Source organism: Gasterosteus aculeatus, chromosome 13, assembly GCF_964276395.1.
Source record: "Gasterosteus aculeatus chromosome 13, fGasAcu3.hap1.1, whole genome shotgun sequence".
Classification (NCBI taxonomy): domain Eukaryota; kingdom Metazoa; phylum Chordata; class Actinopteri; order Perciformes; family Gasterosteidae; genus Gasterosteus; species Gasterosteus aculeatus.
The window spans coordinates 22,586,292-22,647,239 of record NC_135701.1 but is presented as its reverse complement, the minus strand read 5'-3'; the positions used below and the strand labels follow the sequence as shown (position 1 = coordinate 22,647,239).

Below are 60,948 nucleotides of genomic sequence, written 5' to 3'. Positions count from 1 at the left end.
AATTACCTGTTTTGATGATTTTACGTGAGAAATCTTCTCCAACCCTCTCGAACCCCCTAGTCCGCTGGGAACCTTGGCATCACACTCGACAGCCGACTCTCCCTGACTCCCAACATCACTGACAACACGATCCTGTAGATACTCGCTCTACAACATCAGGAGAACACGTCCTCTTCTCACTCAGGAGGAGGTACTGATTCAGGCTCTTGTCGTCTCCCTCCTGGACTACTGTAACTCCCTCCTGCAGGTCTCCTGCTACCACCATTCCACCTCTGCAGCTCATCCAGAATGCAGCAGCTCCACTGGTCTTTAACCTTCCTAAGTTCTCCCTCACTCCTCCACTCCTCCGCTCTCTTCACTGGTACCGGTGGCTCATCCAGTTCTAAACATGGTGCTCACGTACCATGCTGTGAATGGATGGGGTCCAGCTTACATCCAGGACCTGGTCCAACCCAACATCCCGACCCGCACTCTCCGCTCTGCATGTGATAAACTGCTTGTTCCTCCTCACTGAGAGCAAAACACTCGACTAGATCTCCACTCTTTGCTGTCCTGCTCCTAAATGGTGGAAGCAGGTCTCTGAAGACATCAGGACCACAGAGAGCCTTCACATCTTCAGACTAAAGACACACCTCTTCAGACTCTACCTCCACTAACACACTAACTAACTGTAGCACTTACATTGGACTTATAATGGTTCTTATCTACAGCAAGTTTACAAACTGAACTATGTGGTGAGCAGAGAGGATGGTCCTCCACAAAGGCATGGCAAGGCAATATTATTTGTATGGCACATTTCAACAACAAGGCAATTCAAAGTGCTTCACATAAAACTATTAAAAACATCCAAACATAAAGCAAGGTGATTTACAAACAGTTGAGAAAAAAGTCAGTTATACATTAAATGTATAAAATAAGACGTCAAAAGATTTGAAATAGAATAAAATTGTATGTAATGTAATTTAAGAAGGCCTTTAAGAATTCCGACTTGCAGAAATGGTCAACTAAAGGCAGCAGCAAACAGAATCTGAATTTAAAAGAGCTGAGGGACTCTGTTACAGATGTGTGGAGCAGAGAAACTAAGCGCTGCTTGTCCATGTTTAGTTCTGACTCTGGGAAGAGAAAGTAGACCCGTCCCAGACGACCTAAGGGTCCGTGGCGGTTCATACGGTATCAGCAGATCAGAAATGTACTTTGGCCCTAAACCATTCAGTGCTTTATAAACTAGCAGCAGGATTTTGAAGTCAATTCTTTGTTTGACAGGAAGCCAGTGTAAGAGAACTGGAGTGATGTGATCCACTTTCCTGGTCCTAGTGAGGACTCGAGCTGCAGCTTTTTGTTGTGTATTGTTAAGGTTTCGGAAGCTCTCGAGGGAGGACTCAATCCTTTGTTCTCGTCCCGGCCGGAAACGAGGACACGAATGAGTCAATTCGTTTAAATTCAAAAATCAAAAGTTATTTAATAACTGAACAACGTATTAGGGATTACAATTACAAAGTGAAATACTAAGCGAACAGTGGAATATTTCGCGAAATAGAGAATCCTCTGAGCAAGTCTGAAGTGACTTATCAACGCGGCTGCAGGAGAAGTTCTAACAGTCTTTTCCCCGCCATGGTCCTTTGAAACCTCTTGAGGTGTGTCTTCTTTGGTGCATTTGAATGTCATTGGCCTCTTCTCCAAAGGGCCACCTCCTCCATTGTCCCCTTCACGTCGAGGTGTGAAGCTGCAGCTGTAACCTGAAACCTCTCTGTCCTAGCTGTCCCTCAAATTCCAATGCACTCAATGTAGATACTGTGGCTTTATGCCCCAATGAGTGAACCCAACAAAGCATACATCGTTTAAGTTTTCATCTTATAACTAGTACACTTTAATTACAACAACCCATCACTAATGATCACCGTTCATCACACTTCATCATAAGATCTAAAACAGTTCATGTGGTTCAATTCTCAAGACATTTGCCTCAGTCGGCTGCCTTGAAATAAGTTGTTCATTTTATTACCTGACAGGAGAAAAAACTCCCAAAAAACCCTTTTTGGGGATAAAATTGGGAGAAATCCATAAAGAACGGCAATTGGCATCCGTCCCCAGGTTTTAACATCACATTGTGACAGAATGTTAATGTGTACAGTGTTTATATGATTTAAATGACTATGAATTGTGTTTGATTGAAATTGCATTCACTTCATCTAACATGTTAATGTAATAACTAATATCTAACATCACACAAACTATAATTCTAACACTAAACATTATTACACGTACTATAATTTCCTGACTAGGGGTGCACTTCTGGCTTAAATCCCTAACAATTCCCTCCTTGCTCACAGTTCACTGTGAGCATCTCTCAAAGACAGAAAAATTATCATACAGTCACATCCGTCAACAGTGATTGTCCCTCATCATCTACTCGCTACCGATTTCCCTGTATACTAGTCTCACTAAACACAATATCGATCAATCCCTGCAGGAATCCAAGGATGCAGGAGATGCAGCTTCATCCGTAGTGGACTAGATCATGACTGTAACACAAGAAGGGTTAACGCAGACAGGAATGCACTTTTCCGTTGTGCTATAATACTGACAAACCCGTTGGTGAGAGGATTGTCGTCGCCTTAGTTGTCTGCCAGCTGCTGGTTCGAGCTGTCAGTCCAGCCAGTGCTTTGGACTCCGATCCGTCAGGCGCTGTATTATTGGGAATGAAAGTACAACAGGCAGATCCAAACATTCTACAGACTCCTCCCTTCTCTGCCAAGATCATGTCCAGTGCCATTCTATTTTGCCATGCCATCAAACTAGTCTTATCCAACTGCTCGTGGAGCCCTGTTATGGCATCCCGGGTGAAATTTATGAATCGCTGCTGGTTGTAGTATATGTAATTAATCCAGTCTACATTTTTATTGATTGTCACCCACCAGAAGAAAAAGGATTCTATGCCGCTCGCAATTTGATTCCTGGCTTTAAACTCATCAGGCACCCCTCTGGGCACCCCAATGGCATCTAAGTACACATGACTATCAAATGAGCCCGCAGGACTAGTGGATCTCTTCGCTCTCCTGGCGACGTGAGGATGTGGTGAAATCAAGTCTTGAAATGTGGTCTCCTTCACTGGAAAGACATAGAATGGCATGATAAGCTGCACTAATGCACAAGTACCCGTCCAATTAGCTGGCAGCGTTGGATAAATAACCTTAGTTCCACACCACCACCAGAGGTCGGCTCTGGAAATCGTCTGATTCAACACACTTGAATATCGAGTGACATTAGCAAACTGAACTGTGGTACAGTTTACTCCTACAATGTCACCTACTTTTATCCCTCCCGTAATCTCTGATACTATGCAATCAAATGTACCATCTGGAACCATAAATTGAGGTGGCGTGCTCAAGGTAGCTGGCGGATAATCCCATTGGAACTCTAGACAAGTATGGTGGACAGGCTGAGTCTGCAGGACAAAGAGCTCCAGTATACATTTGAATATAGGGCTTATTGGTCTGAATCTGGAACGTACAGGAGTGGGCATAGGCCTAGGTTGAGAACACACTATACAATCTGTACTGTGCATGTTTGTGGCAGTATACTGTACCCATTGGAGCCATAGATTAGACTCCGAGAATCCAGTTTCCCGTCTTACCACACCCTTCCAAGAAGTGTCAGCTTCAGCTCCAACCTGATCAGCAGTGGATTCCTGTTTGTTAGCAGAGGGTTTAACAACAATCTTAAACACCCCTTGTGGGCTTTCAATATCGTATGTCCCTCCTTTCAACACGTATAGTCCACTGTCCCCCAATTCTGGATTTTCCAATGTGATTATTAGTGGATTGCACAACCCTCCCCCACATTTAGCCAAATCTGGATATCGGTTTTTCCGCATCGTTAAACGGGTTTGCAGCCCAGGTTTAGGACCAGTTTTGGATGACTTCCATCTACCAGTGTGTGCGAACTTCCATTCTGCCTCCTCGCAGTCACAGCCGTACTGCTCCACTGGCTTACCAAACCTGACTCCTGGTCCACATCGGTTGGTGGTGGAACACAAGTATTGGTCCGACCTCCAAAACCTGAGGTCTTGGACTCCGCAGGCTGCAATATCACAATAATCAAATTGAACAGATGCAGTTATATTTTCCTTGAATGTCAACGTGAGAGCAATTGCTGCTTGGATGTTAGGTGGTAAGGAAACATCTTGTCGACTGGGATGGGATAGATCACTTACAGACGTCATGTCATCGTCACCTGTGTGAACAGCTGCACTTCCCCGAGCTGAACTTGAACCCCCTACTACCAACTGATACTTACGCTGTGGGCGAGACATTTTCTGCTGCTTTGTTCCCTCCTGTGTCTTTTGGCTCTGAATTAACTTGCCTGGTATTTAATCGGGTCTCCGCAAGGGTCTGGCTTGGTGCCTTAGCAGGTGCACAATGTGTGAGATGATGCCAAGTGGCTCCCGCTTTACCTTTCACCTTTACCGAGTGTGATGTTGCCAATACTATCTCCCAAGGACCGGTCCACCTTGGATCACTCCACTTGCGTTTATGGGCCTTAATCCACACCCGGCTTCCTGGCGGTATGACTGGAACCTGCTTCCCTTGGCTGGCGGCTGTCTCTGCGTTCGTCACCTTCGTCTCCTTCCTAGCTACTTCTGCACAGTCATGACCACCCTCAGTAGGTGGCAATCCAGATGTCATATTCACACCTTCTGATGTGAAAGAGAGTTGGGGCTGGGTCAATATACCAGATATCCTAGCCCCTCTCATAGCTGTCAGAGTGAAAGCTTGTGTGTCTAGATAAGCTACAACACCGTGGTCTGTGTGGACTTTCAAAGGATGACACATTACCAAGTATGCAGTCTTCTGTACCGCTCGAGCTATTCCGGCCAAATGTCTGGTGCAGCCTACTTGTCCTAGTTCTATGGGATCTAATTTAGAACTGTGATAAGCCGAAACCGCTCTCCCCTCCTTCTGTCCAAATGTTCCCCCGTGAATGTGTCTAATGCTGCTTAGTTTTATCTTGGTGATGCTTGGTCATTGCAACCGAATAGCCGCTCCGAATTCAAAATCCTCAAGTTCTGTTACTGTAATATTGTTGGCGTATGTTTGTTTGAACATTCTTATCATATGTGTTTATCAAGTGTCCCAGCAGTTCCCGTTCCTTCTCTAATCTGGAAATTGTGTGTCACATTAGCTCAGTGTTTGTGGATTTCTTCGTTGTATGTGTGTGCCTATACTTCTCCTCCTTGATGTTCCTCTGTTGGAACATCTGTTGTTGTCAGCGGTTTGGTCAGATGACACGTAGCTGTCATCCTAGACGTGTGATTAAGCTTCACGCTCCCTCCTTGGACCTCGGATCACCTCAGTTCCTGTGAGCAGACTGCTCTGCTAACCGGAGGTCCCATTAGGACAAGATTCCCCAATCGGACATTCGTTCCAGGAAGAAAAGTTCAGGTTGGATCTTCCTGCGTTGGCCATCGTCTGCTGTTATCCCAAAAATGCCACTTGAGTAGCTAAACTCTAACATCTAGTGTTTTCCTATAACCATTCTAATCAATTTGTGAGTTGTTTCATTGATAGAACGACTGTATGTTCTTCTTAACACCTTAAATCAATGTCATCTACACATCTCTGTTGGTTGGAATCTTATGATTGTTTTTCACTGCATGCAATAATGTTCCCAAATCGGCAGATACTCTAGTTGTATTCTGTTCTCCCCCAGTCCCTCATGTTGAGGTAGGTGTAAAAGCATCCCTTCACATAGCCTTTGGTGATGCTAATCAACCCCAGGCCACCTCCTGGCTCATCTAACAATGTCGTAAAACCCCCACAACGCCGTTTCTACTGGGTGTCGTTGCCGATCTGGACCGTCTCGCATTGGAGTCGCCTGCTCCTAACTGAAAAGCAAAACATAGTTAACAATTGCCATGCACATGTATTCGAGGAAAAATGTGTCAGTAAATTTATCATAGTGAAATAATTCCCCCCATACCAACCGTGTGTGATTCTTAAACCTGTTGGGTGACTCTGAGATGAAATACAACCTGTGGATGGATTTTATGGCTCCGACACTTCCCCAGGATTCCTCCTCTTATCAGTCGTTGGTTTAGGGAGGTCTGCTCACTCCCTCCTCGACCATGAGTCGCCATCCCCTTTCAACCTCTGCATCCACTTTGAAATCTATCCTCGTCCCTAATTCACTCCCATCTCAGCATCTGCCTATTGTTTCTCCTACTGGGAGCTAAACTCCCAACAAAGTCATCATTTGTCCCGACTCCTGATGTTCACCTGATGGTGGAAGGAGTTCCCTAATGAACATAATAAACACACATACCTACCTACTACTACAACTGAAGAATTAGCACCTGGATGACACTCACAAATGTTGCTTTCTTAGAAGGAGAAATCTCTTCTTTGTTCTTGCTGTTTTGGTTTTGTTCCCTCTTGTTCAAATTCACTTCCTGCAAGTCACTTTGGATTAGAGCCTCAGCTGAATGAAGAATGTGATGCGTTGACGTAAAGAATGCCTCTGCATATCTTTATCTGCTCCTAGAGTATTTACACATTGTTTTGGAAAATTGCCTTTCTCAAACGGCCTTGTTTCCAACCGATTTGAGGAGCCATTCATATATAGAAATTTGGAATCTTCGACATAACTGATTATTGACCCCCATAGTCAACTCATGAAAAATTAACACCAATATTGCCTTCGCGTCCCCGTTCAATGATCTCTTTGAGTTTTTTCTTGTAGGTCTCACCCTCATGGTGTATGACTGTTCCATGTCTTCATCAACTAATTGACCAACCAAGTTCTCTTTGTTCATTCTAACCTCGAAGCATTCTGCTCATTCCAAGTATACACAAAAATATTACCTCACATTCTCACCCTCACAGTCAATTTCTTCTCCTTTTACCTTCAGCCTGTTTGCTCGGTCATGATGACCTTTGAAAACCTATGCATTTCTGCATAACTCTTCAACCTGTTTTCCCATTTTTACCACTTCCCCATTAAAATAAACCATTCGATGGCCTCACTGAAGGCCTCCATCATTATAGTCAATTTGCTGACCTTTGCGACCACTTTGACAAGTGGTCGAGCATTTGCAGTATCAGTCTCTAAAACTTCAACCAATGTATCAGAATGTGAACCCCAAACCCCTGTAATATAAACAAAAGGTTCTCCAAACCCTTCAGGGTCATAAAACAACAATGAAGATTGTGAGTCCCTGATCCCAAAAAAGTATCAGGAGATAATAAATCAACTTAGCATCAGACCCATCTGTTCCAGACCCCCCTCCAGTGTTAATCTCCACTTTTATTGCTCTTCAGCCCAAAAGCAAAGCAGAGGGTGGGAGACGTGTCTGTTACCTGCAAACACAAACTCAGCTCATGCTCAGCTTGATCCAATCCATTCATTCATTACTGATAGATCACTAACCTCTCATGGTTAGCGTATCCAAATGTAAGGGTGTACTACTTTCTGAACATTACAGGATGACCGTCTGTAACAAATTTCCATATTTCGTGTACTGGTGCTATAAATGTTCCTTTGATCAGACATTTGCTTCAATCATCAAGATACTGTATCAAGTGTATCGTGCACTATACACTCAATAGCAGCACTCAACAATTTACCGCCCATCTCTGAATTCAGGAGGAAACTCGAAAAACTACAAACATTAATCCAAAAAATCGACAATATATACAACAACTCCCCCAATTCCTTATCACCTTCATTCCTCATTTAAATCTTACACAACCTTGTATCTTAATTTCAATGTCTGATTTCCTTTTTTTAATCAATCTTCCCTACGGGTTTAAGTCTAGTTTCAGCTGACACTCTCAGCAGTCCATAATCTCTAGTCTCCTCTTCCTGGAATGTGAGTCGTAAACCGTGGAGGCCGAGGGTGCTTATCTGAGCTGTTGGAAAGCGGCGGGGGTCGGTGTGTCACCAGTTAGTTGTTTAGGGCTCGTCTGCTTTGTCTCCATCAAAGCAAGTGGTATCTGTTGCTGTGGTCACCACATATGGGGAGATTGAGGCTGGGGTGTGCCCAACCTCTGGTTCTGCCTGGACTGCAGTGAGTTGGGAAACCTTCCTGGAGGAGCATTTGACCGTGTGTTCCCTTCATATTTCACTGGACACGTTCTTGACCAATGTCCCACCTGCCCACATATAAAACACACATCAACCCCATACCCTCCTTGGTAGTATCCACTCCCTCGGTTAGATTCACGGCCTCTGTCTCTCCCTCTGTACTTTGGTGGTCGCTGGTATCCTCTCAATTGGTTTCTCACTGCTGGACCTACGGTTGGATATGTGGCTTCTGGAGGAACAGGGTATTGAGGTTGTTCATCTCTCACCGACAGTTGTTTCCTGACTCTCTGTTTTTTCGTTGCTTCTGCATCTGCTGCTGCCAGTTGGATCTTCAGGAGTCGATGCGTCATCGTCCCCAGTTCTTCTTGCCTCCTTGTCTCCGCAGCTCTCTGTATTTTGTATAAGTGGGTTAGATGGTCTCTCCATGTGCTTTCATCCATGTCGTCCAGTCCCACTACTCCCTCCAACGCTGTTTGAACAGCCTGGGGCAAGCCTTGCTGCACAGTGTGTCGCCAGGTTACTGCAGTAGATTTGTTATTGTCGTGTCTTTCTCCTGTGGCCAAATGCCATTCTGTTTCTGCTCTCCTCACATATTGAGAGATGTCTTCACCTTGTTTCATACTCAGACCCATCAGGATGGACATACTTGGCTTTGTAGGCCAGATGTTTCGCATTGTGGCCCAAAATACTCCTCTGACCTTATCAAATGGAGCCTCATCCTCTTGGTTGGTGGTTCCCGCTCTTGCTTCTAAGGCTCTTAGGTTGACTGTTCCCTCTAGACGGGCTATTAAGGCTCTCATATCTCCAAGACCCAACTTATCTTCTATTGTGTATTTTTCAAAGAGCAGGATCCATGGGTTAGCTCCTTCTCCCAATGGCGGCAGTCCCTTCTCCAGCGCTTCCATGTCCCGATGACTCCAGGGCACAAACTCGCTCTGACCGTTGGCTTTTCTCAGTAGTGGGCACTGTGGGACAGGGGAGGCTGCAGGTGGCTCATTTCTTATAGGGAGAATATAGTCTGCATAGCGTTCTGGAGTCTTCTTCACCAGGATACAATGTCTATTGTGATGACATCCTCCATCAGCAACCTCTCCTTCTTTGTCGTTGTTTGGATGGGTCCTCTGCACGTGTATTTTGATAGTCAGGAGTCCTGAAGTAATATACAGCTCCTCTGCGGCCTCCTGGTATTCACTTGGTGTTTTACGGCCATGTTCACAGCTACCTGCTTCCTCCTCTCTGGCCCTGCCAAGCAGTTCCTGAGTCGTAAGCGCAGCCATCATGCAACCTGGAATACTCTAAACAACCGCTATGCTGTCCCTTCTGTCCCAGGTGTTACTCTGTCACTAACTGTAAGAAAAACCCAAACTAAGTCACCCCTAGCAGCTGTCCGAGGAAATGTCAAATTGAACTATCGACCAGAATCGACACAGTAAAACAAATAACCAAATCTAAAAAGTAAGGAGGGCAATTTACAACATCAAATCAGTTCAATAACTGCTGTGTAATTTACTAAAATTATCCTGTTAGACCACTAAGTTAAATCAACTTATCAGTACCTCTAACCTCAAAATCAAATCAATCACGGAACTGTAAAAATTAGTATAATCAATGATCAATGCAAAAGACTATGATTACAATTGTACAGAGTAAAAAGAGAAAGAATTAATTATATCTCAAATCAAAACTCAATCTTCATTCAAAATTCAAAAGTCTAAAAATTAAACTTCAATAAAGTTAATCTTGATGTCTAAAAATGAATTACTCCAAATTATTAATCAAGGTTACAAAATTAATCAAAGTTATGATGATACGGTCAAACTGCCGGCAATATTAATCAGGTATCAGGTATCAAGTATAGCAGAAGCACTCCCCCACAAATGTCGCCCGAGATTATACCACAATATAAACAATGATCCACCCCCAACCCAGAGACAATGCAATGACAGTCAATCTGGTTTCAGCTAAACATTAGGGATCGAAATCAAACAATTCATAACAGGTCCACAAATGCGCCACATCAAAATTAGCTCAATCTCCAATTTCAATCCAAAATCGATGCAGAACTATAGTACAAACCAAATTCAACGTGACATTACAGCACTTTAATGTTTCAAATAAACGTCAACACCAATCCAGATATCCGTCAAGTTGTCTTATCAATCTTTACACTATCCTAGTTAGTAAAGGCAAATGTGCATCAAAGTCAACGTCCGAACACGGAGCAAGTGAGGAAATTGAACTCCCCCCTCTTGTAATTCCCTCTACATCCACCAGATGGCACACTCAGGGGCTTCCCCCCCACGATGTGCACTTACTCCAACCAAATGTGGCGCTGTTCAGCCGATAGCTGAAGATCGAACACAGAACTACCAAAGAGGAAGTGCCTCACACCTCAGCACATGGATCGTAAAACGCTGTGTGCCGGCGTAGCAAAGAACAATGGGCTCAAGCTAACTGCTAACCCACAACGTGGTCAAGCTATCAGCACCCCGCAAGCCCCGCTATTTCCCCAGTGGAATTACCAATGAGACCCCGTTAGCCGCTAGCAAGGCAGCCCACGTGGTCCGGGTTGGACTACTCACCAACACCTTAATATGCTATGGTTTTACAACCCGACGCCGGAGATGATCAGTCTCCAGTTCGGATTCTATACATATATATACACTGTTAAACAATCACATACACGTAGTAAACATAATTCGGAACATCTATTCATCAATCAAGCACATGCACCCCGCAACTCAAACACTCACGCACCACGTACTAACACTCACTCACACTCACACCAGCATTCAGATGTATATACACTATCATTTACACTAAAGCGCATATCCGCCACCCACCCCCTTCTAGACAACCTATATACCTAATTCATAGGATTTCTAGGGAGTGGAAAATGTTAAGCAGATCTTACCAGTCGATGCTGGATTTCTCCTTTACTATAACCTCCACCAGTCGCCGCTGGATTACCTTAACCAGTCGCCGCTGGATTACCTTAACCAGTCGCCGCTGGATTACCTTAACCATAAACTCAACCAGTCGCCGCTGGATTTCGCGTAAGCCAATCCCGTAGAGCAAGCTCCCCCCCCCCAATCTATTAAATCCTGCAATACCTAATTGTGAAGGACTTTATGCACAGAGAGGGGAAATGAAGAGAAGAGTCTTCTCTAAAGACGCCGTAATTATTGTGGGAAACCTAGTGGACAACATGCGCATCGTCACACCTCATGCGAACCCCCTAACCAATCCCATACGGGTCTACTTCTATGATTTTATCCTGCTGGTCTTTATGTCTCAGCAGACCAGTTCGCCGCCTGGATTTTTCTAACGCTCTAAGTGTGTACCTGAACGCACCAAACGCGCGTGTTTGGAATTTCTAAAAGCCGGCTCCCATTCGCATTCACTTTGCAAAAGTATGTCCCCACTGTTATTCAATATCAGCTTATTATATTCACCCAAGTCATTAATGTACTAGCCTTTAGTCTTTAGCATCTAAGGCCTTGCCTCATGGCCGACTGCCAGCACCACTCTAAATCTTCCTAAACCACCTATCACAGAATTCATGAAAAAGTTTGTTTTACCTTGTTTGTACCCGTGGTACTTGCAGTCAAACCTCTCAGCAATGCCTTCCCCCAACGAGAGCCCCACGTTGGGCGCCAACTGTTAAGGTTTCGGAAGCTCTCGAGGGAGGACTCAATCCTTTGTTCTCGTCCCGGCCGGAAACGAGGACACGAATGAGTCAATTCGTTTAAATTCAAAAATCAAAAGTTATTTAATAACTGAACAACGTATTAGGGATTACAATTACAAAGTGAAATACTAAGCGAACAGTGGAATATTTCGCGAAATAGAGAATCCTCTGAGCAAGTCTGAAGTGACTTATCAACGCGGCTGCAGGAGAAGTTCTAACAGTCTTTTCCCCGCCATGGTCCTTTGAAACCTCTTGAGGTGTGTCTTCTTTGGTGCATTTGAATGTCATTGGCCTCTTCTCCAAAGGGTCACCTCCTCCATTGTCCCCTTCACGTCGAGGTGTGAAGCTGCAGCTGTAACCTGAAACCTCTCTGTCCTAGCTGTCCCTCAAATTCCAATGCACTCAATGTAGATACTGTGGCTTTATGCCCCAATGAGTGAACCCAACAAAGCATACATCGTTTAAGTTTTCATCTTATAACTAGTACACTTTAATTACAACAACCCATCACTAATGATCACCGTTCATCACACTTCATCATAAGATCTAAAACAGTTCATGTGGTTCAATTCTCAAGACATTTGCCTCAGTCGGCTGCCTTGAAATAAGTTGTTCATTTTATTACCTGACAGGAGAAAAAACTCCCAAAAAACCCTTTTTGGGGATAAAATTGGGAGAAATCCATAAAGAACGGCAATTGGCATCCGTCCCCAGGTTTTAACATCACATTGTGACAGAATGTTAATGTGTACAGTGTTTATATGATTTAAATGACTATGAATTGTGTTTGATTGAAATTGCATTCACTTCATCTAACATGTTAATGTAATAACTAATATCTAACATCACACAAACTATAATTCTAACACTAAACATTATTACACGTACTATAATTTCCTGACTAGGGGTGCACTTCTGGCTTAAATCCCTAACAGTATTGATATTAAGTTTATTCCTACGGGGCATCCATATTGAAAACGGAACCGGCACTGGATGCTGGGTATTGTTTGTCTCATGCAACGTCCATTAAAAAGAACACCCGTTATATTCCTACAGGGTCTCATGTCCAATCATTTTGTTGTATTTGTAGAGTCTGCTACACAACACTTTCTGCATGTAGATGCAACAGCATGTAGATGTTAAACAGAAGAGGCCCCAGTGTTGAACCTTGGGGAACACCATTTTCTTCAGCTCTGATGTGTAATTAGCTACAGATACAAGTATTTTCGGTCTTTCAAGTAGGATTCAAACCAGTTAAGTGCTGTGCCACAGAGTCCCACCCCGTTGATTAGTTTATCCAGTAGTATGTAATGGTCGTCTGTGTCAAATGCTGCGCTGAGATCCAGTAATACTAAAACAAAAATTCTGCCATTGTCTGTGTTTAAGTGGATCTCGTTGAAAATCAAGAGCAGTTTCTGTACTGTGGTGCTGTCGAAAGCCTGACTGGAAGGCATCAAAAACATTATTTGCGCCCCAAGAAGTAGTTTAGCTATTGAAAAAACGCTTTTTCAATTATTTTACTTAAAAAAGGCACCAGGAGGAGACTCTCCCTCCTGCAGAGAACACAGAGACACTGAGGAACCAGGACTGGACCAGAAAGCAAAGCCAGGATAAAGAGGTTCAGTGAATGTTGTGTTGAAGGTGTGGAGGTGGATCAGTGTGTCAGAGGAGACTCTGAAGAAGGACAGAGAGCCAACAGGACAGTCCACATACACTGCTACTCTACCAGAGGAGGAGGAGGAAGAGGAGGAGATGCGTGTTACTGTCTTATTGTTAAGGACATAGTAACCTTTATCAGAGCATCTCAAACTCCAGGAGTGATCATTCCTTCCAAATAAACAGTCATTACTGTCTCCTGTCCTCCTGATTCCTCTGTAACTCACTGATACATCAACTACTCCTCTCCACTCGACCTCCCAGTAACAGCGACCAGTCAGACCAGTTCTACACAGCAGCTGAGGCCTGAAGTCAAATCTGTCTGGATGATCAGGATATGACTGATCCTCTTCCCCCTCCTCCTCCTCCTCATCGTTCTCTTCCTCCTCCTCATCGTCCTCATCCTCATTCTCATCCTCATTGTCCTCATCGTCCTCCTCATTCTCCTCCTCAACGTCCTCATCGTCCTCATCTTCATCGTCCTCATCCTCATCCTCATCGTCGTCATCCTCTACCCCCTCCTCCTCCTCCTCATTCTCCTCCTCATCGTCCTCATCCTCATCGTCCTCATCGTCCTCATCCTCCTCCTCCTTATCCTCATCCTCATCGTCCTCATCCTCATCGCCCTCATCCTCCTCATCGTCCTCCTCTTCATCATTCTCATCCTCATCCTCCTCATCCTCCTCCTTATCATCGTCTTCATCATTCTCCTCATCCTCATCCTCCTCCTCATCGTCCTCCTCCTCATTCTCATCCTCATCGTCCTCCTCATTCTCCTCCTCATCGTCCTCATCCTCCTCATCATCCTCCTCATCGCCCTCCTCCTCCTCCTTCCACATATATGTCACCTTCCTGTTGTTGTCAGACAGTTTGAGTCTTCTGTTTACTGTGTTTGTGTCGATTGTGAGTTCACAGGAATCTGATGAGAGAACAAGACACAATACAGCTGCAGTTATTAATCATGTGTTCATCTATTAAGACTTTGATGATGACATCACAGAGGTGAATGAGTAATGTCAGTGTGAAGATGGTTGAATCTTCATGAATCAAACTCAAAGCACACTTACACTTCCTCAGACCTGGTCTCAACCATCGGACTCCAGCAGGCTCCACCCTGAAAGGAGGAGGGGGGGTCAGAGCAGCATGGAGACATGGACATTACATCACTCTCATACACACAGCTTTGTCCTTCATGTCCACATGGACCACCTCTTCTTCTACTGCAGTGGAGCTTCTTCTGATTGGCTGATGACCACAGCTCATGATGTTCATTATTCATCATCTATTATTATCAGTATTATACTGACCATCATCTTCCATTTCACTCAGTTTCCTTCAGCAGTCAGTGAATCAAATGTTTAAACCTGCTTCAAGTGATTTCTTTGTCCACTTGTGGTTCAGTGTAAATACAACATGTAACATGTGATCATCTTCTAAAGTAGTTCTGTCTAACATGAGATCAACCAGGTGCTTCCACATCCAGCAGGTCTACATCAACATGATGGTTCATCAGGAGTCTTTGTGTCACCTGGTCAATGGAAGTCCACTATTCTCTCTCTTTTAGCTCTGGTTTTGGTCTCCACCACCTCCTGAGGGGAATATCTGTGTCTCTAGCTTCTGAATGTTCCTCTATGTTCCCCATCTGGTCTCTGACTCAGTGTGTCTGCGGTTTGCTGCTCAGCAGTGAACTGTGGCTTCATCACAGCATGTTTGATAAAAACAGCTGCTGCTGGAAATACGGACACTGAACCAAACAGGAAATGAGCTGCACAACCAAAACTAGGAGCTAGTTTTAGTTGAACCAGATGTCAATCATCAGGATAATCGTCTTACATCAGAAGGCGGAAGAGTCGATCACCGAAACCAGGATTTTTTAACAGTATAACGACAAATAAACTTAAAGGAAGAGCGTCTTTTTTCTCCGCTGACGAGCAGGAGATGATCATGAACACATATGATGAGATAATATGTTCATTTGAATCATTTCTGTCGGATGAATTTAACGTATTATACATATTTTACGTTGTTCATTCTGTATGACCATTCCTGTGATGTTGTGATGGTTTCTGGACAGAGGATGCCACATGTGTACAGACTGTAAAGACACATGAGGCTAATTTGCGATATTGTGCGATACAAAATAAAATAAAATGAATATAATCATGGCAACAACTGACAGCGACCCCCTGCAAGGCTACAAGCCCGACAAAGTATCACACACAAGTTAACGTTATGCGTGTTGGTAAAATGTAACGGCTCATTTAAGTGCCTCGTGACTCTAATCAGACAGTTTATATTTCTTTAAATGTGTCTGTTTGCAGGAGGCTTCATGGAAGATCATCATCCAGTTTATTATATGTGTGTGAGTGTGTATGTGAGAATCATTACAAATCCATCGTTCATAATCAGTCATTTGATCAATTGAAGCAGTGAAATGTGGAACATCCAGAAGTTTATTTAAGCGACAAATAAACCAACAGAACTTTACGAAGAGCACGACATGCAGCGGCTTTCCAGATGTTCTCTGCATCGCAACACCGTACAGACAGGACAGTTTGAGACAATGTGTGAGAGAATGAGAGACAATGTGTGAGACATGAGACAGTCTGCGGGACAGTGGACGCTCGGCTGCAGCGTGTGGTGTTCATCACGTAACGTAACGGGGAAATCTTCTTGTAAATAAATCATTCCTTGTCCTCAGCATCTGCAGCGCTCGTACAGGACGTCATGGTGACGTCATAACGGGTCTCTGTGATGTCATAGAAGTCTCTCCCTATAAAACGTTCATCTAACTGATGTCGCGTGATGAACTAATCCAGCAGCTCAGATGAACCTGCGCCGGAGCAGATTCAAGTTTTCGATGTGTTGCTATGGTGATTTAGACAAACCTGCTTCGGGGAACCGGAAAGCCTAATCTGCGTCATCTCATCCTGAAGATAATCCGGCTAACTCAGTTAGCCACGTACGAGGAACAGGGCCCTGATCTAGACGGTTTGAACAGGTGTTTTTTTGACTGTCTTTTAATAATAACTACTGGACTAAAGGACAACACACACTTGAGGCAGATGATGAGCATCTAAACATCAGAGCGTTGTTTGATAAGAGCCCACAAACCTGCGGCTTGACGACGTTAACTCATAACCCACGATGCCGTCAACGTGTCAGGAGACACCACTGTCCTCTCTTATAAAGTGGAAACAAGACTCCAGAGAAACAAGCCTTTCATCACCTTCCTCCCTGTATAGCCTCACCTGGCTACTGTTCCTCACTACTTCTGTATGTATTGATGGTCTGGTGTGGGACACAACCAGTTTGAGGTCCTGGTAGTTTGAGGTCAGCTAGGTGTGTCAGGGTCATATTAACCAGGCTGACAGTGTGACAGAGAAAATGTTTCCAACTCGACCTCCTCTACCAGACAGGCCTCTTCATACCTGAGAGTCTCCAGTCTGCAGTGAGGATCCTCCAGTTCAGCGGACAGCAGCTTCCCTCCTGAGTCTCCTGGATGATTGTAGCTCAGGTCCAACTCTCTCAGGTGGGAGGGGTTGGAGCTCAGAGCTGAGGCCAGAGAAGCACAGCCTTTCTCTGTGATCAGACAACCAGACAGCCTGCAGACACACAAAACAACCAAAAGGTCACGTGATCGGAGGGAGCTTTAGGGCTGGGAGGTCACTGCAGAACGGAAATACTGTCGGCTAGTAAGAGGTCATATTACCATTGTTACTTACTGGTTTTCCAGACACAGCCAAAAGCCCACTAATGTACATCAACAATCTGATATCATTACTGATCGATCTCCAATATTTCTATTTTATTGAAAATATAGTCTAACAAATGTTTATGGAAATATTTGGTAAAATACATGTCTGAAGGAGGCAAGAGTTAACCCTTTCCTGAAGAAACCCACCCTCAACCCTTCTGAAGAAAACAACTACAGACCGGTCTCTCTTCTTCCCTTTTTGTCCAAAACTCTTGAACGTGCGATCTTTAACTAACTCTCCTCCTATCTCCAACAACCTCCTTGACCCCCACCAGTCAGGCTTCAAGGCCGTTCCACAGAGACTGCTCTCCTTGCTGTCTCAGAGCAACTCCACACTGCTAGAGCCGCCTCTCTCTCCTCTGTCCTCATCCTTCTGGACCTCTCTGCTGCATTTGACACAGTCAACCACCAGATCCTTATTTCCTCCCTTCAGGAACTTGGTGTCTCAGGCTCTGCTCTCTCTCTCTTCTCTCGTCCTACCTCGACGGCCGCACCTACCGGGTAACCTGGAGAGGATCTGTGTCTCTTGTCCTCTTAACACTGGAGTTCCTCAGGGTTCCGTCCTGGGTCCCCTTCTCTTCTCGCTCTACACCAACTCTCTCGGCGCTGTCATTCGCTCGCATGGCTTCTCCTACCACAGCTAATCTGATGACACCCAACTAATTCTCTCCTTCCCTCACTCGGATCTCTGCCTGTCTAACTGACATCTCTCAGTGGATCTGCTCACCATCTGAAAATCAACCCCGACAAGACTGAACTACTTCTCTTTGTGGCATACGATTCTCTAACCCAGGACTTGGCGGTCAACTTTGGCAACTCTGTGTTAATGCCCACTTTGACTGCAGGAATCTCAGCGTGACACTCGACAGACAACTCTCCCTGACTCCCAACATCACTGCGACACCATGATCCTGTAGATACTCGCTCTACAACATCAGGAGAACACGTCCTCTTCTCACTCAGAAGGTACTGATTCAGGCTCTTGTCATCTCCCTCCTGGACTACTGTAACTCTCTCCTGCAGGTCTCCTGCTACCACCATTCCACCTCTGCAGCTCATCCAGAATGCAGCAGCTCGAGTGATCTTTAACCTTCCTAAATTCTCCCACACTCCTCCACTCCTCCGCTCTCTTCACTGGTACCGGTGGCTGCCCGAATCCAGTTCAAAACATTGGTGCTCACGTACCATGCTGTGAATTTACATCTTCAGACTAAAGACACACCTCTTCAGACTCTGCCTCCACTAAAACACTAACAAACAAACTAACAAACTGTAGCACTTAAATTGTACGTATAATGGTTCTTATCTATAGCAAATTGTAAATTGGCTTATTTGATGAAATTGCACTTTCTTGTTTCTTGTTCTTTTGAGTTTGTATCCTTATGGTTGAAATGCACGGCAATTGTAAGTCGCTTTGGATAAAAGCGTCAGCTAAATGACATGTAATGTAATGTAATACGTATTTGAACTATGCAAGCAGAAAGAATCTTATGAAAGTCAGAAATGTACCATTGATGTAAACAAAGTCCCATTAATTGATTCCTGACCTGAGAGTCTCCAGTTCACAGTGTGGACTCTCCAGCCCAGCAGACAGCAGCTTTACTCCTGAATCCTGCAGGTTGTTGTTACTCAGATCCAGCTCTCTCAGACTAGAGGACTGGGAGCTGAGGACTGAGGACAGAACTTCACAGCTTCTCTCTGAGAGGTTACAGCCACTCAGCCTGAAGAGGCAACAATCAACAAGAAGAAAGAACATTTGTGTTAAAAAAAAAGATCTTTGATAATGAGTTTGAACTAAAATAAAATCATTATGAGCAAACAACATTTGTTCAGTAAGAGTTTTTACAGTTGTTCTTTTTGTACAGAAGAGAGGAAGAGGAAAACATCAGTTGATTTTGTCTGCTGTTAACATGAAGTACTGTAGTATCAATATCAGGATGAGGCAGGAATATTTAATGTTGGTAGTTGGTAAAATACAAACTTAGGCTTCTCTATCCTCAATCTGACTTGTTTCAAAGAAAGATAAACAAAGAGAACCAAGTGAGTGTAAAAGATAAATTAATCTTCATCTTCTGATTTCATGTTTTCTTTCTGAATCAGAAATAAACAACCATCAAACTGTCAGCAGATCGTCACTGTAGAGACACACGTTAAAGTCTTCAGTCTCTTTCCTACCTATGCTTTTCTCCTTTTCATTCATTAATTATATCAAACAAAACATCACAAAGCCTGAATAAGGAGAACAGATAGCAGCATATTTCATTTCTGATGTAGGAATCTTACTCTCTGTACTTACAGAGCTTTGTTGGAGGCTTTGACCACTGGCAGCATCCTCAGAAGAGCCTTCTCTGAAGCAGAGTATTTCTTCAGCTCAAACACCTCCAGATCTTCTTCTGATGACAGTAAGATGAAGACCAGAGCTGACCACTGAGCAGGAGACAGTTTATCTGTGGAGAGACGTCCTGAACTAAGGGACTGTTGGATCTCCTCCACGAGAGAACCATCATTCAGTTCATTCAGACAGTGGAACAGGTTGATGCTTTTCTCTGGAGACACATTCTTACTGATCTTCTTCTTGATGTACTGGACTGTCTCCTGATTGGTCTGTGAGTGACTTCCTGTCTCTGTCAGCAGACCTTGTAGGATACTCTGAATGGTCTCCAGGGAAAGACCCAAGAGGAAGCGGAGGAACAAGTCCAGGTGTCCATTAGGACTCTCTAAGGCCTTGTCCACAGCACTCTGGTAGAGACGCAATGGTTCAGGTTTGTCTTTAGAGACTTTACACAACAGGGAGGTTTGTTCTTCTGACAGCAGATTGACACCAGAGCTGAAGAAGGTCAGATGGACATAAAGAGCCGCCAGAAACTCCTGAACACTCAGATGGATGAAGCAGAACACCTTGTCCTGGTACAATCCTCTCTTCTCTCTAAATATCTGAGTGAACACTCCTGAGTACACTGAGGCTGCTCTGATATCGATGCCACACTCTGTCAGGTCGGATTCATAGAAGATCAGGTTGCCTTTCTGCAGCTGATCAAAGGCCAGTTTTCCCAGAGACTCGATCATCTTCCTGCTCTCTGGACTCCAGTGTGGATCCGTCTCAGCTCCTCCATCATATTTGACCTTCTTTACTATGGACTGAACCACCAGGAAGAGGATGTACATCTCAGTCAGGGTCTTGGGCAGCTCTCCTCCCTCTCTGGTGTTCAACTCTTCCTCCAGAACTGTAGCACTGATCCAGCAGAAGACTGGGATGTGGCACATGATGTGGAGGCTTCGTGAGGCCTTGATGTGAGAGATGATCCTGCTGGCCTGCTCCTTATCGCTGAACCTCTTCCTGAAGTACTCCTCCTTCTGGGGGTCGGTGAACCCTCTGACCTCTGTCACCATGCCAACACACTCAGGAGGGATCTGATTGGCTGCTGCAGGTCGTGTGGTTATCCAGAGGCGAGCAGAGGGAAGCAGCTTCCCACTGATGAGGTTTGTGAGGAGCACATCCACTGAGGAGATCTCTGTGACATCAGTCAGGATCTCATTGTTGAGGAAGTCCAGAGGAAGTCGACACTCATCCAGACCGTCAAAGATAAGTAGAACCTGGAACTTCTCAAACCTGCAGATTCCTGCTGCTTTGGTTTCACTGAAGAAGTGATGAACAAGTCCCACCAAGCTGTATTTCTTCTCTCTCTGCACATTCAGCTCTTTGAAGGTGAATGGAAATATGAACTGTATGTGCTGGTTGTGTTTGTCTTCAGCCCAGTCCAGTGTGAACTTCTGTGTTAAGACTGTTTTCCCAATGCCAGCTACTCCCTTAGTCATCAATGTTCTGATTGGTTTCTTCCTTCCAGCTGAGGCTTTGAAGATGTCTTCTTGTCTGATGGTTGTTTCTGGTTTGGCTGGTTTCCTGGATGCTGTTTCAATCTGTCTGACCTCATGTTCTTTATTGACCTCTGCAGTCCCTCCCTCTGTGATGTAGAGCTCTGTGTAGATCTCATTCAGAGAGGTTGTGGTTCCTGCTTTAGCGATCCCCTCAAACACACACTGGAACTTCTTCTTCAGGTTGGATTTGAGTTCATGTTGACAGTTGGTGATAATCACTGAATAAACAAAGAAATAGATGACAGGTGCTTTACTTTAATGGTATGATATTTTCCTTGGATTAAGCTATTGGTTTTACTTTGCTGCATGTCTATCTGAAGCTTCCCAGAATACTGACTGTGAGAACTTCACAATTGAGAACTATGAAATGGAAATAATTTAAGTGTCAATATTTAGACGGTTGTAGGAAAAGTCTTCACCTTGACCTCCATCTCCTCCCACGGGATTTGGTTTGCCTGAAACAAGATGTTTTCTGTGATTACTTTGTACATTTGTCTGTGCTCTAATTCAAACCTACACTGTTAATGTCGAACAGTACCTCATGTTGAATTTACACCAATTACGAGACTCGATTTATAGTTTTGTTTTTGATCCCTCCTCCCAGGGTGGTGCCCCACTATTAATAACATTTATTAAGAAGGTTATTGACGTTAATAATCTAATGTCAGGTATTTAGTGATCATACTTGCATGTGACCAAACATGCTAATGAGATTCTTCTGTTCTGTTGTATCTTTATCGTACACATCTGCTGTCTTTCTTCCTCTTTTTAGCAACTTACCCGTAGAGTTCGTTTTGGATAATTTTTCAGCCAGATCGTTCATTTGCATTTCTTCCAAAACCTTCACGGCCACCTGAACAGAGTCTGTGTGGTAGCACCGCACCATCAGGTCCACTGTCTTCATCCTGTCTGCGTTCTGCAGGTCACAGGGTGGGATTGATCGGGGGTCTTCTGGGCTTGAATCATTCTTCAGGTACCACTTGAACCGTTGGAAGTCCTCCTCCTTGAGCTGCTCTAAAGTTTTGAGGATGTCCTTCTTGACTTTCTCCATCTGTCCTTTTTAAAGACACACAAATAAATATCAACATAGAGAACATTTACAGCTCTGCATTTAAAAAACAAACCGCAGCGTGTTTTAAAGATGGAGTTAATTAGTTTGGATACACAATAGAATTCTTCCTCTTTCTAAGCACCTCTGATGAAGTCAGCGTTCTCTTGGTGGACACAAGTTGGATGAATCTGTGAATATTGGCGAAGTTTGAAGGCAGTTCAGAGCTTCACCTGCAACAACAGTGATGCAGTGTCATTTATCAAACAAAATCAATCAATTATCAGATAATCAAGAAGCGGTAAGTATATGGAGCCAAATAAAGGAAAGTCCTTTTCTGAACTCTGAACTGATTTTGAAAAGGCGAATTGAACTGTAAAATTTGAGATTTGATCTTGAAAATTGAAAACGGCAAAACTGCTTGTTCCTCCTCACTGAGAGCAAAACACTCGACTAGATCACCACTCTTTTGCTTAAAATAATGGATAAAATATTCATTATCATTCTTCAGGGCAGCACGGTGGCGTGGTGGTCAGCACTGTCGCCTTACAGCAAGAAGGTCCTGGGTTCCACTCCGCCCAGTGGCCTTTCTGTGTGGAGTCTGCATGTTCTCCCCGTGTCTGCTTCGGTTCTCTCTGGCTTCCTCCCACAGTCCAGAGACATGCTCTGGGGATCAGGTTGATGGGTGACTCTAATTTGCCCGTAGGAGTGTGAATGTGAGTGTGAATGGTTGTGTGTCTCTGTGTAGCCCTGTGATTGGCTGGTGACCAGTCCAGGATGAACCCTGTCTATCACCTGAAGTTGGCTGGATGGACTCCAGCCCCCTCGTGACCCCGTGTGCAAAGATGGATGGATTATCATTTTTCACTGTTACGGGTGGAGGTTTTTAATGAAAGTCTGGCCTCCATACCGATGTCCTGCCGCAGAGCGGTGATAACACTACTGCCAAAAAAGGGGAACCTGCAGGACATCAGCAACTGGTGTCCTGTGTCTCTACTGTGCGTGGATTACAAGCTTCTGTCCAAGGTCTTTCCCTGCAGGCTGAGAGAATTTATGGAGCAGATCATGCATCGGGACCAGACCTACTGTGTGCCCGGCAGGTCCTTGTTAGACAATATCTACCTCATTCGAGATGTTTTGGAGGTTTCCAGCTCGTTGGGTATTAATACTGGTCTGATTTCTCTAGACCAGGAAAAGGCTTTTGACCGCGTTGAGCACAACTTCCTCTGGATGGTCATTGGGAAGTTTGGGTTCAGCGCTGGTTTCATATCTAAGATCAAAGTGTTGTACAGCGAGGTTGAGAGTCTGCTGAAGAAAACGGCAGTCTGTGTGCTCCTTTTAGAGTGTATAGAGGAGTCCGGCAGGGTTGTGCTCTGTCTCACTGGAACCCCTTCTCGGCAAAATACACTCTAGCCTGGAGGGCCCAGTTGTACCTGGTTTTAGTAGAAGAATGATTTTATCAGCGTATGCCGACAACGTTGTTGTTTTTATTAATGACCAGAGTGATGCAGACCTTTTAAATAACGTCGTGAAAAGTTTTAGTAAGGCATCGGCAGCGAGGGTGAACTGGAAGAAAAGTGAAGCCCTCGCTGTCGGTGAATGGCGTGGCAGCCTCCCAATTCGTCCCCAAAGCCCAGTGTGGAGGAAAGATGGTTTTAAATACCTGGGGATTTATCTGGCACAAGAGAACATCGTCCAGAAGAACTGGGAGGGGGTCACAGAAAGAACTGAGGAAACGGCTGCTCCCTCAAATGTATTTTAAAGAATCGGCTCTTTATCTCCTCAGGTAGAATTTTGGTTTTAAACAACCAAAGTCTCACCTGCCTGGACCCTCCCTCAGGCTTCCTTGCCAACTTACAGAAGAAAATGGTGGATTTTTTTGGGGGGGGTCTACACTAGGTGCCAAAAGGGGTGCTGTTTGTCCAACAGACTGGGACCAAATGGCCCCACAGTGGAGGATTTTATACAAACCTCCCCCCAAGAAACGGACTGCCGACCTCCAGTGGAGAATTTTACACGGTGCTGTCGCCTCCAACGCTTTTATTTCTGTTATTAATCCCACTGTTCTGAGCAGATGCCCCTTCTGTGACCTCCGAGAGACTATTTATCATGTTTTTACTGAGCGCAAGAGACTTGCGAGTTTCTTCTCTTTTAACATCGGTTTTTAGTCTTTTTAATGTGTTTTTTACAGAAAAGATTTGTATCCTGGGAGCTGCCTACAAGAAAGCAGAAAAAGAAAAATGGCAGCTCCTCAACTATCTTTCAGGGGAAGCCAAAATGACAATTTATTTAGGTAGGAAGGCCAGAGTGAAGGGCAGAGAGGGGCAGGAGGCCAGAGCAGTGTGGCTGGTGAACATCAGGGCCAGGCTCTGGCTAGAGTTCCGCTTTTATAAACACATTGGAGACGTAGACACTTTTAAACAACGTTGGTGTTTTAATGATGTTGTGTGCTCAGTTGAAAAAAATGAATTGGTGTTTGCTCCTGTTTTTATGGCATTTGTTTATTAAAAACAAAGCAAGGAAACCTGTGACTTTTAACACATTAGCAAAGTTTTGAATATGTAAAATAAATTAAAAAAAAAAAATCTCTCACTCTCTCTCTCTCGGCATCATGACTGGCACTACCAGGTGAAACCCCTTACCGAGCGGGCCTGGAAGCCAGGGAGGTGTGCAACTTAGTGTGTGTGTGCTGGTAATTATTTGCTTCTACTGTTGGACAGTATGATTTTGAGTTTGAACCTGATAAGGAGAGTTTCGTGAAATAAATCTCTCTCTTGGGTAAAAATTCCTTCTTTTATAGTTTATTTTCATTTGTTATTCCCCGACGTCCCTAGACATCAGTCAAGGGACGTAACATTACCTTACATCTTTTTTTATCTTTAGGTTCTTATATTTTTAGGTTCAAAAAAATGCTCTCTGTTATGGCTCAGGGGGCGTGTCATCATGAGTGACAGCTTAACAAAGAAGGCTGAAAACTCAACCGTGTTGCCTTCAGGAAGCGTAGGCACTGTGGTAATTATGAATCCACACCTTCTATACACCAGATTGGCAGCAAGATAATTTACACCATTGACAAAGTTCTGCTAAGCGAGCTGTTTTGGACCCTATAAATGACAGAATAAGACCATGAATCAATGTCAGATTGTAGCTTGTTAATGTGTCCCTCGTGATTGGACGCACCTTAATGCCACGCCCATAAGCCATGTCAGGGTCAAAAGTGGGAAAATAAGATTTGAAATACAAAATCTACAATTGAAAACGAAAAGACCTCAAATACAGAAAAGTATAAATGTGAAGAACTCGTTCTCTCTGGACTTTGGCATTCCTGCATGTTATCCATGGTTCCATTAAGCTTTCCAACACATTAAACTAGTGGAATAAATTGCTCAATCACATCTTATTGCACATACAGTGACAAATGTACAAGCTGTTTTTCTCCTCAACTGAGTTGTAGCAGCTGGTCGACTACAACCTGTTGATCAATGAGAGAAAAACTGAACACTAAAGAAAACACAAACACATTCAAACACTATAAAAAGTGACTAAATGTGTTTAAAGCAGATGAAGAAATGAACATGAAGCTTTGTGGACTTAAAGGACTGAATCAGCAGGTGAGAACAAACAGAGCGTCTCTCAGGTGTGTTTCAGGAACAAAGGCCCAGGTGAGCTCTGTGGTCCCTGCTGGGTCCTAGTGCCCCTCCGTCTGCTACCTTCCCCTCCTCATCAGTAACAGTCCTCACAGACCCCAGATCAGACTGAGCTCCTCTTCTTCATCACAGTGTCATCATTCAGACTAACAGCAGCTTCTCTCTGCCTGCTCACATCATCGCCTTGTTTCCCAGCTTTAAACAATCACACGTTCACAACCATCAATGATGTCATTCAACCAATCACAGCTCCACTTACTGAACTTGTAGACATGAAGTTCCTCAGTGAGCAGCTCTCTTCTGTCCTCAGCAGGTCCGTGTAGAAAAGGAGCTTCGTGCTTCACTTCAGCTTCCATCAGACGGAGTGAAGTGTTGCAGCTTGTTAAAGCTTCTTATCTTTAATCAGAGAAGGTGTGTCCTCACTTCAAAGTATGCAGTCTGACTGGTTGACTGAGTCTCAGTCTGAGCTGCGTTCACAGGGTCAAAGGTCATCGTGAACAGAATCCTCCTCACTGCTCAAACAAGAGTCTTTCAGGATAAAAAGCATCAGTGGAACAATCCTTCCACCTTGTAAAGAGTTGCTATGACAACAGACTGGATGCTGTAGTTTGGACCAGATGGTTTAGAGGACCCGTGCACGTCCCTCTTTGTCTCCTGGTCTTCTTCTACATGTAGACTAGTAGGGAACACGTGATGAAGCAGAAACCTTTGTAACAAATGTTGTGGAGAGTTTATATTAAATAAACATTCACTAAGACAACAGAGTCTGAGCTGAGAGTGTTTTTATTCTTCACTCCACTGATGATCAGGTTGAACCTGTTGGGGCGGAACAACTTTCCCACGTATCAGTGTGAAGTGTTAAATCATTTACCTTTATGACAAACTGCCGGTTCCTCACAAAGTACATGTTGTTACATGCAGGATTCTACTTCATCACATGGCAGTTTGAACCCTCTCATGTATCTGCTGTGCAAAGGATTGTGGGTAATAACAGCCATAAAGAAGCCTGCTCGCGTACAGTAAAATGTGACTGAATGTGGAACACAAACTAATTCCTCCAGCGACCCCCCAAGGAAGAAAAAACACCAGAATTGTGAAAACAAGCTGCAGGAAAGTCAAGAAAAATATTTTCACAGATTTTCTTTTTTTTTTCTTTTTGTTTTGAATTATCATCAAGTATTTTTTAATAATTCATCATATGCATGCACACACACACACAGACACACATGCACGCTATACTGGCCGAGTCGGGGTCGGGGCTGAGAGTCTCGGGGGCGGTAGTGGTGGGGTCGAAGGAGCGAGTCGGGGAAAGGGAGAGCGCTGCGACTGCCCAGCGCGGAGGGAGTAGGTGGCCTGGAGCTTGGCCGCGAGGTCCATCACCGGATCCCTGTGAGTTCGGTCTCCGATTGACCACGAGAAGGCCTCCTCCTCTGGTGGTGGGCGGCGGATGGCGAGTGCGGCGACCCGAGCGCCTTCTGGGGACTCGGGGAGAGTATTCTCCCCATGCCGAGCAGCCAGCTGTATGCTGCGGGGCCCGCCGAAAGCCAGACGGGTTCCCCGGAACCCCTCCCGGGTAAAAAACTCTGCCGAGTCCTTTACGGGTCGCGTCATTCTGTCAGGGGATGCGTAGGGAGGCAGGACTCAAACGCAGACTTTTTAGAAAACAAAAGACTTTAATAGTCAAAAGGCAAAAGCAAAGGCCAAGGGGCAAAAACGCTAGTGTTGTTACCTCCCACCCTCCTGCTTCGAAGCTTGTGTCGAAATATGAACCAGTGCAGGGCGAAGCAATTGTATCGGTGCTCGGTTCGTTCGCTGCTGATCACGTGATCAGTGACGTCCGAAGCTTCGCTCCGGCTCAGTGACGTCATCAGTGACGTCCGAAGCTTCGTTCCGGCGCACAGTCACGTGACAGCTTCGAATTGATTCAAATGGGCGCGAAACAGGATTCGGGCTTGTCTGTTTCATACAGTCAAAGTCAGTGTTGTTGTAGTAGTAGTAGCAAAGAGCGAATTTACAATGGAACCTGTGGCAGAGAGGTCGCTCCGAGATGTGGGAGCACTTCAATTTGATTTCCTCTAACAAGGTTGGCAATAGGCAGACAAAGTCTGTCATTTGTATTGTGTAATTATGGATGTTTATTTTTATTGTGGAGACCACCAGATATTTGGCTGAATCAAACATTCCTCGGAGTGAAGACCCGCTAAAATATTGGATCAAACACAAACATGTGTACCCACATCTATTTGTATTAGCACGTGATCTTTTGAGCATTCCTGCCTCATCGTGTCGTGTAAGCGCCTTTTTTGTAAGGCAGGGGAAATAGTATCTAAGAAACCGACTCAACCCCAATTCTGTGGAGAAAATTGTGTTTCTCAATAAAAAACAATAATTTCATGCCCCATCCGATGTGTCCACAAGCACTTCAATATCCTGTCATAAGAAACCTGCCCAAAAGCACGATCACTGCCCCACTGACCTTTCCTCTGTAAATCACTTCCCACATTCAAACAATTCACATAAGTCCCTATGACTGCATGAACTGCACAGTAGGAAGCACTTGCTGATTTTTTAAATTATATTGCTTACATGCTATATATATATATATATATATATATATATATATATCTTCTATTAATTATTCTGCTAGTATGATCACAAACATACATGCACAAAGGTGCAGAAAGATATAAATAAGTGTTTGTTAAACTTCTTTCCAATGTACAGAGAATTGAAATACACAAACAAGGACACAATTCAAACCTGAAAAACAATAGTTTTATTCATATAGGAATCCATGTATTTATTAGATAATTTATTGGTTCAACTTTTCATAATCATGTTCAACCCACAGAGACTGGGCCAAAATATACTGGTGGGCTATTCGATACATTTGCACTACAAGTTTTCAACAGCAGAGGTCATCGTAGAGTTTGCGATGCATTGAATGAATGAACCTTTTTCCGATACAATTGGCTGGAAAGCTTCACTGGTTCAGAAAGCTTCACTTTGCCATCACTAAAAAACGCACACAGGAATCGTGGCAAAAATACAGGCAGGGACCACGAAACATCCAGGAAGATTGACAATGACGCGACAAGAGACAGGACACACACAGCTTAAATACACTGGGGAGGTGCAGGTGATTGGACACAGGTGGAAACAATCAGACAATCACAGACGTTGACGGGACAAGGCAGGAAGTGAAGTTACCCAGGGAGACAAGAAGCAGAAAACTACAAAATAAGACAGGAAATAAAACCGCACGCGCACACACACACACACACACACACACACACACACACACACACATCAATAAATCCATTATTAAATGATCACCATCTCTCCATCCATCACATTAATCAAGCTGCTGGTGAAAGTGTCTCCTTCCACATTGATAATCAAAAGTTATTTTCATGGGCTTAGTTGGGGGTTTGCTGTCTTGTCTTGATTTAAGAGTTAGGTAAGGGGGGTAAGCAGGATCTGCCAAGCAGGCAGACACGAGTCTGACAGGATGGGGAGTCAGTTTATGTCCTGGCTGAGGAATGTAAGGTCTGCGGGTCAACTAGAAGATTTACCAGCCAAAGAGGGGTTAGAGACACACAAACACTATTCAACATACACACTCTGTTTACGATGTTTACGTTAAGTCAGGAGTCTGGACATTGGATGTGACCGGATCTTAGATGCGGGAGGTGGAAGGTCCTCCTCTACGCCAGTTTAGGGCCAATAGAAATCTTTCCTTCTCTGTCTTTCAAGGGTTATAAAACATGATGTCCTTGCTGATGTTAGTTAGTTGTTCTTCCGGCCTGTGTGCTGCCTGAACTGCTCCTGCCTTTGCAAACGCAGCGCTGATACTTGACCTGTGATCTGACAAATAAAATTTCCAGAACGAGAGAAGTCGTTCGGCTGAATTTTTGATAACCCCGACCAGGCTCCAAATCTTGAACACGTATTCTTACAACATCACCACATTGGAGTTTCCTTCATGATGACATTAATGGTGGGAAGTAATTATATGTATATAAATCAAAGCGTAACAATGTCATCACAGAGTACAACGAGTCTGAAGTACTACACACTGAACTTGAAAATACTTCATTTCTTCTCACACAGTATTTAGTGATACTTCTCATGCAGTACACAGATTTTCAACATAAAACTCTGCTGCTTCCTATCTGGACTCAGTTGGTGTGAAGAGTCAAGACGTGAGTCAGAGATTCCACCCCCAGTGAAGAAAAGCCAGATAACCCCCCCTCCCCCCATAATGCCGAGCTGCGGGCTCCTGTGTCAGTACGACACCAACAAGCTGGAGCAGAGCGCCCGGCTGTGCTAATTGGCAGACAAAGCCATTTGTTTTACAGTTGTTATCATTTCTAAGCAGACATCGGGTCTGATTTCAGCATTTCTAACAGACATTAAACCGTCTAGAAAGCTGCTGTGAAACTTCTCTGAACTCTGGGGATGATCGGTGTGCTGTTTTTAGTGTATACAATGTGACCTTTGACCTGACATCTTACCAGTATATTCAGGTGAAAAGGCTTCTAATGATTATGTGCACTTTTTAACAGTATGAAAAACAATGTTTTTGTCTTAAACTGATCAAAAGACTTTAAGAAACAACTACTGGTACCAAGGAAGACGTCTTCGATGGGTCGAGTTAATGATTCATGTTGTAACCAGTTAATGATTCATGTTGTAACCAGTTAATGATTCATGTTGTAACCAGTTAATGATTACTGTTGAAACCAGTTAATGGTTCATGTTGAAACCAGTTAATGTTTGTTACGGCCCTGTGTTCCACAGCAGGGCCTTGTAGGTGTGTATGTGCATTTTTGTTGAGGTTGCTTGTGTGTGTGTGCATCTCCCTTCTCTCAAATTGACAGGATTTACCCCCCCCCCCCCTGATTGGCTGAGGACCTCAGGATCGTTAGTGGCTGCACCTGGCTGGAGCCCTAAAAGCCACAGTCTTCAGGCCCCAGGTCTCGCTCCGCATGGCTGATACTGTATGGTCAGACATTTGTTTTGCACTGGCGGTGGATTGACTGTTCTGTGGGTGTTTTAGTTTTAGTTTTCTGTTTTCATTATTATTAGATCCGTTTTGTTTGCTAACAACCGTGTTTTTCTTTTCCCTTTTCGTCCCAGGGGGAAGGGACCGTTGTGTAGACTAGAGGCCCATGGGCATGCATCACCCGCAGTGAGTCTCTGTCTAGGAACACTAGCTAGACCTGGGCAGACAACCACCTGTATTTTTGGTTAGCGTGCCAAAGCTACGGCACTATATACAGGAACTAGCCTGTGTATTTTTGTTTGTTTCATTGCTTTGGTTCTGCCCAGCCCGTCTCCCTGCAATCCGTGTGATTAGAGAATAATAAAGTAATCTATACACGGTAAAACTGTTGTGTCCTACTTGCACCACGACCCCCACATGCCCCCTGTAGTGATACACTTGGGTCTTAGGCTGGTGCGTAACAATGGTCCATGTTGTAAGCAGTTAATGGTTCATGTTGTAACCAGTTGATGGTTCATGTTGAACCTCGGCGTGACACTCGACAGCCGACTCTCCCTGACTCCCAACATCACTGCGACAACACAATCCTGTAGATACTCGCTCTACAACATCAGGAGAAAAACGTCCCCTTCTCACTCAGAAGGCAGCGCAGGTACGGATTCAGGCTCTTGTCATCTCACAACATGTATTTCAAGTCACATCACTAGCACACGAACATGTTGCAAAGAGATGCAACACTATCTGGTGAAATGCAGTTCAACAGGAAGCAGCTGTTCCCCATTCTAAGAATAACGTGTCCATACGTAGAACTACGCCTACTTTGTCTTATTGCTTTGATTTAAGTCTCCAGTCTCGTCCTTGTTTTGCTCGCTCGATAACATCTTCAGACTGAAGACACACCTCTTCAGATTCTACCTCCACTAAAAGACTAACAAACTGTACTTATAACGGTTCATATGTGTAGCAAGTTGCAAATCACCTTATTTTATGAAATTCCACTTTCTTGTTTCTTGTTTGTATCCTTATGGTTGAAATGCACTTATTGCTTTGGATAAAAGCCTCAGCTAAATTACATGTGATGTAATGTAATGAATAAGTCATGGCTTCATAGTTTAGGTACAAGCTCAGATATAAATGATCCTTTACAGAATGTCAAATGCACTGTACTTGTATAGCGCTTTTGTAGTCTTCCGACCACTCAAAGCGCTTTAACACTACATGACATCATTCACCCATTAACACCCATTCATACACTGATGACAGGAGAACCACACACAGTGACACCTGCCCATCAGTAACTAACATTCATACGCTGTAGCAGCTACAGGAGCAATGTTGTGTTAAGTGTCTTGCCCAAGGACACAACGACATGCGGGTTAGCCAGGACTGGGATCGAAGCCACAACCCTCTGATTGGAGGACGACCTGCTCCCCACTCACCCATGGTTGCCCACAAAATTTGGTCCTCGGGACAGAGGATGTCGTATGTGTACAGACTGTAAAGCCCTCTGAGGCCCCTTCCCCCCTCATCACATATAATACTCTTGGTAATCAATCGTTGCTTTGAATATTTTTTTTCCACCAACCATCGTCCCACTGCTTCGCTATGAAGATCACTCCTTTTGTTTTCCTGGCAATATTGTAGAACGCAAGAGATGTGGCAAACACAGGTTTCCTTCCACACTATCACAAATAATAATCTTTGTAATCAATCATTTCTTAGAATATTTCTTGAATATTTTCATGAATATTTCCGTGGATATTTTTTTGAATATTTTTTTAAATGTTTTTTTTTCACCATCCATCCTCCCACTGGTTCCCTATGAAGATAACTCCTTTTGTTTTCCTGGCAATGTTGTAGAACACAAGATATGTGGCAAACACAGGTTTCCTTCCCCCCTTATAGAATGTAATACTCTTTGTAATCAATCATTCTGTCGAATATTTCTTGAATATTTTCATGAATCACATTCTTCTTGTGCTGCAAAACCACACAAGTTCAGAACTTTCATCTCGGGAATATTTTTATATTAATTTTTTAAATATTTAAATAATTAATATAAAAATATTCCCGGTAATATTCATGAAAATATTCAAGAAATATTCGAAGGAATGTTTCATTACAAAGAGTATTACATTTGATAAGGGGGGAAGGAAACCTGTGTTTGCCACATATCTTGCGTTCTACAACATTGCCAGGAAAACAAAAGGAGTGATCTTCATCGGGAACCAGTGGGAGGGTGGATGGTGAAAAAAAATATTCAAAGAAATAATCAAAAAATATTCAGGGAAATATTCAGGGAAATATTTATGAAAATATTCAAGAAATATTCAAAGGAATGTTTGATTACAAAGAGTACTACATTTGATAAGGGGGGAAGGAAACCTGTGTTTGCCACATATCTTGCGTTCTACAACATTGCCAGGAAAACAAAAGGAGTGATCTTCATAGGGAACCAGTGGGAGGATGGATGGTGAAAAAAAAATATTATAAAAAAAATATTCAAAAAAATATTCAAAAAAATAATCAAAAAATATTCAGGGAAATATTCAGGGAAATATTCAGGGAAATATTCAGGGAAATATTCATGAAAATATTCAAGAAATATTCGAAGGAATGTTTCATTACAAAGAGTATTACATTTGATAAGGGGGGAAGGAAACCTGTGTTTGCCACATATCTTGCGTTCTACAACATTGCCAGGAAAACAAAAGGAGTGATCTTCATCGGGAACCAGTGGGAGGATGGATGGTGAAAAAAAAATATTAAAAAAAATATTAAAAAAAATAATCAAAAAATATTCAGGGAAATATTCATGAAAATATTCAAGAAATATTCAAAGGAATGTTTGATTACAAAGAGTATTACATTTGATAAGGGGGTAAGGAAACCTGTGTTTGCCACATATCTTGCGTTCTACAACATTGCCAGGACAACAAAAGGAGTGATCTTCATCGGGAACCAGTGGGAGGGTGGGTGGTGAAAAAAAAATATTAAAAAAAATATTTAAAAAAATATTCAAAAAAATAATAAAAAAATATTCACGGAAACATTCACGGAAATATTCAAGAAATATTCAAAGGAATGTTTCATTACAAAGAGTATTACATTTGATAAGGGGGTAAGGAAACCTGTGTTTGCCACATATCTTGCGTTCTACAACATTGCCAGGAAAACAAAAGGAGTGATCTTCATAGGGAACCAGTGGGAGGATGGATGGTGAAAAAAAAATATTCAAAAAAATATTCAAAAAAATAATCAAAAAATATTCAGGGAAATATTCAGGGAAATATTCATGAAAATATTCAAGAAATATTCGAAGGAATGTTTGATTACAAAGAGTATTACATTTGATAAGGGGGAAAGGAAAGCTGTGTTTGCCACATATCTTGCGTTCTACAACATTGCCAGGAAAACAAAAGGAGTGATCTTCATAGGGAACCAGTGGGAGGATGGATGGTGAAAAAAAAATATTCAAAGAAATAATCAAAAAATATTCAGGGAAATATTCAGGGAAATATTTATGAAAATATTCAAGAAATATTCAAAGGAATGTTTGATTACAAAGAGTACTACATTTGATAAGGGGGGAAGGAAACCTGTGTTTGCCACATATCTTGCGTTCTACAACATTGCCAGGAAAACAAAAGGAGTGATCTTCATAGGGAACCAGTGGGAGGATGGATGGTGAAAAAAAAATATTATAAAAAAAATATTCAAAAAAATATTCAAAAAAATAATCAAAAAATATTCAGGGAAATATTCAGGGAAATATTCAGGGAAATATTCAGGGAAATATTCATGAAAATATTCAAGAAATATTCGAAGGAATGTTTCATTACAAAGAGTATTACATTTGATAAGGGGGGAAGGAAACCTGTGTTTGCCACATATCTTGCGTTCTACAACATTGCCAGGAAAACAAAAGGAGTGATCTTCATCGGGAACCAGTGGGAGGATGGATGGTGAAAAAAAAATATTAAAAAAAATATTAAAAAAAATAATCAAAAAATATTCAGGGAAATATTCATGAAAATATTCAAGAAATATTCAAAGGAATGTTTGATTACAAAGAGTATTACATTTGATAAGGGGGTAAGGAAACCTGTGTTTGCCACATATCTTGCGTTCTACAACATTGCCAGGACAACAAAAGGAGTGATCTTCATCGGGAACCAGTGGGAGGGTGGGTGGTGAAAAAAAAATATTAAAAAAAATATTTAAAAAAATATTCAAAAAAATAATAAAAAAATATTCACGGAAACATTCACGGAAATATTCAAGAAATATTCAAAGGAATGTTTCATTACAAAGAGTATTACATTTGATAAGGGGGTAAGGAAACCTGTGTTTGCCACATATCTTGCGTTCTACAACATTGCCAGGAAAACAAAAGGAGTGATCTTCATAGGGAACCAGTGGGAGGATGGATGGTGAAAAAAAAATATTCAAAAAAATATTCAAAAAAATAATCAAAAAATATTCAGGGAAATATTCAGGGAAATATTCATGAAAATATTCAAGAAATATTCGAAGGAATGTTTGATTACAAAGAGTATTACATTTGATAAGGGGGAAAGGAAAGCTGTGTTTGCCACATATCTTGCGTTCTACAACATTGCCAGGAAAACAAAAGGAGTGATCTTCATAGGGAACCAGTGGGAGGATGGATGGTGAAAAAAAAATATTCAAAAAAATAATCAAAAAATATTCAGGGAAATATTCAGGGAAATATTCATGAAAATATTCAAGAAATATTCGAAGGAATGTTTCATTACAAAGAGTATTACATTTGATAAGGGGGGAAGGAAACCTGTGTTTACCACATATCTTGCGTTCTACAACATTGCCAGGAAAACAAAAGGAGTGATCTTCATCGGGAACCAGTGGGAGGATGGATGGTGAAAAAATAAAATAAAAAAAAATATTCAAAAAAATAATCAAAAAATATTCAGGGAAATATTCATGAAAATATTCAAGAAATATTCTAAGGAATGTTTCATTACAAAGAGTATTACATTTGATAAGGGGGTAAGGAAACCTGTGTTTGCCACATATCTTGCGTTCTACAACATTGCCAGGACAACAAAAGGAGTGATCTTCATCGGGAACCAGTGGGAGGGTGGATGGTGAAAAAAAAATATTCAAAAAAATATTCAAAAAAATATTCAAAAAAATATTCAAAAAAATAATAAAAAAATATTCACGGAAACATTCACGGAAATATTCACGGAAATATTCACGAAAATATTCAAGAAATATTCAAAGGAATGTTTCATTACAAAGAGTATTACATTTGATAAGGGGGTAAGGAAACCTGTGTTTGCCACATATCTTGCGTTCTACAACATTGCCAGGAAAACAAAAGGAGTGATCTTCATAGGGAACCAGTGGGAGGATGGATGGTGAAAAAAAAATATTCAAAAAAATAATTTAAAAAAATAATCAAAAAATATTCAGGGAAATATTCAGGGAAATATTCATGAAAATATTCAAGAAATATTCAAAGGAATGTTTGATTACAAAGAGTATTACTTTTGATAACGGGGAAGGAAACCTGTGTTTGCCACATATCTTGCGTTCTACAACATTGCCAGGAAAACAAAAGGAGTGATCTTCATAGGGAACCAGTGGGAGGATGGATGGTGAAAAAAAAATATTATAAAAAAAATATTCAAAAAAATATTCAAAAAAATAATCAAAAAATATTCAGGGAAATATTCAGGGAAATATTCAGGGAAATATTCATGAAAATATTCAAGAAATATTCGAAGGAATGTTTCATTACAAAGAGTATTACATTTGATAAGGGGGGAAGGAAACCTGTGTTTGCCACATATCTTGCGTTCTACAACATTGCCAGGAAAACAAAAGGAGTGATCTTCATCGGGAACCAGTGGGAGGATGGATGGTGAAAAAAAAATATTAAAAAAAATATTCAAAAAAATAATCAAAAAATATTCAGGGAAATATTCATGAAAATATTCAAGAAATATTCTAAGGAATGTTTCATTACAAAGAGTATTACATTTGATAAGGGGGTAAGGAAACCTGTGTTTGCCACATATCTTGCGTTCTACAACATTGCCAGGACAACAAAAGGAGTGATCTTCATGGGGAACCAGTGGGAGGGTGGATGGTGAAAAAAAATATTCAAAAAAAATATTCAAAAAAATATTCAAAACAATAATCAAAAAATATTCAGGGAAATATTCACGGAAATATTCACGGAAATATTCACGGAAATATTCATGAAAATATTCAAGAAATATTTAAAGGAATGTTTGATTACAAAGAGTACTACATTTGATAAGGGGGGAAGGAAACCTGTGTTTGCCACATATCTTGCGTTCTACAACATTGCCAGGAAAACAAAAGGAGTGATCTTCATAGGGAACCAGTGGGAGGATGGATGGTGAAAAAAAAATATTCAAAAAAATATTCAAAAAAATAATAAAAAAATATTCACGGAAACATTCACGGAAATATTCACGGAAATATTCATGAAAATATTCAAGAAATATTCAAAGGAATGTTTCATTACAAAGAGTATTACATTTGATAAGGGGGTAAGGAAACCTGTGTTTGCCACATATCTTGCGTTCTACAACATTGCCAGGAAAACAAAAGGAGTGATCTTCATAGGGAACCAGTGGGAGGATGGATGGTGAAAAAAAAATATTCAAAAAAATATTCAAAAAATATTCAGGGAAATATTCACGGAAATATTCATGAAAATATTCAAGAAATATTCAAAGGAATGTTTCATTACAAAGAGTATTACATTTGATAAGGGGGTAAGGAAACCTGTGTTTGCCACATATCTTGCGTTCTACAACATTGCCAGGAAAACAAAAGGAGTGATCTTCATAGGGAACCAGTGGGAGGATGCATGGTGAAAAAAAAATATTAAAAAAAATATTAAAAAAAATAATCAAAAAATATTCAGGGAAATATTCATGAAAATATTCAAGAAATATTCTAAGGAATGTTTCATTACAAAGAGTATTACATTTGATAAGGGGGTAAGGAAACCTGTGTTTGCCACATATCTTGCGTTCTACAACATTGCCAGGACAACAAAAGGAGTGATCTTCATCGGGAACCAGTGGGAGGGTGGATGGTGAAAAAAAAATATTCAAAAAAATATTCAAAAAAATATTCAAAAAAATAATAAAAAAATATTCACGGAAACATTCACGGAAATATTCACGGAAATATTCATGAAAATATTCAAGAAATATTCAAAGGAATGTTTCATTACAAAGAGTATTACATTTGATAAGGGGGTAAGGAAACCTGTGTTTGCCACATATCTTGCGTTCTACAACATTGCCAGGAAAACAAAAGGAGTGATCTTCATAGGGAACCAGTGGGAGGATGGATGGTGAAAAAAAAATATTCAAAAAAATATTCAAAAAAATAATCAAAAAATATTCAGGGAAATATTCAGGGAAATATTCATGAAAATATTCAAGAAATATTCGAAGGAATGTTTGATTACAAAGAGTATTACATTTGATAAGGGGGGAAGGAAACCTGTGTTTGCCACATATCTTGCGTTCTACAACATTGCCAGGAAAACCAAAGGAGTCATCTTCATCGGGAACCAGTGGGAGGATGGATGGTGAAAAAAAATATTCAAAGAAATAATCAAAAAATATTCAGGGAAATATTCAGGGAAATATTCATGAAAATATTCAAGAAATATTCAAAGGAATGTTTGATTACAAAGAGTACTACATTTGATAAGGGGGGAAGGAAACCTGTGTTTGCCACATATCTTGCGTTCTACAACATTGCCAGGAAAACAAAAGGAGTGATCTTCATAGGGAACCAGTGGGAGGATGGATGGTGAAAAAAAAATATTCAAAAAAATAATCAAAAAATATTCAGGGAAATATTTAGGGAAATATTCAGGGAAATATTCATGAAAATATTCAAGAAATATTCGAAGGAATGTTTGATTACAAGGAGTATTACTTTTGATAACGGGGAAGGTAACCTGTGTTTGCCACATATCTTGCGTTCTACAACATTGCCAGGAAAACAAAAGGAGTGATCTTCATAGGGAACCAGTGGGAGGATGGATGGTGAAAAAAAAATATTATAAAAAAAATATTCAAAAAAATATTCAAAAAAATAATCAAAAAATATTCAGGGAAATATTCAGGGAAATATTCATGAAAATATTCAAGAAATATTCGAAGGAATGTTTCATTACAAAGAGTATTACATTTGATAAGGGGGGAAGGAAACCTGTGTTTGCCACATATCTTGCGTTCTACAACATTGCCAGGAAAACAAAAGGAGTGATCTTCATCGGGAACCAGTGGGAGGGTGGATGGTGAAAAAAAATATTCAAAGAAATAATCAAAAAATATTCAGGGAAATATTCAGGGAAATATTTATGAAAATATTCAAGAAATATTCAAAGGAATGTTTGATTACAAAGAGTACTACATTTGATAAGGGGGGAAGGAAACCTGTGTTTGCCACATATCTTGCGTTCTACAACATTGCCAGGAAAACAAAAGGAGTGATCTTCATAGGGAACCAGTGGGAGGATGGATGGTGAAAAAAAAATATTATAAAAAAAATATTCAAAAAAATATTCAAAAAAATAATCAAAAAATATTCAGGGAAATATTCAGGGAAATATTCAGGGAAATATTCAGGGAAATATTCATGAAAATATTCAAGAAATATTCGAAGGAATGTTTCATTACAAAGAGTATTACATTTGATAAGGGGGGAAGGAAACCTGTGTTTGCCACATATCTTGCGTTCTACAACATTGCCAGGAAAACAAAAGGAGTGATCTTCATCGGGAACCAGTGGGAGGATGGATGGTGAAAAAAAAATATTAAAAAAAATATTAAAAAAAATAATCAAAAAATATTCAGGGAAATATTCATGAAAATATTCAAGAAATATTCAAAGGAATGTTTGATTACAAAGAGTATTACATTTGATAAGGGGGTAAGGAAACCTGTGTTTGCCACATATCTTGCGTTCTACAACATTGCCAGGACAACAAAAGGAGTGATCTTCATCGGGAACCAGTGGGAGGGTGGGTGGTGAAAAAAAAATATTAAAAAAAATATTTAAAAAAATATTCAAAAAAATAATAAAAAAATATTCACGGAAACATTCACGGAAATATTCACGGAAATATTCATGAAAATATTCAAGAAATATTCAAAGGAATGTTTCATTACAAAGAGTATTACATTTGATAAGGGGGTAAGGAAACCTGTGTTTGCCACATATCTTGCGTTCTACAACATTGCCAGGAAAACAAAAGGAGTGATCTTCATAGGGAACCAGTGGGAGGATGGATGGTGAAAAAAAAATATTCAAAAAAATATTCAAAAAAATAATCAAAAAATATTCAGGGAAATATTCAGGGAAATATTCATGAAAATATTCAAGAAATATTCGAAGGAATGTTTGATTACAAAGAGTATTACATTTGATAAGGGGGAAAGGAAAGCTGTGTTTGCCACATATCTTGCGTTCTACAACATTGCCAGGAAAACAAAAGGAGTGATCTTCATAGGGAACCAGTGGGAGGATGGATGGTGAAAAAAAAATATTCAAAAAAATAATCAAAAAATATTCAGGGAAATATTCAGGGAAATATTCATGAAAATATTCAAGAAATATTCGAAGGAATGTTTCATTACAAAGAGTATTACATTTGATAAGGGGGGAAGGAAACCTGTGTTTACCACATATCTTGCGTTCTACAACATTGCCAGGAAAACAAAAGGAGTGATCTTCATCGGGAACCAGTGGGAGGATGGATGGTGAAAAAATAAAATAAAAAAAAATATTCAAAAAAATAATCAAAAAATATTCAGGGAAATATTCATGAAAATATTCAAGAAATATTCTAAGGAATGTTTCATTACAAAGAGTATTACATTTGATAAGGGGGTAAGGAAACCTGTGTTTGCCACATATCTTGCGTTCTACAACATTGCCAGGACAACAAAAGGAGTGATCTTCATCGGGAACCAGTGGGAGGGTGGATGGTGAAAAAAAAATATTCAAAAAAATATTCAAAAAAATATTCAAAAAAATATTCAAAAAAATAATAAAAAAATATTCACGGAAACATTCACGGAAATATTCACGGAAATATTCACGAAAATATTCAAGAAATATTCAAAGGAATGTTTCATTACAAAGAGTATTACATTTGATAAGGGGGTAAGGAAACCTGTGTTTGCCACATATCTTGCGTTCTACAACATTGCCAGGAAAACAAAAGGAGTGATCTTCATAGGGAACCAGTGGGAGGATGGATGGTGAAAAAAAAATATTCAAAAAAATAATTTAAAAAAATAATCAAAAAATATTCAGGGAAATATTCAGGGAAATATTCATGAAAATATTCAAGAAATATTCAAAGGAGTGTTTGATTACAAAGAGTATTACTTTTGATAACGGGGAAGGAAACCTGTGTTTGCCACATATCTTGCGTTCTACAACATTGCCAGGAAAACAAAAGGAGTGATCTTCATAGGGAACCAGTGGGAGGATGGATGGTGAAAAAAAAATATTATAAAAAAAATATTCAAAAAAATATTCAAAAAAATAATCAAAAAATATTCAGGGAAATATTCAGGGAAATATTCAGGGAAATATTCATGAAAATATTCAAGAAATATTCGAAGGAATGTTTCATTACAAAGAGTATTACATTTGATAAGGGGGGAAGGAAACCTGTGTTTGCCACATATCTTGCGTTCTACAACATTGCCAGGAAAACAAAAGGAGTGATCTTCATCGGGAACCAGTGGGAGGATGGATGGTGAAAAAAAAATATTCAAAAAAATATTCAAAAAAATAATCAAAAAATATTCAGGGAAATATTCAGGGAAATATTCATGAAAATATTCAAGGAATATTCGAAGGAATGTTTGATTACAAAGAGTATTACATTTGATAAGGGGGGGAAGGAAACCTGTGTTTGCCACATATCTTGCGTTCTACAACATTGCCAGGAAAACCAAAGGAGTCATCTTCATCGGGAACCAGTGGGAGGATGGATGGTGAAAAAAAAATATTCAAAAAAATATTCAAAAAATATTCAGGGAGATATTCAGGGAAATATTTATGAAAATATTCAAGAAATATTCAAAGGAATGTTTGATTACAAAGAGTACTACATTTGATAAGGGGGGAAGGAAACCTGTGTTTGCCACATATCTTGCGTTCTACAACATTGCCAGGAAAACAAAAGTAGTGATCTTCATAGGGAACCAGTGGGAGGATGGATGGTGAAAAAAAAATATTCAAAAAAATATTCAAAAAAATAATCAAAAAATATTCAGGGAAATATTCAGGGAAATATTCATGAAAATATTCAAGAAATATTCGAAGGAATGTTTGATTACAAAGAGTATTACATTTGATAAGGGGGAAAGGAAACCTGTGTTTGCCACATATCTTGCGTTCTACAACATTGCCAGGAAAACAAAAGGAGTGATCTTCATAGGGAACCAGTGGGAGGATGGATGGTGAAAAAAAAATATTCAAAAAAATAATCAAAAAATATTCAGGGAAATATTCAGGGAAATATTCATGAAAATATTCAAGAAATATTCGAAGGAATGTTTGATTACAAAGAGTATTACATTTGATAACGGGGGAAGGAAACCTGTGTTTGCCACATATCTTGCGTTCTACAACATTGCCAGGAAAACAAAAGGATTGATCTTCATCGGGAACCAGTGGGAGGATGGATGGTGAAAAAAAGATATTCAAAAAAATATTCAAAAAATAATCAAAAAATATTCTGGGAAATATTCAGGGAAATATTCATGAAAATATTCAAGAAATATTCAAAGGAATGTTTGATTACAAAGAGTACTACATTTGATAAGGGGGGAAGGAAACCTGTGTTTGCCACATATCTTGCGTTCTACAACATTGCCAGGAAAACAAAAGGAGTGATCTTCATAGGGAACCAGTGGGAGGATGGATGGTGAAAAAAAAATATTCAAAAAAATATTCAAAAAAATAATAAAAAAAATATTCACGGAAACATTCACGGAAATATTCAGGGAAATATTCATGAAAATATTCAAGAAATATTCAAAGGAATTTTTGATTACAAAAAGTATTACATTTGATAAGGGGGTAAGGAAACCTGTGTTTGCCACATATCTTGCGTTCTACAACATTGCCAGGAAAACAAAAGGAGTGATCTTCATCGGGAACCAGTGGGAGGATGGATGGTGAAAAAAAAATATTCAAAAAAATAATCAAAAAATATTCAGGGAAATATTCAGGGAAATATTTATGAAAATATTCAAGAAATATTAAAAGGAATGTTTGATTACAAAGAGTACTACATTTGATAAGGGGGGAAGGAAACCTGTATTTGCCACATATCTTGCGTTCTACAACATTGCCAGGAAAACAAAAGGAGTGATCTTCATAGGGAACCAGTGGGAGGATGGATGGTGAAAAAAAAATATTCAAAAAAATATTCAAAAAAATAATTAAAAAATATTCAGGGAAATATTCAGGGAAATATTCATGAAAATATTCAAGAAATATTCGAAGGAATGTTTGATTACAAAGAGTATTACATTTGATAAGGGGGAAAGGAAACCTGTGTTTGCCACATATCTTGCGTTCTACAACATTGCCAGGAAAACAAAAGGAGTGATCTTCATCGGGAACCAGTGGGAGGATGGATGGTGAAAAAAAGATATTCAAAAAAATATTCAAAAAATAATCAAAAAATATTCTGGGAAATATTCAGGGAAATATTCATGAAAATATTCAAGAAATATTCAAAGGAATGTTTGATTACAAAGAGTACTACATTTGATAAGGGGGGAAGGAAACCTGTGTTTGCCACATATCTTGCGTTCTACAACATTGCCAGGAAAACAAAAGGAGTGATCTTCATAGGGAACCAGTGGGAGGATGGATGGTGAAAAAAAAATATTCAAAAAAATAATCAAAAAATATTCAGGGAAATATTCAGGGAAATATTTATGAAAATATTCAAGAAATATTAAAAGGAATGTTTGATTACAAAGAGTACTACATTTGATAAGGGGGGAAGGAAACCTGTATTTGCCACATATCTTGCGTTCTACAACATTGCCAGGAAAACAAAAGGAGTGATCTTCATAGGGAACCAGTGGGAGGATGGATGGTGAAAAAAAAATATTCAAAAAAATATTCAAAAAAATAATTAAAAAATATTCAGGGAAATATTCAGGGAAATATTCATGAAAATATTCAAGAAATATTCGAAGGAATGTTTGATTACAAAGAGTATTACATTTGATAAGGGGGAAAGGAAACCTGTGTTTGCCACATATCTTGCGTTCTACAACATTGCCAGGAAAACAAAAGGAGTGATCTTCATCGGGAACCAGTGGGAGGATGGATGGTGAAAAAAAGATATTCAAAAAAATATTCAAAAAATAATCAAAAAATATTCTGGGAAATATTCAGGGAAATATTCATGAAAATATTCAAGAAATATTCAAAGGAATGTTTGATTACAAAGAGTACTACATTTGATAAGGGGGGAAGGAAACCTGTGTTTGCCACATATCTTGCGTTCTACAACATTGCCAGGAAAACAAAAGGAGTGATCCTCATAGGGAACCAGTGGGAGGATGGATGGTGAAAAAAAAATATTCAAAAAAATATTCAAAAAAATAATAAAAAAATATTCACGGAAACATTCACGGAAATATTCAGGGAAATATTCATGAAAATATTCAAGAAATATTCAAAGGAATTTTTGATTACAAAAAGTATTACATTTGATAAGGGGGTAAGGAAACCTGTGTTTGCCACATATCTTGCGTTCTACAACATTGCCAGGAAAACAAAAGGAGTGATCTTCATCGGGAACCAGTGGGAGGATGGATGGTGAAAAAAAAATATTCAAAAAAATAATCAAAAAATATTCAGGGAAATATTCAGGGAAATATTTATGAAAATATTCAAGAAATATTAAAAGGAATGTTTGATTACAAAGAGTACTACATTTGATAAGGGGGGAAGGAAACCTGTATTTGCCACATATCTTGCGTTCTACAACATTGCCAGGAAAACAAAAGGAGTGATCTTCATAGGGAACCAGTGGGAGGATGGATGGTGAAAAAAAAATATTCAAAAAAATATTCAAAAAAATAATTAAAAAATATTCAGGGAAATATTCAGGGAAATATTCATGAAAATATTCAAGAAATATTCGAAGGAATGTTTGATTACAAAGAGTATTACATTTGATAAGGGGGAAAGGAAACCTGTGTTTGCCACATATCTTGCGTTCTACAACATTGCCAGGAAAACAAAAGGAGTGATCTTCATCGGGAACCAGTGAGAGGATGGATGGTGAAAAAAAAAGATTCAAAAAAAGATTCAAAAAAAGATTCAAAAAGATATTCAAAAAAATATTCAAAAAAATAATAAAAAAATATTCACGGAAACATTCACGGAAATATTCACGGAAATATTCATGAAAATATTCAATAAATATTCAAAGGAATGTTTGATTACAAAGAGTATTACATTTGATAAGGGGGTAAGGAAACCTGTATTTGCCACATATCTTGCGTTCTACAACATTGCCAGGAAAACAAAAGTAGTGATCTTCATAGGGAACCAGTGGGAGGATGGATGGTGAAAAAAAAATGTTCAAAAAAATAATCAAAAAATATTCAGGGAAATATTCAGGGAAATATTCAAGAAATATTCGAAGGAATGTTTCATTACAAAGAGTATTACATTTGATAAGGGGGTAAGGAAACCTGTGTTTGCCACATATCTTGCGTTCTACAACATTGCCAGGACAACAAAAGGAGTGATCTTCATCGGGAACCAGTGGGAGGGTGGATGGTGAAAAAAAAATATTCAAAAAAATATTCAAAAAAATATTCAAAAAAATATTCAAAAAAATATTCAAAAAAATATTCAAAAAAATAATAAATAAATATTCACGGAAACATTCACGGAAATATTCACGGAAATATTCATGAAAATATTCAAGAAATATTCAAAGGAATGTTTCATTACAAAGAGTATTACATTTAATAAGGGGGTAAGGAAACATGTGTTTGCCACATATCTTGCGTTCTACAACATTGCCAGGAAAACAAAAGGAGTGATCTTCATAGGGAACCAGTGGGAGGATGGATGGTGAAAAAAAAATATTCAAAAAAATATTCAAAAAAATAATCAAAAAATATTCAGGGAAATATTCATGAAAATATTCAAGAAATATTCGAAGGAATGTTTGATTACAAAGAGTATTACATTTGATAACGGGGGAAGGAAACCTGTGTTTGCCACATATCTTGCGTTCTACAACATTGCCAGGAAAACAAAAGGAGTCATCTTCATCGTGAACCAGTGGGAGGATGGATGGTGAAAAAAAATATTCAAAAAAATAATCAAAAAATATTCTGGGAAATATTCAGGGAAATATTTATGAAAATATTCAAGAAATATTCAAAGGAATGTTTGATTACAAAGAGTACTACATTTGATAAGGGGTGGAAGGAAACCTGTGTTTGCCACATATCTTGCGTTCTACAACATTGCCAGGAAAACAAAAGGAGTGATCTTCATCGGGAACCAGTGGGAGGATGGATGGTGAAAAAAAGATATTCAAAAAAATATTCAAAAAAATAATCAAAAGATATTCAGGGAAATAATCAGGGAAATATTCATGAAAATATTCAAGAAATATTCAAAGGAATGTTTGATTACAAAGAGTACTACATTTGATAAGGGGGGAAGGAAACCTGTGTTTACCACATATCTTGCGTTCTACAACATTGCCAGGAAAACAAAAGGAGTGATCTTCATAGGGAACCAGTGGGAGGATGGATGGTGAAAAAAAAATATTCAAAAAAATATTCAAAAAAATAATCAAAAAATATTCAGGGAAATATTCAGGGAAATATTCATGAAAATATTCAAGAAATATTCGAAGGAATGTTTGATTACAAAGAGTATTACATTTGATAAGGGGGAAAGGAAACCTGTGTTTGCCACATATCTTGCGTTCTACAACATTGCCAGGAAAACAAAAGGAGTGATCTTCATCGGGAACCAGTGAGAGGATGGATGGTGAAAAAAAAATATTCAAAAAAAGATTCAAAAAGATATTAGAAAAAATTTTCAAAAAAATAATAAAAAAATATTCACGGAAACATTCACGGAAATATTCACGGAAATATTCATGAAAATATTCAAGAAATATTCAAAGGAATGTTTGATTACAAAGAGTATTACATTTGATAAGGGGGTAAGGAAACCTGTGTTTGCCACATATCTTGCGTTCTACAACATTGCCAGGATAACAAAAGTAGTGATCTTCATAGGGAACCAGTGGGAGGATGGATGGTGAAAAAAAAATGTTCAAAAAAATAATCAAAAAATATTCAGGGAAATATTCAGGGAAATATTCAAGAAATATTCGAAGGAATGTTTCATTACAAAGAGTATTACATTTGATAAGGGGGTAAGGAAACCTGTGTTTGCCACATATCTTGCGTTCTACAACATTGCCAGGACAACAAAAGGAGTGATCTTCATCGGGAACCAGTGGGAGGGTGGATGGTGAAAAAAAAATATTCAAAAAAATATTCAAAAAAATATTCAAAAAAATATTCAAAAAAATAATAAATAAATATTCACGGAAACATTCACGGAAATATTCACGGAAATATTCATGAAAATATTCAAGAAATATTCAAAGGAATGTTTCATTACAAAGAGTATTACATTTAATAAGGGGGTAAGGAAACATGTGTTTGCCACATATCTTGCGTTCTACAACATTGCCAGGAAAACAAAAGGAGTGATCTTCATAGGGAACCAGTGGGAGGATGGATGGTGAAAAAAAAATATTCAAAAAAATATTCAAAAAAATAATCAAAAAATATTCAGGGAAATATTCATGAAAATATTCAAGAAATATTCGAAGGAATGTTTGATTACAAAGAGTATTACATTTGATAACGGGGGAAGGAAACCTGTGTTTGCCACATATCTTGCGTTCTACAACATTGCCAGGAAAACAAAAGGAGTCATCTTCATCGTGAACCAGTGGGAGGATGGATGGTGAAAAAAAATATTCAAAAAAATAATCAAAAAATATTCTGGGAAATATTCAGGGAAATATTTATGAAAATATTCAAGAAATATTCAAAGGAATGTTTGATTACAAAGAGTACTACATTTGATAAGGGGTGGAAGGAAACCTGTGTTTGCCACATATCTTGCGTTCTACAACATTGCCAGGAAAACAAAAGGAGTGATCTTCATCGGGAACCAGTGGGAGGATGGATGGTGAAAAAAAGATATTCAAAAAAATATTCAAAAAAATAATCAAAAAATATTCAGGGAAATAATCAGGGAAATATTCATGAAAATATTCAAGAAATATTCAAAGGAATGTTTGATTACAAAGAGTACTACATTTGATAAGGGGGGAAGGAAACCTGTGTTTACCACATATCTTGCGTTCTACAACATTGCCAGGAAAACAAAAGGAGTGATCTTCATAGGGAACCAGTGGGAGGATGGATGGTGAAAAAAAAATATTCAAAAAAATATTCAAAAAAATAATCAAAAGATATTCAGGGAAATAATCAGGGAAATATTCATGAAAATATTCAAGAAATATTCAAAGGAATGTTTGATTACAAAGAGTACTACATTTGATAAGGGGGGAAGGAAACCTGTGTTTACCACATATCTTGCGTTCTACAACATTGCCAGGAAAACAAAAGGAGTGATCTTCATAGGGAACCAGTGGGAGGATGGATGGTGAAAAAAAAATATTCAAAAAAATATTCAAAAAAATAATCAAAAGATATTCAGGGAAATATTCAGGGAAATATTCATGAAAATATTCAAGAAATATTCGAAGGAATGTTTGATTACAAAGAGTATTACATTTGATAAGGGGGAAAGGAAACCTGTGTTTGCCACATATCTTGCGTTCTACAACATTGCCAGGAAAACAAAAGGAGTGATCTTCATCGGGAACCAGTGAGAGGATGGATGGTGAAAAAAAAATATTCAAAAAAAGATTCAAAAAGATATTAGAAAAAATTTTCAAAAAAATAATAAAAAAATATTCACGGAAACATTCACGGAAATATTCACGGAAATATTCATGAAAATATTCAAGAAATATTCAAAGGAATGTTTGATTACAAAGAGTATTACATTTGATAAGGGGGTAAGGAAACCTGTGTTTGCCACATTTCTTGCGTTCTACAACATTGCCAGGAAAACAAAAGGAGTGATCTTCATAGGGAACCAGTGGGAGGATGGATGGTGAAAAAAAAATATTCAAAAAAATATTCAAAAAAATAATCAAAAAATATTCAGGGAAATATTCAAGAAATATTCGAAGGAATGTTTGATTACAAAGAGTATTACATTTGATAAGGGGGAAAGGAAACCTGTGTTTGCCACATATCTTGCGTTCTACAACATTGCCAGGAAAACAAATGGAGTGATCTTCATAGGGAACCAGTGGGAGGATGGATGGTGAAAAAAAAATATTCAAAAAAATAATCAAAAAATATTCAGGGAAATATTCAGGGAAATATTCATGAAAATATTCAAGAAATATTCGAAGGAATGTTTGATTACAAAGAGTATTACATTTGATAAGGGGAAAAGGAAACCTGTGTTTGCCACATATCTTGCGTTCTACAACATTGCCAGGAAAACAAAAGGAGTGATCTTCATAGGGAACCAGTGGGAGGATGGATGGTGAAAAAAAAATATTCAAAAAAATAATCAAAAAATATTCAGGGAAATATTCAGGGAAATATTCATGAAAATATTCAAGAAATATTCAAGAAATATTCAAAGGAATGTTTGATTACAAAGAGTATTACATTTGATAAGGGGGGAAGGAAACCTGTGTTTGCCACATATCTTGCGTTCTACAACATTGCCAGGAAAACAAAAGGAATGATCTTCATCGGGAACCAGTGGGAGGATGGATGGTGAAAAAAAAATATTTAAAAAAATATTCAAAAAGATATTCAAAAAAATATTCAAAAAAATAATAAAAAAATATTCACGGAAACATTCACGGAAATATTCACGGAAATATTCATGAAAATATTCAAGAAATATTCAAAGGAATGTTTCATTACAAAGAGTATTACATTTGATAAGGGGGGAAGGAAACCTGTGTTTGCCACATATCTTGCGTTCTACAACATTGCCAGGAAAACAAAAGGAGTGATCTTCATAGGGAACCAGTGGGAGGATGGATGGTGAAAAAAAAATATTCAAAAAAATAATCAAAAAATATTCAGGGAAATATTCAGGGAAATATTTATGAAAATATTCAAGAAATATTCAAAGGAATGTTTGATTACAAAGAGTACTACATTTGATAAGGGGGGAAGGAAACCTGTGTTTGCCACATATCTTGCGTTCTACAACATTGCCAGGAAAAAGAAAGGAGTGATCTTCATAGGGAACCAGTAGGAGGATGGATGGTGAAAAAAAAATATTCAAAAAAATATTCAAAAAAATATTCAAAAAAATAATCAAAAAATATTTAGGGAAATATTCAGGGAAATATTCAAGAAATATTCGAAGGAATGTTTGATTACAAAGAGTATTACATTTGATAATGGGGAAAGGAAACCTGTGTTTGCCACATATCTTGCGTTCTACAACATTGCCAGGAAAACAAAAGGAGTGATCTTCATAGGGAACCAGTGGGAGGATGGATGGTGAAAAAAAAATATTCAAAAAAATAATCAAAAAATATTCAGGGAAATATTCAGGGAAATATTCATGAAAATATTCAAGAAATATTCGAAGGAATGTTTGATTACAAAGAGTATTACATTTGATAAGGGGGAAAGGAAACCTGTGTTTGCCACATATCTTGCGTTCTACAACATTGCCAGGAAAACAAAAGGAGTGATCTTCATAGGGAACCAGTGGGAGGATGGATGGTGAAAAAAAAATATTCAAAAAAATTATCAAAAAATATTCAGGGAAATATTCAGGTTAATATTCATGAAAATATTCAAGAAATATTCAAGAAATATTCAAAGGAATGTTTGATTACAAAGAGTATTACATTTGATAAGGGGGGAAGGAAACCTGTGTTTGCCACATATCTTGCGTTCTACAACATTGTCAGGAAAACAAAAGGAGTGATCTTCATCGGGAACCAGTGGGAGGATGGATGGTGAAAAAAAAATATTCAAAAAAATATTCAAAAAGATGTTCAAAAAAATATTCAAAAAAATAATAAAAAAATATTCACGGAAACATTCACGGAAATATTCACGGAAATATTCATGAAAATATTCAAGAAATATTCAAAGGAATGTTTCATTACAAAGAGTATTACATTTGATAAGGGGGTAAGGAAACCTGTGTTTGCCACATATCTTGCGTTCTACAACATTGCCAGGAAAACAAAAGGAGTGATCTTCATAGGGAACCAGTGGGAGGATGCATGGTGAAAAAAAAATATTAAAAAAAATATTAAAAAAAATAATCAAAAAATATTCAGGGAAATATTCATGAAAATATTCAAGAAATATTCGAAGGAATGTTTGATTACAAAGAGTATTACATTTGATAAGGGGGAAAGGAAACCTGTGTTTGCCACATATCTTGCGTTCTACAACATTGCCAGGAAAACAAAAGGAGTGATCTTCATCGGGAACCAGTGAGAGGATGGATGGTGAAAAAAAATATTCAAAAAAAATATTCAAAAAAATATTCCAAAAAATAATCAAAAAATATTCACGGAAATATTCAGGGAAATATTCATGAAAATATTCATGAAAATATTCAAGAAATATTCGAAGGAATGTTTGATTACAAAGTGTATTACATTTGATAAGGGGGGAAGGAAACCTGTGTTTGCCACATATCTTGCATTCTACAACATTGCCAGGAAAACAAAAGGAGTGATCTTCATCGGGAACCAGTGGGAGGATGGATGGTGAAAAAAAAATATTCAAAAAAATATTCAAAAAAATATTCAAAAAGATATTCAAAAAAATATTCAAAAAAATAATAAAAAAATATTCACGGAAACATTCACGAAAATATTCACAGAAATATTCATGAAAATATTCAAGAAATATTCAAAGGAATGTTTCATTACAAAGAGTACTACATTTGATAAGGGGGGAAGGAAACCTGTGTTTGCCACATATCTTGCGTTCTACAACATTGCCAGGAAAAAGAAAGGAGTGATCTTCATAGGGAACCAGTAGGAGGATGGATGGTGAAAAAAAAATATTCAAAAAAATATTCAAAAAAATATTCAAAAAAATAATCAAAAAATATTCAGGGAAATATTCATGAAAATATTCAAGAAATATTCGAAGGAATGTTTGATTACAAAGAGTATTACATTTGATAAGGGGGAAAGGAAACCTGTGTTTGCCACATATCTTGCGTTCTACAACATTGCCAGGAAAACAAAAGGAGTGATCTTCATAGGGAACCAGTGGGAGGATGGATGGTGAAAAAAAAATATTCAAAAAAATAATCAAAAAATATTCAGGGAAATATTCATGAAAATATTCAAGAAATATTCGAAGGAATGTTTGATTACAAAGAGTATTACATTTGATAAGGGGGAAAGGAAACCTGTGTTTGCCACATATCTTGCGTTCTACAACATTGCCAGGAAAACAAAAGGAGTGATCTTCATAGGGAACCAGTGGGAGGATGGATGGTGAAAAAAAAATATTCAAAAAAATAATCAAAAAATATTCAGGGAAATATTCAGGGAAATATTCATGAAAATATTCAAGAAATATTCGAAGGAATGTTTGATTACAAAGAGTATTACATTTGATAAGGGGGAAAGGAAACCTGTGTTTGCCACATATCTTGCGTTCTACAACATTGCCAGGAAAACAAATGGAGTGATCTTCATAGGGAACCAGTGGGAGGATGGATGGTGAAAAAAAAATAATCAAAAAATATTCAGCGAAATATTCAGGGAAATATTCATGAAAATATTCAAGAAATATTCAAGAAATATTCAAGAAATATTCAAAGGAATGTTTGATTACAAAGAGTATTACATTTGATAAGGGGGGAAGGAAACCTGTGTTTGCCACATATCTTGCGTTCTACAACATTGCCAGGAAAACAAAAGGAGTGATCTTCATCGGGAACCAGTGGGAGGATGGATGGTGAAAAAAAAATATTCAAAAAAATATTCAAAAAGATGTTCAAAAAAATATTCAAAAAAATAATAAAAAAATATTCACGGAAACATTCACGGAAATATTCACAGAAATATTCATGAAAATATTCAAGAAATATTCAAAGGAATGTTTCATTACAAAGAGTACTACATTTGATAAGGGGGGAAGGAAACCTGTGTTTGCCACATATCTTGCGTTCTACAACATTGCCAGGAAAAAGAAAGGAGTGATCTTCATAGGGAACCAGTAGGAGGATGGATGGTGAAAAAAAAATATTCAAAAAAATATTCAAAAAAATAATCAAAAAATATTCAGGGAAATATTCAGGGAAATATTCATGAAAATATTCAAGAAATATTCGAAGGAATGTCTGATTACAAAGAGTATTACATTTGATAAGGGGGGAAGGAAACCTGTGTTTGCCACATATCTTGCGTTCTACAACATTGCCAGGAAAAAGAAAGGAGTGATCTTCATAGGGAACCAGTAGGAGGATGGATGGTGAAAAAAAAATATTCAAAAAAATATTCAAAAAAATATTCAAAAAAATAATCAAAAAATATTCAGGGAAATATTCAGGGAAATATTCATGAAAATATTCATGAAAATATTCATGAAAATATTCAAGAAATATTCGAAGGAATGTTTGATTACAAAGTGTATTACATTTGATAAGGGGGGAAGGAAACCTGTGTTTGCCACATATCTTGCATTCTACAACATTGCCAGGAAAACAAAAGGAGTGATCTTCATCGGGAACCAGTGGGAGGATGGATGGTGAAAAAAAAATATTCAAAAAAATATTCAAAAAAATATTCAAAAAGATATTCAAAAAAATATTCAAAAAAATAATAAAATAATATTCACGGAAACATTCACGGAAATATTCACGGAAATATTCATGAAAATATTCAAGAAATATTTAAAGGAATGTTTCATTACAAAGAGTATTACATTTGATAAGGGGGTAAGTAAACCTGTGTTTGCCACATATCTTGCGTTCTACAACATTGCCAGGAAAACAAAAGGAGTGATCTTCATAGGGAACCAGTGGGAGGATGGATGGTGAAAAAAAAATATTCAAAAAAATAATCAAAAAATATTCAGGGAAATATTCAGGGAAATATTTATGAAAATATTCAAGAAATATTCAAAGGAATGTTTGATTACAAAGAGTACTACATTTGATAAGGGGGGAAGGAAACCTGTGTTTGCCACATATCTTGCGTTCTACAACATTGCCAGGAAAACAAAAGGAGTGATCTTCATAGGGAACCAGTAGGAGGATGGATGGTGAAAAAAAAATATTCAAAAAAATAATCAAAAAATATTCAGGGCAATATTCAGGGAAATATTCATGAAAATATTTAAGAAATATTCGAAGGAATGTTTGATTACAAAGAGTATTACATTTGATAAGGGGGAAAGGAAACCTGTGTTTGCCACATATCTTGCGTTCTACAACATTGCCAGGAAAACAAAAGGAGTGATCTTCATAGGGAACCAGTGGGAGGATGGATGGTGAAAAAAAAATATTCAAAAAAATAATCAAAAAATATTCAAGAAATATTCGAAGGAATGTTTGATTACAAAGAGTATTACATTTGATAACGGGGGAAGAAAACCTGTGTTTGCCACATATCTTGCGTTCTACAACATTGCCAGGAAAACAAAAGGAGTGATCTTCATCGGGAACCAGTGGGAGGATGGATGGTGAAAAAAAGATATTCAAAAAAATATTCAAAAAAATAATCAAAAAATATTCAGGGAAATATTCAGGGAAATATTCATGAAAATATTCAAGAAATATTCAAAGGAATGTTTGATTACAAAGAGTACTACATTTGATAAGGGGGGAAGGAAACCTGTGTTTGCCACATATCTTGCGTTCTACAACATTGCCAGGAAAACAAAAGGAGTGATCTTCATAGGGAACCAGTGGGAGGATGGATGGTGAAAAAAAAATATTCAAAAAAATAATCAAAAAATATTCAGGGGAATATTCAGGGAAATATTCATGAAAATATTCAAGAAATATTCGAAGGAATGTTTGATTACAAAGTGTATTACATTTGATAAGGGGGGAAGGAAACCTGTGTTTGCCACATATCTTGCATTCTACAACATTGCCAGGAAAACAAAAGGAGTGATCTTCATCGGGAACCAGTGGGAGGATGGATGGTGAAATAAAAATATTCAAAAAAATATTCAAAAAGATATTCAAAAAAATATTCAAAAAAATAATAAAAAAATATTCACGGAAACATTCACGGAAATATTCACGGAAATATTCATGAAAATATTCAAGAAATATTCAAAGGAATGTTTCATTACAAAGAGTATTACATTTGATAAGGGGGTAAGGAAACCTGTGTTTGCCACATATCTTGCGTTCTACAACATTGCCAGGAAAACAAAAGGAGTGATCTTCATAGGGAACCAGTGGGAGGATGGATGGTAAAAAAAAAATATTCAAAAAAATAATCAAAAAAATAATCAAAAAATATTCAGGGAAATATTCAGGGAAATATTCATGAAAATATTCAAGAAATATTCGAAGGAATGTTTGATTACAAAGAGTATTACATTTGATAAGGGGGAAAGGAAACCTGTGTTTGCCACATATCTTGCGTTCTACAACATTGCCAGGAAAACAAAAGGAGTGATCTTCATAGGGAACCAGTGGGAGGATGGATGGTGAAAAAAAAATATTCAAAAAAATAATCAAAAAATATTCAGGGAAATATTCAGGGAAATATTTATGAAAATATTCAAGAAATATTCAAAGGAATGTTTGATTACAAAGAGTACTACATTTGATAAGGGGGGAAGGAAACCTGTGTTTGCCACATATCTTGCGTTCTACAACATTGCCAGGAAAACAAAAGGAGTGATCTTCATAGGAAACCAGTGGGAGGATGGATGGTGAAAAAAAAATATTCAAAAAAAATATTCAAAAAAATATTCAAAAAAATAATCAAAAAATATTCAGGGAAACATTCAGCGAAATATTCATGAAAGTATTCAAGAAATATTCGAAGGAATGTTTGATTACAAAGAGTATTACATTTGATAAGCGGGAAAGGAAACCTGTGTTTGCCACATATCTTGCGTTCTACAACATTGCCAGGAAAACAAAAGGAGTGATCTTCATCGGGAACCAGTGAGAGGATGGATGGTGAAAAAAAATATTCAAAAAAATATTCAAAAAGATATTCAAAAAAATATTCAAAAAAATAATAAAAAAATATTCACGGAAATATTCATGAAAATATTCAAGAAATATTCAAAGGAATGTTTCATTACAAAGAGTATTACATTTGATAAGGGGGTAAGGAAACCTGTGTTTGCCACATATCTTGCGTTCTACAACATTGCCAGGAAAACAAAAGGAGTGATCTTCATAGGGAACCAGTGGGAGGATGGATGGTAAAAAAAAAATATTCAAAAAAATATTCAAAAAGATATTCAAAAAAATATTCAAAAAAATAATAAAAAAATATTCACGGAAACATTCACGGAAATATTCACGGAAATATTCATGAAAATATTCAAGAAATATTCAAAGGAATGTTTCATTACAAAGAGTATTACATTTGATAAGGGGGTAAGGAAACCTGTGTTTGCCACATATCTTGCGTTCTACAACATTGCCAGGAAAACAAAAGGAGTGATCTTCATAGGGAACCAGTGGGAGGATGGATGGTGAAAAAAAATATTCAAAAAAATAATCAAAAAATATTCAGGGAAATATTCATGAAAATATTCAAGAAATATTCGAAGGAATGTTTGATTACAAAGAGTATTACATTTGATAAGGGGGAAAGGAAACCTGTGTTTGCCACATATCTTGCTTTCTACAACATTGCCAGGAAAACAAAAGGAGTGATCTTCATCGGGAACCAGTGAGAGGATGGATGGTGAAAAAAAAAATATTCAAAAAAATATTCAAAAAAATATTCAAAAAAATAATCAAAAAATATTCAGGGAAATATTCAGGGAAATATTCATAAAAATATTCAAGAAATATTCGAAGGAATGTTTGATTACAAAGAATATTACATTTGATAAGGGGGAAAGGAAACCTGTGTTTGCCACATATCTTGCGTTCTACAACATTGCCAGGAAAACAAAAAGAGTGATCTTCATCGGGAACCAGTGGGAGGGTGGATGGTGAAAAAAAAAATTTCAAAAAAAAATTCAAAAAAATAATAAAAAAATATTCACGGAAACATTCACGGAAATATTCACGGAAATATTCATGAAAATATTCAAGAAATATTCAAAGGAATGTTTCATTACAAAGAATATTACATTTGATAAGGGGGTAAGGAAACCTGTGTTTGCCACATATCTTGCGTTCTACAACATTGCCAGGAAAACAAAAGGAGTGATCTTCATAGGGAACCAGTGGGAGGATGGATGGTGAAAAAAAAATATAAAAAAAAATATAAAAAAAATATTCAGGGAAATATTCATGAAAATATTCAAGAAATATTCGAAGGAATGTTTGATTACAAAGAGTATTACATTTGATAAGGGGGAAAGGAAACCTGTGTTTGCCACATATCTTGCGTTCTACAACATTGCCAGGAAAACAAAAGGAGTGATCTTCATCGGGAACCAGTGAGAGGATGGATGGTGAAAAAAAAATATTCAAAAAAATATTCAAAAAGATATTCAAAAAAATATTCAAAAAAATAATAAAAAAATATTCACGGAAATATTCATGAAAATATTCAAGAAATATTCAAAGGAATGTTTCATTACAAAGAATATTACATTTGATAAGGGGGTAAGGAAACCTGTGTTTGCCACATATCTTGCGTTCTACAACATTGCCAGGAAAACAAAAGGAGTGATCTTCATAGGGAACCAGTGGGAGGATGGATGGTGAAAAAAAAATATAAAAAAAAATATAAAAAAAATATTCAGGGAAATATTCAGGGAAATATTCATGAAAATATTCAAGAAATATTCGAAGGAATGTTTGATTACAAAGAGTATTACATTTGATAAGGGGGGAAGGAAACCTGTGTTTGCCATATATCTTGCGTTTTACAACATTGCCAGGAAAACAAAAGGAGTGATCTTCTTCGGGAACCAGTGGGAGGATGGATGGTGAAAAAAAAATATTCAAAAAATTATTCAAAAAGATATTAAAAAAAATATTTAAAAAAATAATAAAAAAATATTCACGGAAACATTCACGGAAATATTCACGGAAATATTCATGAAAATATTCAAGAAATATTCAAAGGAATGTTTCATTACAAAGAGTATTACATTTGATAAGGGGGAAAGGAAACCTTTGTTTGCCACATATCTTGCGTTCTACAACATTGCCAGGAAAACAAAAGGAGTGATCTTCATCTGGAACCAGTGAGAGGATGGATGGTGAAAAAAAAATATTCAAAAAAATATTCAAAAAAATTATCAAAAAATATTCAGGGAAATATTCAGGAAAATATTCATGAAAATATTCATGAAAATATTCAAGAAATATTCGAAGGAATGTTTGATTACAAAGAGTATTACATTTGATAAGGGGGGAAGGAAACCTGTGTTTGCCACATTTCTTGCGTTCTACAACATTGCCAGGAAAACAAAAGGAGTGATCTTCATTGGGAACCAGTGGGAGGATGGATGGTGAAAAAAAAATATTCAAAAAAATAATAAAAAAATATTCACGGAAACATTCACGGAAATATTCACGGAAATATTCATGAAAATATTCAAGAAATATTCAAAGGAATGTTTCATTACAAAGAGTATTACATTTGATAAGGGGGTAAGGAAACCTGTGTTTGCCACATATCTTGCGTTCTACAACATTCCCAGGAAAACAAAAGGAGTGATCTTCATCGGGAACCAGTGAGAGGATGGATGGTGAAAAAAAAATATTCAAAAAAATATTCAAAAAGATATTCAAAAAAATATTCAAAAAAATAATAAAAAAATATTCACGGAAATATTCATGAAAATATTCAAGAAATATTCAAAGGAATGTTTCATTACAAAGAGTATTACATTTGATAAGGGGGTAAGGAAACCTGTGTTTGCCACATATCTTGCGTTCTACAACATTGCCAGGAAAACAAAAAGGAGTGATCTTCATAGGGAACCAGTGGGAGGATGGATGGTGAAAAAAAAATATTCAAAAAAATATTCAAAAAGATATTCAAAAAAGTATTCAAAAAAATAATAAAAAAATATTCACGGAAACATTCACGGAAATATTCACGGAAATATTCATGAAAATATTCAAGAAATATTCAAAGGAATGTTTCATTACAAAGAGTATTACATTTGATAAGGGGGAAAGGAAACCTTTGTTTGCCACATATCTTGCGTTCTACAACATTGCCAGGAAAACAAAAGGAGTGATCTTCATCGGGAACCAGTGAGAGGATGGATGGTGAAAAAAAAATATTCAAAAAAATATTCAAAAAATTATCAAAAAATATTCAGGGAAATATTCAGGAAAATATTCATGAAAATATTCATGAAAATATTCATGAAAATATTCAAGAAATATTCGAAGGAATGTTTGATTACAAAGAGTATTACATTTGATAAGGGGGGAAGGAAACCTGTGTTTGCCACATTTCTTGCGTTCTACAACATTGCCAGGAAAACAAAAGGAGTGATCTTCATTGGGAACCAGTGGGAGGATGGATGGTGAAAAAAAAATATTCAAAAAAATAATAAAAAAATATTCACGGAAACATTCACGGAAATATTCACGGAAATATTCATGAAAATATTCAAGAAATATTCAAAGGAATGTTTCATTACAAAGAGTATTACATTTGATAAGGGGGTAAGGAAACCTGTGTTTGCCACATATCTTGCGTTCTACAACATTGCCAGGAAAACAAAAGGAGTGATCTTCATAGGGAACCAGTGGGAGGATGGATGGTGAAAAAAATATATAAAAAAAAATATTCAAAAAAATAATCAAAAAATATTCAGGGAAATATTTAGGGAAATATTCAGGGAAATATTCATGAAAATATTCAAGAAATATTCGAAGGAATGTTTGATTACAAAGAGTATTACATTTGATAAGGGGGGAAGGAAACCTGTGTTTGCCATATATCTTGCGTTCTACAACATTGCCAGGAAAACAAAAGGAGTGATCTTCATAGGGAACCAGTGGGAGGATGGATGGTGAAAAAAAATATTCAAAAAAATAATCAAAAAATATTCAGGGAAATATTCATGAAAATATTCAAGAAATATTTGAAGGAATGTTTGATTACAAAGAGTATTACATTTGATAAGGGGGGAAGGAAACCTGTGTTTGCCACATATCTTGCGTTCTACAACATTGCCAGGAAAACAAAAGGAGTGATCTTCATCGGGAACCAGTGAGAGGATGGATGGTGAAAAAAAATATTCAAAAAAAATATTCAAAAAAATATTCAAAAAAATAATCAAAAAATATTCAGGGAAATATTCATAAAAAATATTCAAGAAATATTAGAAGGAATGTTTGATTACAAAGAGTATTACATTTGATAAGGGGGAAAGGAAACCTGTGTTTGCCACATATCTTGCGTTCTACAACATTGCCAGGAAAACAAAAGGAGTGATCTTCATAGGGAACCAGTGGGAGGATGGATGGTGAAAAAAAAATATTCAAAAAAATAATCAAAAAATATTCTGGGAAATATTCAGGGAAATATTCAGGGAAATATTCATGAAAATATTCAAGAAATATTCGAAGGAATGTTTGATTACAAAGAGTATTACATTTGATAAGGGGGGAAGGAAACCTGTGTTTAACACATATCTTGCGTTCTACAACATTGCCAGGAAAACAAAAGGAGTGATCTTCATCGGGAACCAGTGGGAGGATGGATGGTGAAAAAAAAATATTCAAAAAAATATTCAAAAAGATATTCAAAAAAATATTCAAAAAAATAATAAAAAAATATTCACGGAA

General features: G+C 38.2%; 1 protein-coding gene across 3 annotated transcripts; it reads right to left on the bottom strand.

Moving 5' to 3' along the window:
* Window positions 1-1,433: 1,433 nt before the first annotated feature.
* LOC144386260 (protein NLRC3-like) lies at window positions 1,434-26,165 on the bottom strand. 3 transcript variants are annotated; one of them, XM_078086396.1, is made up of 10 exons: window positions 26,017-26,165; window positions 22,256-22,343; window positions 21,843-22,118; window positions 21,482-21,517; window positions 19,483-21,280; window positions 18,734-18,907; window positions 16,861-17,034; window positions 14,497-14,543; window positions 11,664-14,348; window positions 1,434-4,696 (listed from the first exon to the last, which is right to left on the bottom strand). In XM_078086396.1, the coding sequence occupies exons 3-9, from the start codon at window positions 22,111-22,113 to the stop codon at window positions 13,291-13,293; spliced, it is 3,558 nt and encodes a 1,185-aa protein (XP_077942522.1). In that variant the 5' UTR covers window positions 22,114-22,118; window positions 22,256-22,343; window positions 26,017-26,165; the 3' UTR covers window positions 1,434-4,696; window positions 11,664-13,290. The 3 variants fall into 3 exon arrangements, with proteins under 3 accessions (XP_077942522.1, XP_077942523.1, XP_077942521.1); XM_078086397.1 differs by having other exon boundaries at window positions 21,843-22,113; XM_078086395.1 differs by lacking the exon at window positions 22,256-22,343 and having other exon boundaries at window positions 26,017-26,159.
* Between the last annotated feature and the right edge of the window lie 34,783 nt (window positions 26,166-60,948).

Excerpts from the sequence above, each read along its gene's own strand:
- LOC144386260 (XM_078086395.1), bottom strand. The coding sequence starts at position 26,113 with ATGGAAGCTGAAGTGAAGCACGAAGCTCCTTTTCTACACGGACCTGCT. Across the intron at positions 14,544-16,860 it reads TGCAGACTGGAGACTCTCAG|GGTGGAGCCTGCTGGAGTCC; the intron begins GTATGAAGAGGC and ends TCCTCCTTTCAG. Across the intron at positions 14,349-14,496 it reads GAGACCAGGTCTGAGGAAGT|ATTCCTGTGAACTCACAATC; the intron begins GTAAGTGTGCTT and ends TTCTCTCATCAG.